The sequence below is a fragment of the Thermobia domestica genome, chromosome 15 (assembly GCF_964235325.1).
Source record: "Thermobia domestica chromosome 15, izTheDome1.hap1.1, whole genome shotgun sequence".
Classification (NCBI taxonomy): domain Eukaryota; kingdom Metazoa; phylum Arthropoda; class Insecta; order Zygentoma; family Lepismatidae; genus Thermobia; species Thermobia domestica.
Window position 1 is genome coordinate 163676297 of NC_137468.1, and position 72089 is coordinate 163748385.

General features: G+C 37.2%; 1 long non-coding RNA gene across 2 annotated transcripts; it reads right to left on the reverse strand.

The window, feature by feature from the left end:
* Positions 1–5445: 5445 nt before the first annotated feature.
* LOC145671945 (uncharacterized) lies at positions 5446–50446 on the reverse strand. Of its 2 annotated transcripts, XR_014128593.1 has the most exons (4): positions 50264–50446; positions 47742–47917; positions 23859–23999; positions 5446–8396 (listed from the first exon to the last, which is right to left on the reverse strand). It is a non-coding gene; the product is annotated as an uncharacterized LOC145671945 (long non-coding RNA). The 2 variants fall into 2 exon arrangements; XR_014128594.1 differs by lacking the exon at positions 47742–47917.
* Positions 50447–72089: the final 21643 nt, after the last annotated feature.

Genomic DNA, 72089 nt, shown 5'->3' on the forward strand with positions numbered 1-72089 from the left:
AAAATTTTTTGAAGTTGAATTTTGTCGAACAGTGTAATACACAGTTCATTTTGCTGATCAACTAGTAGATCATCATCACTGTTGTTGTCGCTGATGTTAACACCTCCTAAGCAATCTTTCTCTAATGATTTGGATTCCTTTATTCTCCATCGTCTTAAGTACGTAGGTTTTGTGAGGTGCAGGTAGCTATAGAGGTGAACTATGCATACCAAAGAAACACCATCACAATAATGATGAATAATATATGGTGGAGTGGCTAGGGATATTCAAATTATTATGTAAAAAATAAAAAAATGTAAATTAACAGCTTTTGCATATGTAAATCCCTGTTTGGAGAGATAAATGTGATCTCCGTTTGAAGCCGCCACTGCCACACTTGATAGTCGGTAGAGCATAAAAAAAATATAATAAAGCAAACAAAAATCTCAGGGCATTTTTGACAACAGTTATGGTCTTGCAGCTACTTGTAAAGAGTTTCGGAATGCAATAAAGGTTAAAAGAAAAAAATTTAAAATTTAGAACAAACAAACAGGTAGCAGCCTGTTACCCACTCTTTTCACTCATAACTGTGTCTTTATGTTCTCTGGGCGTACTTCTTCCTGGGCCCCATTCAGGAAGGTGGTCAGATGTACAAAGTAAGGAGAAATGTTTCCTTGACTCTCACTCCTGAAATAAAAGCATAAGGATTAGCATTCGGGTACTCACCACACAGGAAAACAGACACCCTCGCTATACTTTTGGGAGATGGAGATTTATTCCTTCTTATGAAAACCATAGATGATGGAAGGCAACACTAAAACTTTCATATTTACAATGCACTTATTATGAATTTACTTGAAAATTGGTGCACCACACTCACTACTTGAAATTCACACACAATTTTACACCACAAAGATATAGGATATGAATATATATTGACACTAGAGGTCTGCCTGACCTCTCAAAAATGCTCTGCTAAACAGATACACTAACACAAAATTCACTCCTCATGAATGTAAGTTCAGAGTCTTTGACAGTTCTTTCAGAGAGAAGGATAAAAAAAATAACAAAACGACAAAATTTATATGGTAAATTTCATAATTATATCCATACGATGCAGTGTCCTGATGACTCGATTTCCCTAATGTCCACTTACTGGTAGTCTATTCTAAAGTAGGGGCTGACTCAATGTCCATGATGGAATCCCACAAAGGCAGTTTCCCACATTACCATTCCACTGATATTGAAATGTTCTTGAAGAGTGATCCAAACTATGAATCTCAACTAGGTGAGGTCACTGACCCACAGTATGTCAGTTTAGTAGCAATACTAAAATGTCTTGCTGGTATCCTTGTTTAAAGAGTCCAAGGATGGCACTGCCGTATAGCATGACAGGCCTAAAAATCTCTACTAGAGATTGGGACAAAGATTTTCTATTCCGTAACAGGAATGACGATTACTGTCACTGCATGGTTGATAAAACTTGTCCGCAGAATAGCTGCTGCTTGGACATGTTAATGAAGTCATAGCCAACTAGCCATGATTCAGAAAATCTTGAAGATTTGTTATTTAGCAAAAACAAACATGGTGTGATTAACACGTTTCTGGAAATTCACTGTTCTGCAGCACTGATTATATTCACTATAAAAATTAATAGTTAAAAGCACTGTCCACAATCGTTGCCCGATACATGTCTGTACATGTATATAATACACAGAACTCCATGGGAAGCGCCCTTCACACTGTTCTGGGTGGATACTTCTCTATACTCGAGAAGTTTGAAAACTTTACACACAATAGTTCGAAGTAAACTCTTCCGTGTCTAAGAAACAACTAGCCTCCACTAAGACCACGAACGGGTTATTAAACTGCACAATTTCCTGGAAAACAGTTGACTCGCTCTTCTAAGAATTCTCTCACAAAAGGTTAGATGCCTCCGGCAAAAGCTGTGGGTGGTCTTCTCATCCAGCCACACCGAAAACCAGCTTGTGCCTGCAAATCTAACAGACACCTCTTGCTAGGTGCTGCCATCACTGTTGAGAGCGGCCGATTCAAAAGCTTCTGCCCAAACAGAAGTCCATCACAATAACACTATAAACATTTGATATTTTCACTGAAATAAACACTTTGAATTATAGATACACATGATTAAATATACATAAATGTAGTAAATTATATACAGAGTGCAAAGGTAATAATATACACAGCTGTCATCTCTCCTAGTATTTGTAGGAAGTCTCTTTTCCTTTGGCTTCCCTCAAAACTGTCTGCTACCAACCCCAGTAGCCATTATCGCAAGAGAGAGAGAGAGAAGAAACATTTTTGTTATGATTAAATTTTGAAAATACACAAGATCTAAATGTCTTGAACGATGGGAAACACGTTGACAAATATAGTCATGAATTTTAAACGGTTTTTCGAAGAACTAGTGAGCGTAATACGTTAATATTAATATTTTACACATAAAATAAGTCAAATTAAAATACAAGTTTTCAAAAGTGCAGTGCATCATGGGAGAAATACTTAGATCCGCTCGCTGACGGCAACGAACTTGGAGTGAAGCGACGCTAAGAGCTTGAGACTCGCGAGATTCTTTTAAAAGGTGTGAAGACGCCACCTTTAGAAATTCAAAATCTAACATGTTGACGCTAAAAATTTTACGACTTTTGAAACAAAGCCTTGAGAGCGTCTGTAAGCAATGTATCCACCTCGTCATTGCTATACAAGAGGAAGTTACCAGAATACTTCCTATACTTAATGAGTCATCCTTCCTTGGTCATTCAGGGATTTTTCCATTCATTAGTTGTTGTAGACCTCACATGCAGTTTCAGTGCAGACTAATGTCGCCAGAAAAAAATCTCTGTTCAAGCTATCTCTGTAGCCCCAAAGTTCAAACTTCTATACATGAAGAAAATGCATATGATATGATTTCTTCTTTATTTAATCCTATGTAGAATAGTATGCTGACTATATAACTCCATTAATGCATGTAATATATACAATATAATGTCCCATTAATGAGATGCACGCAAACAATTTAATGATGTAATTAGTCTATAAAGGAATAAAATACATACATGAAATACAATACACATCAATATTGTATTAATACTCTCGTATTACGCTCGGTGTTTACCCAATAATATTCATAATAATAAGATAATCTTTAACATGAACGCTAATTAATAAGCAATAAATTTGATCACAAATTACCATATATTTAAATATTGAGATGAAAATGTGCACTCATCTGCATTTTTATATGCAGATGAAGGAGAAGGCACTCGGCCGTCTGCAGTTTTCGCTTAGCTCTACAGTGTTGTTTTCGTGCTTTTAAAGCTACTCCCGTTTTATTTCTTCCAAGAGTGTCTTTCTTGGAGTAGCGTATTTCGCAATGTTGTTTTCTGCCAGTTCTTGTTTTCTTCAGAAGTGCAGCTGAACTTCACGTCGAAGGAATTGGAGAGAATGAGTGAAACGGGTATACCTCTTCATTCTTAGACGAATCATCTTGTGATGGCGAAGCAGGTGGTGGTGATACTTCCTTTCGGTTTCATTCGCTTTCATGTGTTAGTCAAGTTGCTGTCGACGGCCTGAAATTTGGTAGCTAGTTCTTGAGCTGAATCTTTGGTCACAGTTGAGATAGTGACTGTTTGTTAATGTGAGATGTAGCTCCAAGTAAAGATTGGGCCTGTTTGTCTTGACAGGAGGACACTTGCTTTTTTTTTTTTACTACAAAAGGACACGGTGTAAGTGATTTCTCATTTTTTTGCGTTTCGTTGAGTCAGATTCGATGCTTGGTTTCCGTTGACATCTGAACCAGCGGATTCATATTCGTCAAGCTGATGATCTTCGGAACCATGGAATTGAAATTCATCTGTGAAGATAGTGGTATCGAACGGCCAAATCCCTGTCACTTTGAACCTAGATATGTGTTTAGCTACACTCGCAACTTTTCAATAAGCCCTACACAACAGCCGCGGGAAAGCTTCAAGTTCGATGCGTTGGCCCTTTTGTCTCTTAATTTCTAAATTACACTCTTGATATTGTATTTATCCTTCAAAGGACTGATTAACACAACGTTCAGAGGCTGCAGTCGGTGAGATGTACGTGGTGGAATAGAAATCAAAACAATATGATTTTCTTTACAAACGTTGTATGCCTCAAGCAAAGTATGAGTAAAGTGGTTGCCCAGTATAAGCAGACAGGGATGATCCACTGTTGAACGGGCATGAGTCACAAAGTGTCCCAGCCAAGAGAGACTCCGGAGAGACCACTCACTTTGAGTAGATGAGAACAAAGTACCCCTTGTTTCAATGCATGACTTGCACGTACACGTGGATAAATAACCATGGGGGAATATAACAACCCGCAGTGTTCATACAGCAAATAACTGTAATATCCTTGCCATTTTCCATAGTTATAACCTCACCAACCGTCTTCTGGCCCTTCGTAGCAATGACACAACCGGAATCCTGCACAATTGTAATACCCTTCTTGTATACGTTGACTATACGATCAGGAAAAAATTGATATTTTGACATAACGATGTGAAGATAAGTAAAAGAACGTGATACTTCACTTCTATTAAAACCTCAAATTCTAGCCAAACTGGTAGCTTCTGGTTTCCTAACAGGCACACTAGGATTTCGTTTGAGGAACCCTTGAAGACAGAATTGTCCTGCCATTTTAGATTCTACCGAAAAGTGGTATTTTATCTTATTTACTTTCGAAATATTCAAACGCTGCTCATTTTAGCGCATTACGAATCAAACTATAAACATGTTGGACATTATCGTCAGGTAAACTGCTATTTCTTTATTGCGCCGGAGTAAAAATAGCACTTGTACCCAATGTAGGAGAACCCATGTTGTTGCTTGCAGCCCTATCAGAAGAGTTGTATATGGAATGTTGAACTGCATGGCTGCTCCTCTCATGGACTTCACTTCTCGTATGGTTTGCATCGCTACCTGAAGGTGGATTCCACTTCACCTTATAAGTTTTCCTTTAATGCAATGACAAAAGAAAGAAAGGGTTCTAAATATAGTGCTACAATATGGAGAACAGGAAAAGTTAATGCTACAATCGCATAAGATAGATGATAAGCCTACTCGGATGATACATAGAGTGAAAGTGAACATTTTTCCGTCTAATGTGCTAAATAAACTGGAATTACCATTGACCACTGCATTCGATTTTCAATAATTATCAATTTCAAGTAAATTCTGTATTCCAGAGTTTCAGTGTTTGGCTCAAGTAGGCGTAGAACCTACCTTAGGTCTAACCTTCTTCATATGTGAGTGGAGAAATATTCCAAAAGTGTGTTGGGATTGAAAATTGAGCTGGGTATACCGTAAAACATAGTTTATTTGAAATATAACTAGGTGCCATGCATTAGACAGATATATAACTTTTTATAAAACTTAGTAACTTCAAGATCTTACTACGAAAAATTGTGCTTACCGTGAGTTGAAATGTGCAGATTCTTATAAGAAAATCGACAAAAGCAAGTTTCAGCATGCTCTAGACTTCAGTCTTCTCTGACAACTCCCTTGACAATACACAAGCAACCTTGCTACAAGAGGCAGATGGCAGCACTAGTTTGGCTTTTCCTCGGGTCATGCAAGAATGCAAAGTGGCCTGATCGCCTTTCCCTTCCTCTCAACTACTGTAGAAATTGTAATATTCATAATTTTACGAATATGTCACTTTTGTACAGGAAATTGATCTAACAAACAAATAAATTATAGATCATCCTAAGAAGTTCTCATTCATGTGATTTTCAAAGAACTTAAAAAGTTCGTTACTGACTTCTCTATGAGTATGTGTGTGTGTGTGTGTGTGTGAGAGAGAGAGAGAGAGAGAGTAGGTATATGATCAGTCTCAAGATTCGTCCTTTTTTTTTTTTTTTTGTTACTGACTGGCAAATTGTTTCACAAATCTGTTAATCAAAATGCTGTAGTCATACTTCACACAATAATAACAATAACACATAACAAGAACCCACTCTTCTACAGATAATTGGCTGGGTTGTGTATCGGTAATGCCATATACAGGGTCGGCCTTTGAAGATGCGAGGTATGATTGGGAATAATTTTGATCGGTCCTGGATTCAAGTCAATTTCCACCAGAGTCTGTAGAACCAAAAATATAGAAATGAATATTACACTCTACCGCGATGCCCAATTGGGAACATTTTTCCTTACTAGTAGCAGTATACTTGTGTTTCTCAATGGAAGCTCTGTAAACTAAACGACATATAAAATTTAGTTGTTCTCCATTAAAAGGCAAGAATAGCATAAAGCAAACAGAGCGTGTTTAGGGGTGATCGCACTGTATACTTGCCACACTCGTCGTTACTTACACTGATCAAAACAAACAAACAAACAAAAAAGAAGAAATAAACGTATGCCAATACTATTTTGAAGTAACAATACTTGATTACAGGACAAGTCGCCCGCAGCAGAAAAGTCGCCAAATCGTTATTTGAACATCACCAAAAAAGTAGCGAATCGGAAAAATGATTTTTTGTCACTGGCTTGTAAGTCAAACCCCGTAGATTTAGCGACTTTCCCCCCAAATTGGCAACACTGATGCCATCTAAACCACTCAGGATAGGAACAGCGAAACCTTTGCTTAGCACAAAATATTAGATTATTTTTTCAGCTCATATCATAACACTTATAACGTTGCTAATGGAGCTTCGTCCTTGTATAATGCAGAGTGAAAAGCGATCAGCTTCATGAAACCAAGCTATCTTTGAGTGGTATATTTGCTGCACACCTGCGCCCGACCTTTTCGAAGCATTTACTTCTGCAGCTCCTCTACTATAAGTCTTTCTATTTTTTTTTATTTTAGATCCGCAGTTGTGATTTTTAAATTTGTTTGATGAATAATTGTTTCTAGTGCTGTTGCCCTAGCAGCAATATTCCTGTAAAGAGCATTTTTTGTATTTCATAAGCATTCATTTTTCTCACATAATTCTAAAAGTAGTATCATCCTAGCTGTACCGAAACGGGCCATTTCCAAGACACTTTTTCTTCCAGCTAAAAAGTGTTTGAAATCAGGTGTTTACACTAGGCAACCCTGTCGTCTTCGCTGGGCAATTGTTCGAATCGACCTCAGAAAATAGAACGTCTTTCAATTCAGTTGCCAGTCGATTTGTCGCTTTCGACGCATTCTTTCACGCTAGACCCTAGCCATAGCAACTAAATACGCGTTTCTGATTGTTTGCAGTTTGCGACTGACCACACCTTCTGGTGTGTGTATTGTGTATTATAGTAACAGAAGAAAATTGTCACTTTGTTGAAATTAAAGAAGCAACTGAGGTTAAATTTATATCATGGGAGTCAAAGTGGAACAAACCAAGCCCTGCGGGGTTTCTAACCCGTTCCTACTGCTACTACTACTCCTGCTCCTAATTCTACTACTCCTACTTCTACTTCTTCTTGTACTATGGATTCGTATAGCAAAACTGCACACGTAGCGTAAGTAAATTACTTTCTGAGTATTATTTTCATCTTATTTTAATGAAAAACACGTTATGAACATTTTTTAAAAATAAAAATAAGAGGCTTTCCTTGGGCTGGGTTTGAACCCACGGCCAAAGCGATTATTATTACTAGCCTGTTGCACTAGCACGCTCGGGCACGAGGACCGACAACGGCAGACGTTTGATTTATGCTATATGTATGATATGGGTGAGAAACGGATAACTTCAACCAATCAAAACCGCGTATTTAGCTTCTATGGCTAGGGTCGACCGTGGTTTTAAAATATGCCTTTCGATCAGCAGGCGATTCAGTCGAAATCCTGTTTACACAGTCGACTGAGTCGAAAATGACGTCAGTTCAACTGAATCGACTAAGTGTAAACGCCGTATAAGCCTACTATCGGCACAATTTCCTTCGAGTTGAATCAAAAGAAATACTGTACAGAATATATCAAAAGTACGAAGCCATAGGCCATCTTCGTTGAGAGTAAAGATATGAAAAAAGTGATAGGAGAGAAAAGTTTTTTGGAAACAGGTGGTTTTAAATCTAAAATAGTGGGTTTCTTTTAAATCTCACAAGTCCTTTGCGCTTCACACTGATAAAACGTTCTATGTTTATAGAAAAATCAACTTTATCAGTCACCAGACTGTTCCCTTGGGCTCTCATCAAACGGCATTAACATACACCTAAACAGCCCATTATAAAGATTAAAATTGCATTCGAACTAGAATGAGAATATAGTTAATTATTTCGTTTCATTTTCATTTCTGTTTATTTACGATTTCTACTTATTATTTTTTAGTCAAGCAGTTTATTTTTTATTATTAATGTTGTAATCAATTGGTTAATTTAACGATTGAATTCATATGCAATTTATTTTATACAAGATGGCAAGGACGCATTTAAAATTGAAGCCAGTAAATTTATCTGAAAAGAAGAAAAAGAATAAATAAATATATATATATACACTAACAAATAGAATAACATTCCATTAATAAGCTTGAAATTTTAAAATTTAATTTTGTATGATAAGTAAAACCAAACGATCACAACTATGACAAACAAGAATAATTCACGAAGCCAATATTAATTGGAAAATTACAGGATTCGCATCTAAATTAGAAGTTTAGAGAACAATTCGCTCTTTAAATCTGAAAATCAATTTCTCCCACATTTCTGATTTAAGGTAATCGTTTATTAGTTCCAGTTCCGGTTACCTCCCTTACAGCAGATTTATATAAAGGAAGTCCCAGCCTTCGAGCCCTGTGGACTGCTTCACTAATATTGTTTTAAATGAAAATTGATTGAAATAAGATTTTGTATTAAGATGGCTCGTGCCAAAATGGCCGAATTAGCCTGTTTTAATTATAATTGTTTTTCCCACTATTAATGTAATAAGGAAGAATAAGCGGCGCATGAACAATTGGAATTGAATTACAGTATATTAAAATTGTAACAAATAACAAAATTGTCTAAAATATTGAAATGTAAATAGTAAAAATTGAATAAAAACAGAGCAAATCTCAACAATACTTTGTGTTTACAGCGCCATCTCTTATCCCAATCATTTATTATTGGGGTGATTGTTTAAGAGATAATATGAAGCGTCTCTAAGTCAAGAACTTCTCCGGTTATTGTATCAAATTACACCAGATGTTATGAATAGTATGAAGTAATTTAAAGTTAAAACAAAGTATAAGTCAAAATTCCAGTAATAATCTGAATAATAATTTTAGGTTTAAAGTGATTATGGTACCATGTCTATCATAGTTATTCGTGCTATTCACATGTAAAGATATAACAAGAACCTAAAGCCTGTGACAAACATCTTGGCATTTCAGCTAAACGAATAAAACGCAAGCTCTGACGCGACGTTGCCGAATGCTAAGGGGTGTGGCTATGGCTAAGCAGACAAACTACAGCGTGATCAGGTGGCAGAGGATAGACGTGGATGTGTACAAAACTAACTTGGCAATACCGCTGTCCTCTCATTTGCTAGCAGCATTTAAAGGGAACTTCGAGCGCCACCTTCAAATGTCAAGATGTTTGTTACGCCGTTTAGGTCATACATTTCAATAAGATATGTACCTATATAGATACAACTATTAAATACAAGTTAGGCCAGAAACTTCCAATAACTAGGTAGTTTCTTACGGAATATATTCAAATATCAGCAAATCAAATATCGTAATAAATATGCAAAGAAGATATATATATGAACAGGGTCGCACATTTTAATCTTCCCACTGAAGTATCTCAAAAGAGTTGAACATAAATGCACTGAACAAAAGCTCAAATTGCCCCCACAACCGCCCTTCATGGGGGTCCAGGATCCAACTTTAAAATTTTAAATGGAAACATGGGGCCAGTGATGCCTCGTTCGATAGATCTTCAAACACTAAACAGCATTGTGACAAAAGATTTTTCATATGGGCCACCGTTTTTAAAATGTCCGCCAAGACATGGTACCTGTATCAGATAAAACGTCCAGTACCACTAATATGAAAACGGTTGGAGATAAATAAACACAACAAAAAGTGAAGCAGAAAAATGGCGTGAGACACGAAAAATTATGTTGTCGCGGTGACCCCCAGGGCCGCCTTCCATTGGAGCCTAAGACCCAACTTCAAAATGTTAAATTGAAATGTGGGTCGAGTGATACCTCGTTCGATAAATTTATAGAGAAGACGGAGACCCATATGAACAATCTTTTGCCACAGCGCTCTTTAGTTTTTACAGATCTATCGAACTAGTTATCACTCGCAGCATGTTTCGATTAAAACTTTTGAAGGTGGGCCCTGGGTCGCCATGAGAGGTAACTCTGAAGGGCATTGATACCATGCGCTCCGACTACGTGGCACTCCGGGCCTCCAGCACGCACATGAATAATCTTGTAGGTACGCCACACCCACAAGATTTTTAGTGTGATACAAACAAAATAAAATAATATTTCTCACTTTCCATTATCAAGCAAATAAATAAATAAGCAATTAAAACATTGAGATGGAAGTTAAACTTTCTAATATCTAAAATATAATTGTTTGTTTCAAATGTGCTTGTGAAAAGGCAACCAAGCAACACACTTCCCATTCCTTGCCTGTCTCTGGCCTAGTCAAATGCAATCCCCACAATAAAAAAAATGAAACTTTATTGCGAATAGAATCGAACACAGCGTTTTATGACAGTGTTCATAAAAGATTTTACCTAAAAGAAAATCATAAAAAAATCAAGACTCCCCTGAAAACATATAACACATCCCGCCATTGATATGCACCCACATAAATTTTGGACAGTCGGCGCCGTTGACTGATACATTATTCGATGTACCCATGCCATTTTTCTGTTTCGCTTTTGGTTCTGTTCATTTATCTCCAACAGTCTCCATATTAGTGGTACAGCGGGGGACACTTCTAAATGGTACACCTTAGCCGTAAATCTCCATATGGCTGTACCATTTAGAAGTGTCCCCCGCTGTACTAGACGTTTTATTCCAGTTCCACTGCTATTTGTTTGCGGACGATACAGTTATATTAATGAAAGGACCAGAGCTTAAAATAATACAGAAGTCGATTAATTTTGAGTTAGATTATCACAGTGGTTTCGAACTAATAAATTAACTTTAAATGTTGATAAAACTTGCGTATTCTTTAGAAACAGACATAAAATGCAAAATGTTAATGACTATCCTATTACAATAAGTTCTCAAAAACTAACAGTTTTTGAAAACATAAAATACTTAGGTGTTTCGTTTGATGAACATTTCACATGGGAGAAACGTTAAATCAGAAAAAAAGTTTCGTTACACACTGGGTTAATGTTTAAAATATCAAAAATATTTCCGGAATCGATCGCAAGAATATATTACTATGCATTCATCTACCCATACCTCTCATATGGAATCGAAGCCTGGTATGGAAACTTAAATGCCGTTTAAATACAGTAAACCCTCCTTAATACGAACTCGCTTAAGCCGAACACTCGCTTAACATGAACAAAATTTCGGTCCCGGCAGCGATGTACGTTATCTTATCGGAGGTTTTATCGGTTAACACGAATTTCTGTTAGCATTTTTAGTCCGTTGCGTCATTAGAGGTTTCCATTTAACACCAACTTTCAAGATTTCTTTCTCCAGTTCAGTTTTTTTTCTTTCTTCAGATTTTACTCCAGATGAAATTTTTGCACTACAGTATTTATGCAGAAGAAAATTGCCTAGTAAATAAGAGAGAAACGCATATTAAAAAAAATATATCTTATAAGATGTCAATTCTTTCCTCCCTCATGACTGAACACTACAGCTGCTTGGCAGACGAGCTAGCGCTATATAAAATAACTCCTCTACCGGCCCCTGTAGCTGCAAACTAGTGACAGCAGTCATAAATAAGTAACTTTCCATTATCAGCAGAGTTGCGAATTTTACAACTCATCCTGGATTTTCTGCGTGAAAATTTGAAGAATTGGAGTTAGCGGACATGGTTTATGCTCAGTGGTTCCACAACTTGACTTTTCGGGTGGAACAATATTGAAGTCATTTTTTTCTCCTAAATTTTACCTCTGAAGTTGGGGTGAGAACATTCGAACATTTTTTTTTCAAACGAATACGGTAACAAGTGCAGTTTTCTGTTCAGACGTGCTTTCTGTTTAAAAGTGAGCTAGTACGAGAGGAGTCATGGCCAAGAGGAAGCAAACAAATATAGATCTGCAAACAAAACTGAAAATTCTAGTTTTCAGCGAGTTTTGGGGAAGCCATGAGTACAGTTGGCCGTGAAGCTACCACATTTTCGTTCCCGTCTTAGACAGCGCAATATACAGCAATATTTAACCAGAAAATGACCTGTGAGTACATTTTTTCAAGTTACAGTACAATTATAGAATTATCGTAATGTATTTTTCTCAACTGCATTTTCTGTGATGTTGCAAACTGATGCTATAAAGAAGATTAATGTATGCGGTAACATAAATCTTGTTTCTAATCTTCCGAATTAAGAGAATGCAGAGATACTGTGGTGTTTTCTATGACGATGTACATAATATACTGTAGTGCGTATGTATGTAAAAAACTTTATTCTAAAAATAAAATTTCGGTCGTCGGTTAATACGAATTTTTTTAACACGAACTCTTGATTTTCCGATCCCTTGGGATTCGTGTCAACGATGGTTTACTGTATAAGCTTAAATTATGGTATGAAAAGTATCAGGTACCAATGTTTTAAGGCCTGGAACGCCCTACCACTGACTATCACAGAACTACAAACTTTAGCAAATTTAAAAACCAATTGAAAGAATGTTTGAAAATTCAAAAATACCATTTTAATGTGTCATTAAACTATTATTATTATTATAATTATTAAGGACTTGTATTTATGAAGTATTTATAACCTCATGTAATTTTATATTATCTATATATATTAAGTATTTACCCGCTTTCCTATAATATATAAATAACACTAGTCGACAAAAAAATACTTTTTCTCTGGCACACGGAAGAAAATACCTCATTCTAATAGAACTTTTCACGTAGAATACGAATCTGCAATCAATTTTTTTTCCATCACCCTCAGTTTCCCAGTGACAGAGGGGTTTTCGGGAAATTTCCCTTCATTTTTTTTTTTTTTTTTTTTTTTTTACAATTTTTGTACCTGTAGCTCGGGTACCCTTAGGTATATAAACACACAAATTATATTGTATGTTAGCTTGATTTATACTTAGTAGGCCCTCTAAGTTTAATAAGAATCGCATTATTCTTTCTAGAGAAATAAACATATTTATATAAAAATATGCTATGTGTACTGTTCATTTTACCGTATTCATTAGTGCAGATGAAATCACATATAACTTCCGCGAAAATTACAATATAAGCACGGTTTATACCTCATTGGACTTCCAATAAAACATATTTTCAATTATGTATACACCGTGTCACCATTTTATGTCTACTTAATAAATAATACAAAAGAAGTGAGTGGTATCTTTTTAATAAATAAATACTTACTTACCTTAACTAAAATGTTTTAGTTGTCGACTTTCTTTTGTGTTTGGCTTCTGGAACATCTCTTTTGAGTGTCCAACAGTAATCAGCTAGCATTTGTGAACTCCGCTGTCCTGGTATCTCTTCTCCATGGAGGAAATGTCCTGATGAAAACGTTCCCCATGTTCCAGCACCAAGGTTTTCAGGAAAGAAATCCAGGTGAGAGTCTAGAAAGTGAACTTTAAGGGACATGTTGTAACCCATTTCTTTGAATGATCCCAGGAAATCACTCACAATTTCACGGTAATTTGGGGCTTTCTGGTTTCCTACAAAATTCTCTGTTAAACATTTAAATGAACACCAAGCTGCTTTCTCAACCGGAGTTAAGAGATCCTCAAATTTTTGGTCACGAATAAAACATCTTATTTGCGGGCCTACAAAAATCCCTTCCTTGATTTTAGCGTCACTAACCCGAGGAAATTTTTCCTTGAGGTAACAAAATCCTGCATTACTTTTGTCCATTGCCTTAAGAAAGTTTTTGAAGAGCCCCAACTTTATACGAGAGGAGGTAGAATTATCTTATCAGGACTCACCAGTGGGGAATAAACAACGTTCTTCTGTCCAGGAGTTAATACACTGTTTGGCCATTCCTTCTTGATGTAATGTTCCGCTTTGTTCCTGCTGTCCCGTTCGCAGAGGAAACAACAATATTTCGTATAACCAAGCTGCAAACCCATTAACAAAGAAATAACTTTTAAATCACAGCAAACGGTCCACTTGTATTTCTCATACTGAATTCTTTCTAACACTATTTTGATGTTTGGATAGGTTTCCTTCATATTAGTTGCATAAGCCAAAATCACTGAAGGAAATGTGTTGCCATTGTGCAAAAGGACAGCCTTAAAACTAATTTTGGAAGAGTCAATAAACAATCTCCACTCTGTACTTACATGTGCATGTCCGAGTGTATCCATCACAGCACACATATTATTACAATACACTAAATCATTTTATTGAGAATAGTAGTTTTGAAACTCTGTATGACGGTTTCGAAAAATACACACTTTAGTGTCGCGATGGAGCAGATTCCAGCCTTTAAGTCTAGAAGCAAGAAGTTCATGTTTCGTTCTCCATTTGCCCACCCAGTCAGACGTTTCATGCAAGTACAACAAATGTAGTGAGTAGCCCAATTCTTATCTGGGTCTCCTACACAACAACCAAAATATAACTGATAACACTTCGCCACAAGTGGAGTAAAACATCGACGTTGTGATTTAAATGTCAGCTCCCACATACATAACAAAAATTGTCCGGGGGATTTACACACTTCCTCGGCATCTTGTATCCTGTAAGGTATCACACACACATAAACACACAAATACACACTCCATTAATCATGAAGCTGCACAAACGTAATCTAACTCAATGCATCACCACACAACACAATCTATTCGAACTTCTCAATGCACAAACACTTCAACTTACACGCGGTCACATCTAAAACACGTGCAGCTTGGACCGTCACTCAACGCTACTAACAGTCATCAGGCTACGGGAGTCATAATTTTTTATACATTGTTGCCAGATCAAAATATTAAAAAGTGCCTTATTTTCCACAGAAAGCATGCGTGTATTTGTGCTTGTAATTGAGTATCCATCTATGTGCCGACAATAATACGTCAACGTTAGGTTTTTGTGTTTGATAAAAGTCTTGCATAGTATATTCTTTATTATCTATAAATAGACACAATAGTTTATATCGCTAGACAGAATAATGCGATTCACATGAAATTAACATTATTAAATAGACATAAAACTATGTTCTAGTTCATTTCCTTTTTCTGTACCACTATATACAAATAGCAAGTTCAGACAAAAAAAATCTTATAAACTACTTTTTGAAGAAAATTTCCCACAAAATCCCTCTAGAAATTCCCTCATACAAAAATAGCGACATGGTGTACACATCATTGAAAATATGTTTTATTGGAAGTCCAATGAGGTATAAACCGTGCTTATATTGTAATTTTCGTGGAAGTTATATGTGATTTTATCTGCACTAATGAATATGGTAAAATGAACAGTACACATAGCATATTTTTATATTAATATGTTTATTTCTCTAGAAAGAATAATGCGATTCTTATGAAACTTAGAGGGCCTACTAAGTATAAATCAAGCTAACATACAATACAATTTGTGTGTTTATATACCTAAGCGTACTCGAGCTACAGGTACAAAATTGTAAAAAAAAAAAAAAAGAAAAAGAAAAAAGAAAAAAGAAAAAAGAAAGAAATTTGAGGGGAAATTTCCCGAAAACCCCTCTGTCACGGGGAAACTGAGGGTGATGGAGAAAAACTGATTGCAGATTCCAATTCTACGTGAAAAGTTCTATTAGAATCAGGTATTTTTATTCCTATGCCAAAATCTTGTTGACTAGTGTAATTTCTGAAAGGGAGAACCACAAACAGCAGAAGGTCGACCTCTCCCTGAATCGTTTATAAAGATTGTTAAGTAACTGTTTAGTACTCGCATACATATTAACAAATTCTATTCTAAATTCAAAAAAAAAAAAAATTCAAAATTATCTGATACAGGCACCATGTCTTGGCGGTCATTTTGAATACGGTGACCAATTTGCAAAATATTTTACCACAACGCTATTTAGTTTTTAAAGATGTATATAACGAGGTATCACTAGCCCCATGTTTCCATTTAAAACTTTAAAGTTGGGCTCAGGGCCCCCATGAAGCGGGGCTCTGGGGGTACCGCGAAAAACCCCATTCGATGTGTCCCATGTCATTTCCTAATTGAGTTTTTCTTTGGTTCATTTATGCTCAACCATTTTCGAGATATTTCCGTGGAAACATTAAAGTGGGTCACCCTGAATATATACACAGGGTGAGTCAAAAGTCCTTGGACACCTGCATAAGTTTGAAAATCGACGGGAAAAGTAAAAAATGATGGTGGGAACAGAGGGTGGATGAGGGGCCGCAACTTTTGGGGTGTACGTCATTCATGGCCGCCATTTTGGATTCAAGTCATTTTTTTTAAATGGGAAGGGGATGTATGACACATCAAATAACACTAGCTTGAGCTCCGGAATTCAGTGGTGTAATTTGTTTTGTTCTGTCTTGTACAGTATAGAAGTTATTAATGTCCAAATGTGGGAAACTACCTTGATAATGAATGCTACAACACATGTTCTACGTGTTGTCCATCCCGTGCAATGCACAACTGTAGTCGCCGCAACCACTCTGACTGCACACGGAGGGGAATGTCTCCTGAAATTTGGTCACAGGCTTGTTGGATGCGTTTCTCCAGGTGTTTCAAATCACGGATTGTCTCAGCATACACTATCTGCTTAAGATGTCCCCATAGATAAAAATCAAGGGGCGTTAAGTCAGGGGATCTGGGCGGCCACTCCACGGAACCACGGCTACCAATCCACTTCCCTGGCAGTTGTTCATCTAACCATTCACGAACACCTAGTCCATAGTGTGGAGGGGCTCCATCGTGCTGAAAATAAGATGCGAAAATTACGTCAGCGTTCAATGTGGCAGGGAACACAAATTCCTGCAGCAGCATCAGATACTGTGGTGCAGTTAAGGTGTTGTAAATGGAAAAATGGCCCAATGATGCGGGTGTCCCATATGCCACATCACACCACCACCTTCGCTGGACTATGTTCTCGACTCGGGTCAACCCAGTTCGGATTTGCGTCACACCAGTATCGACAATTATGTCGATTAATCTCTCCGTTCAAAGTGAAATACGCCTCGTCACTGAACTGTATGACCTTGGAAAACGCAGGATCCAGTTCGTGTTGTTTAGTAGCCCACATGCAGAGCTCCAACTGGCCATCAGGGTCATCCTCGTTCAGTTTATGTTGCATGTGCAGCTTGTAAGGATGCCACTGATTGGCGTGCAATATCCGGACGGATTGGCTTATTTCACATGCTAGGGACACACGACGGGTAATTCGTTTAGGACTTTTCACAAACGACGCAACAACCGCCGTTGCAGTTTCCTCATTGGTGGCAGTCTTTGGTCGCCCACTACGTGCCCGGAATTTGGTGATCACGTGAGCCACCGTGCTGTGCGATACCGGTCCTCTGTCTGGGTGCCGTCTTTTGTAGTCAGCTGCTATTGTTCGGTAGCTGCGTTCCTCTGATATAAGGATGATTTCGATCTTCTGTTCACGTGTCAAACCCATTTTAGATCACCTGGAACAAAGAGATAATTGGGTCAGTATCAAGGTAATTTCCCACCTTTGAACATTAATAACTTCTAAACTGTACAAGATAGAAAAAACGAAATTACACCACTAAATTCCTAAGCTCAAGTTAGTGTTATTTCGTGTCATACACCCCTTCCCATTTAAAAAAATTGACTTGAATCCAAAATGGCGGATTTTAAGATTGCGGCCATGAATGACATACTCTCCAAAAGTTGCGGCCCCTCATCAAACCTCTGTTCTCATCATCACTTTTATTTTTCCCGTCGAATTTCAAACTTATGCAGGTGTCCAAGGACTTTTGACTCACCCTGTATATATATACAGGGTATAACATAAATGCACTGCAAAAAGTGATGAGTTGATTGTTGCAGACATTCAAATAAGTAAAAATGTTCCTATAAATATGGGTCCGATGTCACATCGTTCCCGTGATACAGTGTGTTCAAATGTCGAGTCCCTCTAAGGCTCACTATGGGAAAATGAATGGAAATGTTGAATATTAGAGGAATAATACAAACAAGCGGAATTATGCCTGTGCAAATACATTTCACTCAAGTCGATATTAATTGGGCCCATGATGTTCTAATGTTCTCTATGATGCAAGACCTAAAAGTACGGTGCAGACTTTCCATGATCTGCAGTATAAAACATTTTCTCAGCTACTATGTACTCTACTGATACCACTCTCACTGATTACTATCTCTCAGGGCCGCAACTTGTAGGGGGACAGGGGGCAACTGTCCTCCCAGGGAAGCTCCACGCAGTTCGAGGAGGGCCACTTTAAGACAAAACGTTCTTACTCCAAATACGATATGAAATTATAAAGCATCAATCAGGAATTGGATCTCCAATCACACACTTTAGCCGCTTGAACACAAAGAAATGAAATGAAATCTTTAAGTTTTACGTTTCACGGTTATGCCGGTTAGGCTAAAGGAGACGGTGATGAGGAGAAGTGAATGAAATTGTGGAATGAAGAAAGTGGAACGAAACGGAAGAACCACGAGGAAACCCATGAGCACAGTGTTTGTCCGCCATAAAGTTCACACGTCGCGAGCTGGGATCGAACGAGGGACCCCAAGCACCGGAGGTGAACGCTCTATCACTGAGCCACCGCGCCCCTTGGTCACAAAGAGACATATGAGATTTTAAGTTTCAATTTTCTTGGGAATATATTAAAAAGGCGTAACATAAATATATTTAAAACAGAAAGGCGTGAAATATATTTAAAACAGAATACACACCGACAATGTTTGTAATACGTAACCCAAGAAATTTTATGAATTGTTGTTAATGTGTTCTTACACTAAAAAATAAGAAAAAACAAAAGTGAAAAAAGAAAGAAAGAAAGAGAAAGTTAGTCACGTCATTTTGTTGTAGCCGCGTTTGATACCAATATTTTACTCTACTAGATATAATAGTATATTTCTGGTTTCTGCAAGGAAAAATATTTATTTATATAATATTAGTGAGAGAGAGGAATTAAATCTTATGAGATTTAATATATATTATAATCATAATAGTTGCTGGCCGTAACTCGCTCGGGAGATGATAATTATGTTAGGCAACCCGCCGTACAAACAATCCAAATTAATTAACTAGAAATCTCAAGAATATCTGCTCCAAATCCCTTGCGTATTTTAAAGGGTGTATAATAAAGATATTATAGAAATTCTAATATCCTATTAACCCAGAGGATATCAGTTTCTTGCTGTGTCTGTGGGTATAAAATTTGATCCAATGAAATTACATACGGGAACATATCCTGTTAATAAAAGCCTTAAATTATTTCCTCTCTATGCTTTATTTATAAAAGAAAAATCTTTGGGCTTAACTTTGAATCAATCTGATTCGCAAAAGAGTTATCGAGTCCACAAGTTGGCTCTCTGAAACTATATTCCAAACTATAGCCCGTATTAGATATATAGTTCCTACTCTGCTACCTCTTTAAGAACGTTAAATGAAACCTTAATTCAACTAAAGTTACTCTAAATCTTCGGGCATGCGGACTCACCTTCTTTGCATTCACTTACACGCCTTTCCAGTGAGCCCTTAATTTTCAAAGGTTCCTTCGGCACTCTTTCAGAAACCTGGCCTAACGCCTACTCGTAGTAAAACCTGTCAGAGGCAATTCTACTAAATAAAGGATTCTAATCTAATCAATTTACAAGGAGTGGGTAAGGTTTAAGGTAAGGCAATATTTCCTCAAGTAGGAAATAAATATGTCACTCACTTCGGAACAGGTTAAATTGTTGAATGTTTAACAAAACGATATAGGCCCATAATCTCTATCGCTTAAGAATAAGACCTATAAACTCTATCCAGCAGGCCGATCACGATACCTGCCTTCATAAGGGAAATCGAACCCAAAACCATAGGATCTGTATATACCAAATTAGCCTGCTGCTGACCCTCAAGTAGAAACCAGACTTAACTGGGACCTTACAAAGCCTCAGAAAAACTTTAAGAAAAATCCAATTTCCAAAATAGGAGTAGGATTAAAATCACATATATTAACTTAATAACTTCTAACTAAATCCTTATAATTCAGAAAAGAAAGAAATTCCTAATCAGGGACTGCCCTACCAAACCTATCCCAGGAACCTTACCCAGGAATACAGCCTCTCATTTGAAAAGCTGAGAAACTTTTTGTCTCAGAATCACTCATCTGAGTCTCGAAAAGTGCTAAACTTCTAAGGAACCTATCATAACCTATAATGCCATCACTAAGGCAAAAAGCCAGCATAAAGCTGAAAAATGATCTTTGAGGCGTCGAGCGTAAAGTCTAGCCAAAAATGAAGATGAGGAGGACAGCTCCTCCTCGTATTTATAGGGAACTACCCAAAGGGACGCTTTGACCTCCCTTACAAACAATCCATTGATACTCCGAGAGAAAGCGGTCTGCCCCTTTCTCCAAAGCTGGCTGGCTAAATCCAGAAATAAACTGGTTTCTAAAACCAGCAATAGGAAAGAAAGATTTTTGTCAATAATTTTAAGAATCTCTTAAAAAAAAAAAAAATACATGGCATACACAAACATATATACAATAATAATATTGATAATAATTCTTATATGCTAATCAGAATATATGAATTAAATGCTACCCAGGCCTGGGATCCCCATTTTATCATAATTAAACATATAATAATACTAATAATATATATGTATACCTACGATATTAAAATTTTTAATATATACTAGCAAGAGGCATAAAGTGACTCTTGCATTTCATCTTCTGTTATCTTTTCGAAGTGCTCGTGTTTCACGCACCTAAATCTGTAGAATTTATGTATTTGAAATATAATCCTATTCTACGTAGTAGGTTGGGCCGATTTTTTTTTTCAGATATTCAGGATTGAGTAGTTATGAAAAGTTGTGCATTGGTACGAAAATAAGCCATGTCAAATATGTTGATTTTAAAACAATATTTAACCGGGCTCCCGTGGCCCTAAAGTGCCTAATTTTTTGTTCAAATAAAATGATTTTAGGTAATAAGAACATTTTACCGGACAATACTATTAATACATAAAACATGAAATACATGGTTTCAATATACACAAATAACTATTAAGGGCTTAACTAACTTTCATAACTACCATATTAACACACGAAAAACCTTCGTGTTGAGCCCAGCTCAGAACTCTCAACCTTTAAGAGAATATCACTTTTTCGCATCTGGATGCAAAATGCACTGGTTTTCCGAAGGCGGCGCTTATGTTGCTGAATTGAAATAAACTAGAAACGATATGACTGCGAGCCTCTCTTCCTGTCTTGCTTTCGAATTAAGCATATGATTTTGAATTACAACTCAAAATGCAAAACGATCATTAACCCCATTAAGAAACGAGATACCCCCCATTAAGAGCCAAATTAAAGAAATTTAAGAACAGTGCTAAGAAGTTATGTGATATTTTCTCTTGCAAATGCTGCGATAGATTAACCTGATAAATTAAATACCGCTTTTGAAGTGGGAGCTCATATTAGATCAGAGAAATCAGAGACAAATGACGAGTTGCAATGTAGATAAAGCAGAAACTCATAGGTACAAAAGAACGCATGACACACAGATCGATTATGATGCTGCGTTACCAAATAAAAGAGTATTAGAATCGTTAGCCTCAATCCCGCACTTGGAACATGCATTAAGCGCTTCCACCCCGAAGAGTTCGCATGGAGCTATCGTTTAGAGAATAAAATCTAAATTAAACCTAAATGAACAATAGTGAGCCCTAAACAAATGAGTACCGCAAAAGATTTAACAGGTGTCTCGAATAGGTCGGCTGCTAAAATTGTATCCGCTATTTTAGAAGATATGAATTTACTGAACAAAACTAACCAGGACAAGGTAGTAGATAAAAACAAAGTCCGTAGGAAACTAGCAAAGAAAGAAAAAGAAAAAGAGAAAAGCAACCGTCTACAGTGTAAAACTACTAATTTTTGAGGGTCTCTATTTTGATGGCCGAAAATACCAAACTATAGTTCTGATTGACAATTGCAGTAGGCAAAGCACTGAAGAATATGCGGATTATATCGATTTGATCGATTGGTCAGAAGTAATAGTAACGAAACCTCCAATTTCAGCTAACGTATCAATAGAAGAACAAACCGAAATGATTGTGGAAAAGAGGAGGTTTCAGAGTTTGTCACGTTCCCCTTCCACGCACAGGCTTTGTAGAGGTGTGTAAAGGTAGTAACAGAATCTTCTTCAGAAGTATGCGGTTATATTTGCACGAGACGGTTATATTCGCGCAAAACTGGAAGCACGAAAGTATCTACCAAGCTTCGAACATAAATCTCATTATTTTGTTCCAAGATTCAACTAAGGAGCTTTAAGTAAGAGAAGGGGGGATGGGAGGAACTCGCTGTGTAGCCACCGCCACGTGGTGAGTTCTGGGCTGGTTTAGTGTTTGTTGGTCAATTTTTCAATCTTACCTTATGTATTTGTGTCCGTACTATTATATCTACTAAAAACCAATCAGACGAAGAGCTGCACATCAGATCAGGACATTTAATATCCTGGGGGTCAAGTTAAAGTATTAGAAATAACCAATTTTCTATGCATACTTAAAATAATGGTATATTTAAAAAAAAAAACACCTTTTGGACCCGCAGGGCCTGGTGAAATATTTTTATCTGCGCAAGGCGCACTATATCGCATGATGCATTGAGGTCTGCGGAGCATGTTCCATATTTAAGCCTTTGCTACGTAACTAGATGTGTGCCAGCAATTCTTCTCCCAAAATTTTTCGTAATCCATAGGTTTGGTTACTTAAGTTAAAACAGAGCTAAATATTGTTGGCCTACATCTGCGAAACAAAATCCATAATAATCAGATGGTGAGCTCAAGATTCTGACATTCTCTTTCCGCGATGTTTGTAGCTATTATTAAACTGGAATATGTGGTTTGTTGAATTATGTTATTATTTCCAATGGAGCTTGCTTGCGCTAGAATATCCTCATCTGATTACTGACAACATATATGCAGGAAATTTTAACGTATTTTAACATTGTTCCAAAAACCATAAATATAATATGAACAGTGAGAAGTCTCACTGTTCCTAAAATGCTTCAGCCTCAATGTTCTTTTTATGAAACACTCTGACCTCAAACTGGAAAAATGGAAACTACTCAAAGAACATGAATTGGATATCTTAAACCTTTACTAACTAATCATGATAACTGAAACTCTTTAAAATACAAGATAGTGACTTCAGATGAGCTTGTACTAAGCGTGAATTCTCATTTCCTGGTAGGAAATACTAGTAAATTTACATTTTTCCTTTCTTTTTACTTCCACTAAGGTGTCGCTACCTTAACCTCACTCGGCCATCTGCAAACACACTTTGATCAATGTTACTAACCAACAGCGTTATAAATTCACTAAACATTGTCATTGTCTCACTGTTCTGTCTGTCTCATTGTACCACCGCTTCCTCTACGCTGTTAAAGAAAGAGGTTCTAAATCTATTTTTAATAAAATGTATTTGTAACTCTTTTCATCTTTACGTTTCCTATGTTGTGCAAAGTTACCACGTACTCCTGAAGATTTAGCAATGGATGCATTTAACTATTTCCATGCAAGGGTAGAAAGAATAATTGAATTCAAAGAATTTCAAGCCTTTTTTGAAGTAAAACCTTACAAACTTTTACATCCTAGTCAGACAAGATAGTTGTCTTTACTTACAGTGGTTGTTCGTTCTGGAGCAATATGATGCGCTAATGCAGTTGTTTCGGATAGATTACTAGCCGTTGAAACCATCTTTCAAAGACAGAATGATCCGTTTAATAAACTTTATCTTGAATTCGTTTCACCTATCTCCAACACCTTAAACAAACAAATGCAGAGTGAGAAACCACAATTTGATAAGTTGCGAACAATTGTATTTACGTATATGAAGGCCATGTTCCGGAATGTTTCATGAAATCAAAATACCTTCAGTCGACAGCAATGGAAAATATAGACTTCAGAAACTCCCGGGAGTTCTAATCTATAGATGAAATATATTTGTAGCAAACGTTTCCCTATCCATGTTATCAAAAAATTTCCCAAATAATGGCCTGCGAGATTTCAAACTCAGGTGTCATGAATTCTATATTGAAGAAGTACACCAAATTCGAGAGAAATATGTTCTCCATGATCCCTTCATGAAACATTTAGAGAAAATTAGCCCATCAAATGTGGTAAACAAATCGTCACAATCAATTGCTCCTATCGTAGCTGACTTTCCTAATATTATAGAACAGAGTAAATTTCAACAAGTAGACACAGAGTTGTAGTTATTGCGAAACACAGATTTGCAAACTGAAAATGATGTTTCTGTTCAAGATTTTCGGATGTTCGTGAGTTAAAAAAAAAAAAAAGTATGCAGCTAACCAGTTAATGTTTCCGAATTTGTTCGCATTTCTTATGTGTCTGCTCTACCTTCCTCACTCAAGTGCCGCTGTAGAAAAATTGTTTTCTACCGTAAATTTGATGAAGACAAAACAAAGAAACAAACTGAGTACTCAAACTTTGCAAGGATTGCTGCACACAAAAAGGCTCACTTCCAACACCTCATGCTGCGGATTCCCTGTGAATCACTCTCCTACCAGCAGAGTCAATGTTAACATGTATGCAGATGAAGAAGATTAGCTTTTATATCTAAGTATAATCATTGATGGTTCACTGTTTGTCTTGTAAAAAAAAAATAGTCTTCCTAATTAACATCTTTAGATGTCCTGGATTTTGGAGTAAAAAAATTCCTGATTTTTCGAAAAATTGGTTGGCAACATTGCTACTGAGATTATGAATAGATACATATCAAAACAAAACCTACTTTTTATTATATTGTTTCAGTTCTTATTACTATGAAAATCTTACAAGAATTCTACTATTGTAAGAAATACAAAAGGGAAAGAGAAAGAGAAGAAAATGGGTTTGGATCTGGTGTTAAAATGATATATGAGTTTGCAGTCGTTAATTAAACTCATTCATCCATAAGGCTTCCGTTGGATGATCTTCCTATTTTTTACCATACGTTCAGATTTTTAAGATTTTTCTAGCCGTAGTGCGTTGCTTTAAGCCTCAAAAGAACAGTTTTTGTTTGTTTCTATATTTGTGTACGAAATCTTGAAGTCAGAAGTTAATGTATGTTTGACAGACATTCTAGACACCAGGTCTGAACCAACATATTTAACATTTTATTCCCTTCACTCCTCCCTTCCGTCCCTTACCTATCTCCTTTAAGGGAAATTCTGAATTTCCCTTCACTTCTACAATAATCCCTCGAAGTTACGATTACCACGGTTCACTCAATCGAGCTTAATTTTGTTTTCTCGCTTATACTTTTATAATATTTTAATATTTTGGGGGGCGGGAGGGACATTTTCTTACAAGGAATGCTTTCTATCATATTCATTTACTAATCACTCAACTTTAGCCAAAGACGAAAAAATGTAACAAACGCGAAAAATTGTGTATTACAATATACGCGCAAGATTTAGTGTGCATGGGTGTATAAAATTCTCCAATGAGCATAGTACGAGCCAATCACTTGAGGGAGCCCCTGAAAATGTCCTCCTCTCCATCCTCGCGCCACGTTGGGTCTGCGGATCAATTATCGCCGCCACTGCCCTACCTTCTATTATATTTATGTGTATGGCAATTAAACTGCATTATTTTAGTGTACAGTTTTCCAGGGGTACTTCCGTAATAAGCTTTCTCGGATTGAGCGCCTCGTTTCTACAGATAACCCAACTAACGCTTAAGTTGTTTTAAAATTTCTTATAAAAATATCCCCTCATAACCAGAGATGGAATGGATCAGTGGATCGTAGGTCAAGATTTGTGAGTGGGTCATGGGTCAACAGAACGTGACCCACTGCGATCCATCGTGACTCACTGACTAACTTTAACCTACTACGGCACACCGACCCACTCTGCTCAGTGCATTGTAGACAGCATCTTCTGAAACTGGTCAATTTGTTTACGTTTTACTTTCAAGGCCTTCATTCTTCTTCCCTTTTCATTTGTTTCTATTTACTTACCTGAGAAGATATATATCTAAGTGAAGAGGCACTTTTGGATATTGATATTTGTAATTGTGATAATAGTAATAGGAATTACTACTTGGCTTTCCAGAAGCAGCCTATACGTTTACAGAGGAGCTGGCTACTGGGAAAAATATATTTTTGAATCACCTGTAATATATGAATTATTATATAAAAAATGAATGTTACTATGTGTGCGTGATCATCACGGCCAAATGCCAAAGCCAAATGAAACGACTTTTGGTATGTGGATACACCCTAATCCCAACTGGGATGTTATCATATCGCTTTCAGTATAATACATATCCTAAGAGAGCGGGAGTCCGAATTTTTTCGAAAAATTGAGCATCTCAGGAGCCGTTCAACTTAAGGAGCTGCAGTTCAGTATATTTCGCAGCCTTGTTTTTATTGCAAGTGTGAACTCCTTAATCAGTGGACAGAAGGGTGTGGATCATGGGTCAAAGTTGATGATAATGAGTTTTGGTGGGTGGTCAGAGAGAGTGGATCATGCTGCGTGGTGGGTTATGGTGGGTAGTGGGTCAGTAGGATAAGTTTTATTTAACTCACGCCATTTCTGATCACAATAGACGCGAATGATGAGCCAGTTAAAAAAAATGTTGCATGAATAATACAAGGCTTTACTCTTTTAATTAATAATATAAAGCTTATTAATACCTTAGTTCTACCAAGTAATTATACTTTGCCCTAGAATTAGGAGTGGTTTAAGCAGTTGCTAAATGTCTAAAAATGCCTAGACTGAAGAATACTTAAGTTTCTTCATTTCATATGCAGACTCTTGTTGGTTGTCATCAATACTTTCGTGACTTATATTGTTTTTATACTGACTTGAGCGTTTGGCCTCTTGCTACAAGACTCCGTCTGTCGCAGGAATAGGAATTAATATGATCAAATGAACGACCAGTTTCATGATCTTGTAATCCAGCTGCCTTAGAGGAAATATAGTGCAATGGGGAATGGTCTTTACACGAAGCGTTTATCTTAGATGATGGACCCGATTCAATCCCAAGTCATGGTTCTGAATTCAGGGCAATAGTGGGCCCTGTCCTTTAAATCCTGGTGTTGCATAAGGATGCATACACAGAAACTCGAATGGAGTTAATGAGCATTCCAGCTTTGTGTCCCACGTTTATGCACCTTAGGCTAAAGGAGATGGGTAATTAAGGGAAGTGAATGAAGGTATAACTGATGGAATTCCAATGTCGGGTAAACGGGAGAACCCGGAGATTTCGTGTCACCAAAGAATCGAACCAGGGACCCCTTGCACTAGATGTTACCCCTCTACCAGTGTACCAACATGGATCCCTCTCCTCCACACACACATATATACGTGGAATCCCTGATCCTAATTTCTAAGCTATCCCTTGACTTCGAAGTCACTAACTTCTACTTTCTCGTAGAATCAAATTACTGAGGAACAAACTGACAATGTTAGCCATTATGTATTTCTCTAATACTCCGCCTGACCCCGCTCGGCAATAGTTATAAAATTTTCCCTCGAGCAGAACACTCATACACAAATGTTTTATTGATCTGGCTTCAATATGTAAACATTATTAGTTTATTCTTAATGTTATGTCTAGTATAGGATGTTGTAAAACATTGTTGATAGTTTCAATTCTTGTGCTCAGTGTTATCGTTACTAAGAGCCTGAAAATTCAGTGCAGTGATATTGATCTTTGTAGCAGACGTACGTTGACACTTGTCTCTAAAAAGAAAGCGATGACTGATTGGGAGAAAACTTCTTTTCTTGCAAAATTCAAGCAATCATTTCCTTATATTGACGACCCATCCTTAACAATAAGCTGCGAGCGAAGGTGTAGAGAATACCAAAGTTACAACAGCAACGGCAACTTGATATATACCTATCGCTTTGATGAAGAAGTTGTCAGACCATCGTTTATATATACTGTAACTGGTTTCGCTGTTTTCTGGTTCTCGCTTGAAGAGATGAAGTTTAAAGGAATCCTTCCGTACGTTAGTGTAAGAACTGATCTACGTACATTTCGTGAGCTACATAAAGATCCCTCAATGCAGAGAATAGATTCCGATCTGTCTTCCACCTCATTGAGCAACACACAGAGTGGCTCCACTTGGTATTTAAAAATAGAAAATGATGAAGGAGAAGAACAGAAATTCGACATCTTTCAGTTTGCGAAGCTTGTGTTTGCAGGGATTCATACACACAATTCCCTTACTACCATTGGATCAGATGATGATATTAACCAATTATCAGAAGATGATTTGAGCGAGATCCCAGAATCTGAATTTGACGGAATAATCTTCAACTCCAGTAGAGAAAGCTTAAGTTCACGCCAGAAGAAAAGACAGAAGAGACCATGGTGGAAAAGACTGCTGTGTTGCTGTCGTGGTGGTTGTCGTTGAGGAAACGCTTGTTATACGATGAGAGCCGTCCAGAAGAACTAGAGACGCCTCCAATAGGGGAGAATCTTTGGCCAATGTTAACTACGCCGACATCAGTAATAATAGAACCCCTATACCAAAGATCAGATTGCACTGTTAATCACTTTGGAAGATGAAAAAAAAAAAAGAAAGAAAATTATGAATATAGCTGCCGTGCCTTGGCTCACATAATGGACTTTAGGAGAAATGGAAAATATTTACAAAACTTTTCGGCTACTTGTACAACAATAATGCAGCTCAGTATGTATAAGAATTTGACTGGGAAGTTAACTTGGTGAGAATGGATTCAACAGTTCTGTTAGAAATTATTGAACCAACCGAATATTCTATGCTTAATATGAAATACTACTTTCTTTACTAATGAGGCTACCACAAGTGGACCATAACATGTGTTGTGTTAAGTTTTAATTGTATAGCAGCTTTCTTGTATAATATTGTTGTGTAAAGAAGTTTTACAACTTCTGTCATTGTTTGATGTATTTAAGGAAGACTTTGTAAATTCATATCCAGATTATTGAAATGAATTGTAAACACATGTGGATGCCCAGGAAATGAAGAAAGTAATTTAATTTTGGAAAAGAAAACGAAATTTCGAAGAAGAATCTGAAAGAGGGCCAAGAATAGGATGGGAACTGGTTGAAAATATGAGAATCGTAAAAGCGTTGAAAAGAATGAAACTGGAAAAGCATGCTGAGAAACAGTTTAAAAGATTTATTGAAGTACCATACGTTTCCTTTCGTATGTTTAGATAAACACCCAAACAAAAAACGAAGACAACAAATTAATAATTGTTTTCCGTAACTTCATCCATATTAGATGGTATAATCTGCGATAAATTTGTCATTTTTATTTTGAGTTTTAAAAAGTATTAAAAAACCATACGTTGCATTAACTTGACTTATTATTCATAATGCTTTTGAAATTATGAAATACTTTACCAATTCACTGTATAACAGTGGTTCCCAACCGAGGGTTCTCAATCTTTGTTTAGGGCCAGCGGAGGCTCAGTAGTATAGCGTTTACCTCTGGTGCATGGGGTCCTTGGTTCGATCCCAGTTCATGCCAAATGGACTTTGAGGTGCACAAACACCGTGTGCGTGGGTTTCCTCTGGATTCTCCCGTTCCCTCTCACTTTCTTCATTCCACTATTTCATTCATTTCTCATCATCACCATCTCCTTTAGCCTAGCCGGCATACCCGTGGAAACGTTATATTCAAAGATTTCATTTCAATCTGTTTACAATGTGAACAAGATGTCAGTAAAATTTGATAAAATTTTTAATGACGAATGGCGGACAAAGGTTTTGATATGCAGCCAGCCCTCACTTAAATTGATCGTTCAAGGGCTTTGCGCAATTCGAAATTTACGTAAATCGAATTTCTTTTACCATAACCATTTTCGTAAACAAGTATGAAAAATCGACAAATTACGCCAAATTAGCAGTTGTTCCTGTCTCGCTCACTAGATGGCTCACAAGATAGAATTTAGAAATTTAATTCTATTTCTTATTTCAGATGTAAGTGCCATTCGTAAGCTTTACTTATATTGGCAACTTCTTACGAAACTGAATTTGCATATATTGAATTGACAACTCGTGGACTGACTGTACATGTCGGTGAGTGGTATACACAAGAATAGGTATCTTCTTCACAAAGATTTATTGGCTACAGTATGGTGCACAATCGGCAGATACAGTACGCCGCAAGTACTCACAGTGTGAGCTTCACACAGACTCCTGAACACGTACGCAGCAGTTACGCTTCTAAAGGAAACGCTGCTCCTGCTTGTATATACAAGGGAGCGTTTCAGGGACGGAATATCATGTGTTACCTCGAGCACATCTTGGCCTCCAATTTTGATCACGGATCATAGTCCAAGAGATTGAGAAATGGATCTACTTAGGAAACGGAGATTAATCCTGTTGTAAGACTCAGTGGATTTGGCAAAGGAGGTGTGACTGAGAGGTAAAACAACAGCTATCAGAACATCAGACTGATGCTTCACAGCATGCATTTTCACTCCAGTTTTGCAGAAGTTGAGGTTCATGATTCCATGATATGACATCTTCAAGAACACCATGCCGGGATGCACTTTGAGAACTACCACAGGGGCTTCTTTAGATGATATCGTATGTACACTGGGTCATTTTGGACGTTCAAGAATTCCTCAAAAGTAAATATATTTCCGTCCGTGGTATGAATCATAAAATATGCTTTCATAACCCTGTTCCAGCGTAGCTACAGAGTTGGGAAGTGCCCTTTACGGCGTTTCTAGATCCAGACTCCTAGATTCCTACGCAATGTCTGAGACATGCAGCATGAATACAATCTCATTTCTTTCGCAATGATACTTTTGATTCCGTACCGGATTATTGCAGTCGAGTGTGCATATGTATATTGGCCAGTGGAGTTCTTACAGCACGTGTACTATCCTAATTTGTATTATCTATGACTGTGGACGTCGGCAGTTTCATCTCTATAGTAAACATTGATAAATGGTGACAAACACATTGATAAACTTGATTCGCTGCAGGAGGTTAAATATCTCAAGTGTAATCTTAAGCGCCATATGCAAAACCACAACAGTTAACCTATTTTCATTTGTGCCCACCACATCTAAAATAAACAAATAAAAGGAGCTGAAATATTGTGATTACAAACTATCATACGCTATATTACCTCCACCTAACATGCCCTAACAGCTTTTACTTGGCTATTTATGATCACGTTAAGTTTGTATCAATACCAGCGCATGCTGAAAAGTAATGTGAAAACAGTTACAGGTATCCGTATAAAACAATGCATATACACTAGTAGCACATCTACTTTAATCTACAGAGCTCAGTCATTATTTTTCTACATCACCACCCTGGCAATCAACATATATATGCCGACTTCTGACGAGTTTCATTAACTCATTGTAAAATTATTAATTTTGGTGACGAAACCACAGCCTGACTTCTTGCTTCACTGTATCGTCAACATCAAAATGAAGTCTTCTTAGGGTCCTTCAGCTTCAGACAAAGATGAAAATCTGATGGAGCCACATCTAAACTATATGCAGGATGAGGAATGACAATTAAACCAAAGCGCTATAACTTTTTATTGTCATTATATTAGTGTCAGGTAAAGCATTGTTGTACTGAATTAGAAGCACTATTCGTGAACGAAGTCGTCGTAACGATGCTTCCAGTTTCTAATACTTCATTTATAAAATATCGCACCTAAACTTTAATTTATAGAACATTTATTTGTTTCACTGATTGTGCATTATTCTGTTAAATACTGCAGATTCCATCTTTGAGTATAGTTATGTATATATCGATAATGAAAAATATGGAAGATGTTCCAAGATCGCAGACGAGAAAGATCTAGCGTAAGTCTTCGCCATAAAAGGAAAGGATGAGACATCAGCTGACATTTATGAACTTTTTACCCCAAACTTCAATCAATAAAGATACAGAAAAGGGAGTGCTGACCTACTCCCGTGTTTTCACTAGTTATATAATTTCCGAATATTGAACTGAGATCTTGTGTTTTGAAAGTCCAAATGCTGTGAAATGTCGAAATGCACATGACTTTTTTGTCGTCAATTGTACGGCCAGCTTTTCAGTAGTGTGGCGTCTAGTCCATAGTGGATGTGTATGCATTATTGAGAAGCAAAGAGGAAGCTAAACACAAGTCGAGTTTTCAAGGGGAAATTTATCACAGTTGTTTGAAGTCAAAAGAGAAACATTCTATCATTAAGCAAGGGTCCCACGGACAACAGAATGCTATTCTTCAAGTCAAAATAAAACGAAAATGCTATATAATCGTATTTCCTCTGCAGCCTCCTTTAACTTCTAACGGGAATCAAAATTTCACTATGCACACTCATGTCCAAAATTATTGTTGCATGTCTATAAATATGTCATTGTAGGAATATAATTTGATAACGAATTCGCCCTGTTATTTCTTAAATGTTGGTATGTGTATTATCGGGAAAGACATGTATGTGGCAAATATCATGTCAAAAGAGCAGTAAAGAAGAACAATAAAACAAAAAGAAAACTTTCTTGTCCATTTAGCGACATTTTGTTTTACTCATTCTAATTTTCGTATTTATAATTCTTTTCCTATGAAATTTACCACAAATATACATTTCCCGATTATACGCATAGTACCAGTATTAAAAGTACCCTGCAAAATCATTATGAAATTATATTCTTACAAGAAGACAGTTATAGATATGCGACAATCATTTTGGACATGAGTATACCTACGTTGTAGATTAACTTGTAACCCTTACATTACCCTACGATTCCGTCAAGCAATTACATCGATTGTGATTCTAATAAGTGGTGCTAATGTCAACGTATATCGACTTTAACTTCTGTCTGAAAATAATCGATGCAACTATTTAGTAGACTGGTAGATTTTCTCTCTAGTTCTTTATCTGCGACGTTGCCATATAGTGCAATTCACATATCCAGACGAGGACCTAAAAGGTAAATAATTTACACTCTGCTGAAAAATGAATAAAAATGACTTGTTACCTTTTACCCTGAGTCCGTCCAATTTATCTGGAACATCCGTGATAACAGAGACAGCAAAAGAGGAAGAAAGGCGAAACTTGGCACGAAGCAACCATAAGGAGGGGGACATCGTTTCATGTATAAAATAATACCACCTAGTGAACAGTGTTGCCATCCCATTATAAAGTTATATTTTTTTTTTTTTTTCAAATGTCAGCTCATCTCTTTGAAATGTCTCCTTCTAGATCCGCTACTGATGATTAGCTTTATTTCCTACATTAGAAAGGTTATAGCCCTCGTAGTGAACAGGCGTCTGGAAAATAAAATAGATGAGATGTTGGAGGAAGATAAATTCCGGAAAGAAAAAGTCACCAGATATACTATTGTGTTGATGAGAATTATTTCAGAACGAGTTCTCGTCGAAAGGGAAGAATTGTTTTTGTGCTTTCGACCGGGTCAATCGGGCCAAACTTCTAGAGAAATCGGGAGTCAACTTAGGAAACCAAGGTGTCATTCACAAACTATACACAGGACAGAGTGAAGTTGCGCTTGAATCTAAGATTGGATTGGATTGGATTTTGAGTTCACGGTTCATTTAAGCAGCTAGATTATATGATACATGGAGCTACAGCTTAATGTGGGATCCGAACCACGTGAGCTTCTGCCGCAAATCGAACCCGGATCTCCCACGCCAAAACTTGAATCAAGGAAAAACCAATAGCGTAGAGGTTGGGAAAGGAGTCAGACAAGAATGTATTCAACTGTCATGTGAAAATCTACCATCAGTCGTCCCTCGAAGTCCCGTCACACAGCTACGCATCTGCAGCTACGGTACAGTAGAATAAGGCATCTGATCGGAGACACAAGTAAAGAGATGACATTAAGCTGATAAATATTTGATATACATGAGAAGAGAGATGTTGAACCAACAACTAGCAATAATCAATGTTATTTGTTTAATATTCGAATACTTAAATAAAACCATATTTCAACATGTTTAGATAATTTTATTATGAAACTCAAGCAAATTGAATAACCCTTCACGGTTATATTGACATTGGAGCAGTGGATGACTTCATCTAATTAGTGAAGTAGGCTTACAGTACTATTCGGTTATTCTTAATACTTCATTAAACTTCTTCTCTGCACATTATTTATATACATCACATTATTAAATACATTATAGTTGCTCTGCAAGAGTGATTAGGTTTATAATATTAGTCGTGTATTACACTTCACAACCTATGCGGTGTTACTGTTGTACACAATACATTCCTTTCAGTAGGCCTATTCATAAACTCCTGCGAGTGTGCTTTTGGCACAAGACTCGAAATAATTGTTAAAAAATTATCATTTTTCCACTAATTTCTTTCTTGTTGTCTTCTAAATGATTTGCACTGGGTGACATGAAAATATCGCACTTGGCATAGATAAAATTCAGGGGGCCATCAGAAATAGTTGTTGAATAATTACAATTCTTGTGTGATTTGCTTCTAAATACGGCGTCCGGATGTACGGCATGAAAACTACAGTGCAAAAAACACAAAGCAACCTGTCCTATGTAGCCACTTAAAAAACGAAAGCTATCTAACCAAGTCGGGACAGGGTGAAGTTGATGGGCCTAGCGGTAGTAGGAGTGCGTGTGTTCAAATGTAGCAGGCGCGTCAGCGACGATGAGTATGAGCGTAAGCGAGGTTAGTGAAAACAAGTGGCAATGATGCGAGTTTCAATAGCACTTGTCAAGTGGTTCCATATTAGTAGCGCTCGCTCCACTTGTAGACATAAAATACAGTTTCTGTACACTGTGCTGAAATACACCACCGGTTGAAAATAGTATCTAATACAGACATCTTTCATATGCACTCACTAATTTTATACATCATAAAGTACTTATAATGATTTTATACTAGTAACCCTACACTTAAAAACTTACAATAAAGCTGTATTACTTTGTATTTAATACTATCGCCTGCAGAAATTGCTTTTTATAAATCATGAAAATTGTATTGAATTTTACGTGTAAATTATTCAAAATAAGGTGTGCCAAAAGTAAACCAGCATCCATTTAATTATGATATTCAGGCAAATTGAATAACCTTTCACGCTTATGTTTACATTGCAGCACTGAATGACTACATCTAATTAGTAAAATACATTACTATTTGGTTATTCTTAATGGTTCATTAAATTTCTTCTGTGCCCATTATTTATATCTACACATCACATGATTAAATTTATTATATTTGCTCTACAAGAACGGTTAGGCTTATAATACAGGATGCCCACAAAGTGCCCTTGATAAATGCTGATGTAAATTTTCCCGTTACCCCTTTATACATCGTTGCACAAAACCGTTACGATACCACTTGCAGAAGTGAGAGAAGCTGTGAAATAGGCTTTGACTCAAGTTACACCTGCAATGCTTCGCAAAATATCACACAGAACCTGGCGGTGTATTATTTTTTGTCATGAGAATAATGGTAGACAGACTGACCCTTTGGACACTTCATGTTTCCTATCGCAATAAAAATTTCTCGAAAGCATTGTTGTTCATGTCATTCAGTTCTTTCCGTTAGTTTTTACGTACGTTTAGTGGTTTATGTTACTTATTTTCAGGGGTAACGGGACCTTGTGGTCACCCTGTATAAGTCCCTTAATACACCTCACAACTCATGTGGTATTACTGTCGTACACAATACATTCGCTTAAGTATTCATAGATTTTATCCTGGACTCAGTGTTCGTAGGTTTCTTTAAGAAATTTCCCTCGACTGACACAAAATTTTCCCTTTTCTTATCAAATTTTCCCTAGTTTGTTGTATGTCCAATTCCTATTACAGAAGTTGTGACAAGATTAATTTAGCTATTTTAAAGGAAGTGACAATCACATTGGTTTTATTCATTTGCTTTTTGCTTCTATTTTTTTAGTTTACTTTTCAATCACCTTTTTAAAAACAAAAGTATACACACGAGACACCCAGCCAACAAAGTGAAATGAAACCTTTTTATTCACCCAACCAGTTTAACGTCCCACGATTATGCATTTAGGGTAAGGGAGACGATGATGGAAGAATGAGAAAGTGGGAGGAAACGGGAGTACCTCGAGAAAATCCACGGACACGATGTTGTTTACCACAATCTTACTTGATCGGGTATCGAACCATGGACTCCACGCAGCAGAAGTAAGCGCTCTACTACTGAACCACCGTGCTCCCATCCAGCCAACAATAAATGCAAATTATGTTACTTTCAGCACCACAAAATATTGCTGCTGTAATGGTTTATTTCTGAAGAATAAAGAAAACATTAAGCAATCAGTCAGCTAGTGAATTTCCCTGGATTTTTCACGTTTTATTGAAAAATTTCCTTTTTCCCTTTTTGCTAAATTATCTATAAAATTTCCCTAGATTAGAGAAATTTCTCAGGCAGCAGAAGTAAGCGCTCTACCACTGAGCCACCGTGCTCCCATCCAGCCAACAATGAATGCAAATTATGCTACTTTCAGCACCACAAAATATTGCTGCTGTAATGGTTTATTTCTGAAGAATAAAGAAAACATTAAGCAATCAGTCAGCTAGTGAATTTCCCTGGATTTTTCACGTTTTATTGAAAAATTTCCTTTTTCCCTTTTTGCTAAATTATCTATAAAATTTCCCTAGATTAGAGAAATTTCTCAGGCAGCAGAAGTAAGCGCTCTACTACTGAACCACCGTGCTCCCATCCAGCCAACAATAAATGCAAATTATGTTACATTCAGCAGCACAAAATATTGCTGCTGTAATGGTTTATTTCTGAAGAATAAAGAAAACATTAAGCAATCAGTCAGCTAGTGAATTTCCCTGGATTTTTCACGTTTTATTGAAAAATTTCCTTTTTCCCTTTTTGCTAAATTATCTATAAAATTTCCCTAGATTAGAGAAATTTCTCAGGCAGCAGAAGTAAGCGCTCTACCACTGAGCCACCGTGCTCCCATCCAGCCAACAATGAATGCAAATTATGCTACTTTCAGCACCACAAAATATTGCTGCTGTAATGGTTTATTTCTGAAGAATAAAGAAAACATTAAGCAATCAGTCAACTAGTGAAGTTCCCTGGATTTTTCACGTTTTATAGAAAAATTTCCTTTTTTCCTTTTTGCTAAATTTACCTATGAAATTTCTCTAGATTAGTGAAATTTCTCTCAAACTATGAACACTGAGTGGAATTCGAATATTCAGTTGAGCATGATCTGTTAAACGAATAATAATCTAGTTCATCAAAGGAAATGGACCAAAGAAATTTAGTTTAAACTGTTCATTTTACTATAAATGTCAACTAATAAGGCAAAATAAAACAGCTTCAAGATCACTTCAACGAATAATGACCTTAAGCACACTTAATTACTATTTTCCGGTGTCTTTGTGCTAAATAATCAAAATTAACAACTAATTATTCCGAAACAAAATATTTTAAGGAAATCTTACTGTTTAATAAACATTGCGCGTGCTTTTATATAGGGTGATACTTTTAAAACTCACGGATTTCATTTGGGTCTAGAATTTCTAACTGAAGTCCGATTTTCATGCGGTTTGTGGCAAATAATCAAGGAAGAATGGGAGGTTTATGAAACTATATTTATTGGTTTAAATTAATCCGAGTTAATATCGATCACGGCAGTGTACCTTACAATTGGAAGGAGATGTGGTGTGGTGTGGAGATTTGAGTCTTTTTCGTTAGATGGCAACCTTACTAAGGTCAAGAAGAAGCAGGAAACTGGGCCTCTGTATTGGGAATGGTGCTGTACTATTCTGTGCTACTGTGTGAGTATGATCAGGAAACAGAGAGAATAGTGTATTCTTTGGAACAACACCAGTTTGTCGTTTAAAGTTTTGGAGAACGGAATTTGTTCTTGCTATGCAAAGGGCATTCAGAAACAAATTTCATTCACGTTCTGCCCCAGACAGGAACATGTGATAACTAGTAAATAAATTGGAAGAGACAAGATCGCTTCTGAGTGAGACAGGGACGCATCAGACCCCTGTTGTGGAAGATGTCAGTTATCGACTCCTTAGATCGCCCAAGAAATTTCTCCGTCGTTTGTTTCAAGAAACCGGCTATAGCTATCAACATGTGATTTATCGGTGTTACTACTAACACTTAATTTGTATTCTAAGTAACACTTAATTTGTATTCTGCAATTCCCCTTAAAAAATCTAAAACCTCATTCCAATTGTAAGTTACACTGGCGAAAATTCGCTGTTTTTCTTGAGGCGTGATCGATATTACCTCGGACAAATTTAAACCAGTACACATAGTCCAATAAATTTCCCATCCTTCCTTGATCATTTGCCACAAGCCGCATGAAAATCGGACTTCAGTTAGAAATTCTAGGCCCAAATGAAAACTGTAAGTTTTAAAAGAATCATCCTGTATAAAATCATAATTAAAAGAAGAACAAAACTGGAACTAATTTCAAAGCATCAAAGCCTAGTGTCCAATTCTTATGTGGTGGAGACCAAGGATATTATAAAATAGAGGATCTGCCCTTACAACAAAATCTTGAAGCCATACGTCACAGTTTCACCACCCCTACTCTCCCCACTCCGCCCAATAGGATCGCAATGTTTTGAGCCAAGAATCATGGCGGAAACGAAAGTAGCCAATCAGACGATGGCGGAAACGAGAGTAACCAATCAGACGTGCCGATGCTCGATTGTTTTTTGGCTTCATTCATTTAATAGCATGAAGATACATATGGGCAGATCCTCTATTTTATAAGATCCTTGGTGCAGACAGAGAGACTATCAGCACAATAGAAACATTTTGAGAATTATGTAACATTGCAATAAAATCAATAACATTCAGGCATAATTGGAAAAATTAACAAATAAAATTAATGAAAAGAAACAGTAACGAAATATACCGCCCCGATTATTCAATGTTTACATTGAATGCTTAATAAAGGAAGCATTAATGGAAGTTTGAGATTTCAAGGTTAGAGAGCAGATCATTAACAAGTCCGGTATGCGAATGACACGGTTATTATAGCTAGAACTAATGAAAGACTACAGGAGATCGTGGATGAAATAGTTAACACTGGGAAACGATATGCAAATCAATATGCAATATGGAAAAGCCGAAAATCATGAGAATATTCCGTGGAAACACGCTTTTACGAATAACAGTAGGAAAAGAGAGCTTGAAGAGGTCGATAATTTCCAACATCTGCGGAAGTTGTTGAAGAGAGAGACTTACTGCACCGAAGAGATAAGGTTAAGAATTGTCCTAGACAAAGAGGCACTCAACAAGAGAAGATCACTCTTAATTAATACGTTTAAAGAAAAAAGCTGCTCAACTGATATATATAAAGTATTGCATTGTATGATTCTAAAACTTGGACATTACAGAAGTTAGTAAAGAAATTCTTTGAAATGTGGTGTTGGAGAAAGAAGGAGAAACTTGACGGAGAGAGTAGCAAACGAAGATGAGTAGGAGAGAAGAGAATGATTTTAGCCAGCACTCTTCGTAGGAAGGAAAATTGGATTGAGCACATTTTGCAAAGAAATAATCTTTTTCATAACGCCATAGAGTGAAAGATGAAAGGAAAGCAATGGGTAAGAAGGAAAAGAACACAACTGATTGATGTTTTGAAAAACAGAAGAAAATATTAGTAGTTAAAAGAGGAAGTTGAAGACCGACAAACGTGGAAGGAACATTTTTTGATTTGAGCCTAAGAAAAAAAATAGTCAAATGACCTGTCGACTGGTAGAGTAATTAATATGAATAATATTAAGCATAATTGAATAGTACTTAGATCAAATATTTTTTTACATTCTAGACAACGAACAGAAGGCATTATTTTTATTAATGGTTTCGTATTTTTCTCTAGACTAGGTACACACACACACCTGTAACTCTAACGTAAAGAATAGTGTTTTGAATCGCCAGGATGATGTACACTCATGTCCATAATGATTGTCGCATATCTATAACTATCTTCTTGTAACAATATAATTTGATAATGATTTTGCAGAATACTTTTAATACTGATACTATGTGTATAATCGGGAAATGTATATTTGTGGTAAATTTCATAAGAAAAGAATTATAAATACGAAAATTAGAATGAGTAAAACAAAATGTTTCTAAGTGGACAAGAAGGTTTTATTTTCGTTTTATTGTTCTTATTTATTGCTCTTTTGACATGAAATTTTCCACATACATGTCTATGCCGATTTATACACATACTAACATTATAAGAAATACCGGGCGAATTCGTTATTGAATTATATTCCTACAACAATATATTTATAGACATGCGACAATAATTTTGGACATGAGTGTACCTTCTTCTGGAATTTCGAAGAGATGTTCTCTGGAATTTTATACCCTGTTATTTGCATTCTTATTTTTTATTTCTTTCTAAGCACTTCTTTTATTTCGGAAGCTTACGAAATGTGGGTGTGGAGAAGAATGGAAAGAATTAGCTGGGTCGAGCGTAAAACGAATGAGTGGGTGTTAGAAATGATGGGGGAGAAAAGAACAATTTTAGATATTATTAAGAAGAGGAAGAGAAACTGGTTGGGACATTGGTTAAGAAGGAACCGTATCATGAGGGACGTGCTAGAAGATATGATGGCAGAAAAGAGAGGGAGGGATGGACGATATTAAAACAGAAAAATCGTACGTGAAGACAAAGAGGTTAGCGAGAAACCTTGAAGCATGGAAGCTTTTCAGTTGCAGCAAGTGATCTATCAATAATGGCAGAATATCTATGATGTTAATGATCAGGGTGAGTTCACAACTAGTCAACCGCCATCCAATAGTCGACCATTTTTGCTTACTATTGTGTATATAAAATATATCTGACGGTCTTCTGGAGCGAAAAGTTATTCAAGATAAAGCTTGAATCATATACTACTAGTGAATGACATTCATTGTTTCACTCTCCCTTACCTAGCTGGTCATCTTTGACCAATAAATTTCGACGAATCAACAGGATAACGACTCAAGTGCGCAGTTTACGACAGCGTGTAATGAGAATTTTGTGCTCCTGATATTTTTCGTTTTTCTGAGGATGTAGATAGTACGTAAGGTAACAAATGTGTTTGTTACTTAACTAAGTTCGTCTAGAAGCTGTATCAGCATAATTTGTCAACAACTGGAAAGTATTAAATGAAAAAATACGCGTTAAAATATGGTCGGAATTTGGCATTTTTCTGTCCCATACAAACCAATTTTCGTCCAAGGATGGTCGATTATTGGATTATTTAAGAGTTGGTCAAATTGCTTCAAATTGTATTCTACGTTTAGCATTAAGGTCTGTTTTTAAACATACATATATACAATTTTCGATTTCGTGACATATTCTGAAACTCGACCGCCTGTTCCTTATGTTGGTCGGCTATTGGAATATTTCTTTCCACCTATCGACCAAACTGTTTCATACTGTGTTTCGCGTTTTGCTGACTGGAATTTATTCAGTTACATTAGTTGAAAGTTTCTTTTTCTAACAATCTTCTCTTTCAACGTGAATCCAATTTTTTACATGAGAACAAGAAGCCTTCCTCGCTGGTCTAATGGCTAGCATACGTGCTATGATCTTCAGGCCTACCTCACCAGCAAGAACAATCTGTTTTATTCTACAGGCCTTGTTTCCATTTTGTATTAAAACACAACAACACACTGAGCAAGGCTATGTGATAATATGTAACAAAACACACAATCACGTAACAGTTTGTGTGTTTTGTGCTTTGCTCAGTGTGTTGTTGTATTTTAGAAAATCCACGTAGAATTTTTTAACGCGTATGAACCTTCTTTTCAATTGTGCCAATCATCTGGGAAAATTTTGGGACCAAAAGGCTGGAAGAATATTTGTAAGGTTCAAGATAAGGAAAGGAAATTCTTACTTTTCTAGGAACATTTCATGCTTCGGGATAAACAGTTGCTCCAATGATTGTTTATCCATACAAGTCGCGAGTACACAGATATTGTGCCTAATATTCTCTTATCGATTGTGACAGGACAATCCGAATCTAGCTGGATGATTAGCAAGACATTCTTTGAGTGAGTCGCCAATGGTTTCAATAAATGGCTATTAGATCACGATTTACCTAAATCTATAATTTTTTTTTTACCAATGGTCACTAAACTCACTTAACTTATGAAGTAAGCAAATTTTGTACCAACAATGAGATCATATTATCGTCCCTTTCCGGCATTAACGCAGTAAGCGACATTTTTTTCGAAATTGACTTTTTTATAGTTTTTGGCTCAGAATTTTAAGGCGCATCGAATGGTCTAATCGCCATGTTTCTATCTTTAACCGTTACCGAGATAGCTATGTCGCTTACACGGGTGTAATTAGACTTACTGAAGGCAAAAATGTCGTATGTAACACTCAGTCGTATGTATTTACTGTATAAATGTTTCTGATGAAACAAAGAAACTGAATTCTAATCTAGATTGTTTCAAACACCAAATTATTTTCGTACTTGGAACAAATAAATGTGGTATGAACATGATTATTACAATATTTCACGGCAAAAGTGTAGTAAGCGCCAGCTTGGAGTTGATTCTGAGTCGCTTGAAACAATTTTGATGTAATGATATCAATGATTTCCAGTATTTGTTGCAGTTCTATTTACCTGCTAAGAACAAATACTTATCCTTGCAGCAATTTTGCTATCTTAAAAATATACGTAAGAGGCTCTCAGCCTCACTTCTGAAGTAAACGGTAATATTGTTATAGCTACTTACTGCTGTTTTACTTGCAATAACAGTGTGTAACGTCGTATAATCCATTTTAAGGTTTCATATTTCGGTGCAGAAGTATGGGTTAAGTAGAATATGGCGCTGTTCTCTTGGACTTGGCAATATGGGTTGCAATATTTTGCTCCATGAAAAGTGCAATCGAGTAAGAAATACCTGTCCGTCGCTTCCCAGACCCAGACAATAAACAGCACCGTCACCGTCGTATTGAATTACCATGCTGCAACCCACAGACGTATACTCATGCTGTTTGCAGCAATCTCATCGACATGGTTCAGTGAAAAGCGGGACTTACCACTGCAGATAACCTTCTTTCATTGATCCATAGTCCAATGATCCCTTTGCTTTTGTCCGTGTCAGCCTTATGTTATTTCTGTGTTGTTGTAATAGTGTTGGTCTACGGCTATGATACCCTAACGGATGTAAAGTATGTCACATGGTCATGATTGAAATTTGTTGTAGGATTTATTGGCCCACATTGTACTGGTGCGTCAATTCCTCCATTGTCATACGCCTGTGGTGAGATACGATAGTGCTATTCGTTGTTCATTTTCTGCCCACCGCACGTACCTGATCCAAGTGTGATCGCTTGGCGGATGACTGACGGTCATGAGCACTGTTGGTAAAACCTTAACACTGTAGCGCTTGAACATCCCACAAATGCGACTGTCTCAGGTGTACTGGCAGCAGTTATTTGTGCCCCAACAGTTTGCGCTAGTCAAAATTTACTCACATATTTTTTTTTTGCCCATAACTGGCATCAGCTGCGTACGATTATGTTCGGTAGCCGTGCGCGTCTTCTCTGTTACCTGCTCATGACGTGGAAGTTATGTGTTATCGATATTTGATGGCGGTTATTCCTATTGTAATGATCGTTCTGGACATATAAAATCTAGATGTTAAGAAATATTTCTTTTAGTAACTAATTAGCAATGTGAATTAGTTGTGACCTTTAGGAAACTAAGGATCAGACCGGAGAAGAATGGAGGGCAAGGATGTGGAAAGCCAGCGGCTCTGGCCTTACAGAAGGTGCCGTCCCGACATTCGCCTGTTAAGACCGAGGAATATCACGGAAATCCTCAGTTTGGAAGACCGGCTAGAACAAGGTTCGTGCTCACGTTCGACCTATCCAATGCTATTTGGCAGACAGGCAGTCAAGCTGCCCCTATCCCACCGGCCAGGTAACAAATTGTCAATGTTAATTACATAAAAATGAAACCGATTTCAAAGAGCGTGATAAAAAAATAGCAGAGTAATAATCTCCTAAAGCTTCGACTTACACTACCATGTGTCTACTACTTATAGCTGAAATTTCAAGTCAATGGAAATCAAAACTACCTAATTTATTTAATGGATGTAAGATTTCTGCCAACTTCAAAAGTCAGCTTTATTTAATAGGCAGGAGGTACTATTAGTCAAAGCTTTTAAAACTATTACTTTGCACTCACGAAAAATATTACTTTTATCACATTTTAAGGTCGGGTAATTTTTTTTCTGCTTTCAGTTTTCCCGTGGGAGGAAGATTTTAAATTTAACCAAACAGCAAGTTGAAGAACAAGTCATGAAGCCGAGGGTACCAAACGAGACATATTCCAATATAGTTAACTGTTCGAAGAGTGAGATCATGAAAATTGGGGCCTTACTCACAGCAGTACTCGTAGAAGAGGTCCTAAATAAGGATGAGAAGAAGGCTAAAGAAAGGAAGGAAAACACAAACTAGCATTAGAAGAGAGTACAGTGGAAGATACCCAAAAATCGGATGAGAAGAAGGCTGAAGAAGGGAAGGAAAACCCAAACAAGCATCAGGAGAAAGTAGCAGTGGGAGATACTAAAGTTGGATGAGAAGAAGGCTGAAGAAGGGAAGAAAAACCCAAACCAGCTTCAGAAGAGAGTAGCAGTGGAAAATATCCTAAACCCGGATGAGAAGAAGAATGAAGAAGGGAAGAAAAAGCCAAACAAGCATCAGAATTGAGTAGCAGTAGAAGATATCCTAAACCCGGGTGAGAAGAAGGCTGAAGAAGGGAAGAAAAACCCAAACAAGCATCAGGTGACAGTAGCAGTGGAAGAGACTTTAAACCACAATCAGGAAAAGACTGAAGAAGGGAAGGAAAACCCAAACAAGCTTCAGGGGACAATAGCAGTGGAAGAGACTCTAAACCACGATGAGAAGACTGAAGAAGGGAAGAAAAACCCAAACAAGCTTCAATAGACTGTAGCAGTGGAAAACACTTTAAACCACAATGATAAAAAGACTAAAGAAGGGAAGGAGAAACAAAAGAAGCATCAGGAGACAGTAGCAGTGGAAGGGATCCTAAACGAAGATGAGAAGAAGACCGAAGAAAGGAGGAAAAACCCAAACAAGCACCAGGAGACAGTAGTAGAGGAAGAGACCTTAAACCCGAATGAAGAGGGGACTCTAGAAATGAATCGAGAAAGACATTAACATTATTTCGCTGAGAAACGGAAACAATCCACTGAAGGCACAGCAAAACCTGATGGTCGAGGACGCCACTCAGTTCGTCCCAAAGCGACATCCGAGCGAGATGTGAAGCTCGTTGTTGAATTCATTCAAAGACTTCCTGCAGTGCCTTACCACTACTGTGGAAATAAGACAACACGACTATATCTTCCCCAGGATCTCAAAAACGTCACTTATCTCTATACGATTTACTCACGTGCAATGAACGAAGAAGGAAATATACCTGTGAGTGAAAGAGTTTTTCGGGGTATATTTAACTCAAAATTCAACCTTGGGTTTCATAGACCCAAAAAGGACAAGTGCCAGAAATGTATCGCATTTACCAACAAGACAGACATAACCCAAGAAGAGAAGGCTGATTACACCCGACATATTGAAGGTAAAGAAGCAACTAAGGCTCGTTTCAAAAAAACAGCAGAGTTTGAGGGGTAACCAGGAAGGAACACTTGTCGCAAGTTTCGGTTTGCAGAAAGTTTTGAGCGTACCTCATGGCGATTCCATGCTTTTATACTACACACGAAAGTATTCCGTATACAATCTCTCGATATATGAATCAAAAAGCAGAAATGCATATAATCATGTGTAGAGTGAGAGCGAAGGTAAACGAGGATCGAATGAAATCGCTTCCATTCTTTCGAGATATATAGATGTAGTGGACGAACTAGGTAATGTTTCAACTTTAATCCTGTATTGCGATAACTGTGCCGGCCAAAACAAAAATAGAAATATTAAGGCCATGTTGAAATATGAACTTGAAAATTCCAAATACTTGCAACGAATCCAGATCAATTATTTGGTACCGGGTCACACATATATGACTGTGGACAGTGTGCATAGTCAAATTGAGAAAGCATCTCATAATCAAAAAAATGAAAGTCCTTCCGAGTGGATTACCGTTATGAGAATGGCGAGAACAAAGCCACATTCATATAATGTTGAATTATTGAAGCATGATTCTTTTAGAAATTGGTCAACTTTGGCAGAGCAAATCTTCAGTGCTAAGAAACATGAATCAGGGGAACCTTTCTTGCTGTCAAAAATGAGAGTTGTCGCTTTTTCAAAAAATAGTGAATTTGCCAAAGTGAAGTATTCAGTGACTAAGGACGCAGTGTATCTTTCACTGAAACTTCGTCCACCAAGACAAAAGCAGCCAAACAGACTTTATGCGGCAGCCATCCCTATCAGTAAGGCCAGGATCTTGTCAAATTGTGTAATCAGCATATTCTACCAAAGCATCTACACGGGTTCTACCAGCAGTTGCCACACACGGAAGAAGCACAAGATACCCTCCCTGAGACAGATGAAGAGGACACCGAAGAAGAAATTCAAGATTGAAACATGTTGTCTGATAAAGTTACAGTTTTCTGAAGTTTCGACAATTTGCATTTATTTAGTAAATGTATGATGCAAATTTTCATTGATCAGTAAGCTTAACAAATCAGTAATAATTTGCAATATTCTAAGCTTTAAGAAATTAGAAAAATAACGCTAAAAATAAATGAGAAAATTAAGTAATGGTGTCACTTATTATTAACTTAAACATTCAGAATATTAGATTAATTTTTACATATAAAGGAGAGGTAGTCCAAAGCATTTTTCTTGGCTAATTGATTTCAAGCAGCATTATTTCAAGAAGCGTTCAGTATTTTATCGATCAGTATACATTCTTCAATTAACGAATCAGCAATTTATTACTATTTATTTTTTTCCCTAAATGTCGCTTAACGCAATCTCACCATGACACCGTGTGCCTTAATGCATTAATACATTTGAATGATTGTCGTTTGAAGCATTGATTTGTTAAAAAGTTTGTAAGCAAAAATGAATTAAGCGCCAAAATAAGTGAATATATTGAAGCTATTATATACGTCACTGTTCTATTTGACGGAGCTTGTTTAATTATATTAGCTGTATTTTTCTTACGAAAATAGTACAGAAAACAAAAAAGTTTTACAAGAAAAACCATCAAAATTTTAGTTTTTCGGCTCTCCTGTAAAATTTTCAAATTGTCGCTTACTGCATTAATGCCGGAAAGGGACGATATTGTATGCCCTGTACCCTCATGCAACGCATATCTTGCAACCATGTGATGTATCCGTCTGTAAGGCGTTAAAAACAAATTGGAAATTCGTTGTCCGCAGCTATCTAATGGAACATAATTTATCTTCCATTACAAGAGTTCAGTTTGCATCACTTATTGAAGAGGTCCTAGAAACAGCAGCTACACTGTACACAGTCAACAATAAAGAATGTATCCTTTCAATCCGGACTCCGTTGACTACACAAAATACATCAAAATCGTATGCTAAAACAGAGTACTTCCACTAAGCTAAACGTTAATAAAGAGCTTCTTACTGTAAGAAAAGTTGTTATTGTATACAAGGATGAACTTCAAAAGGCTGCGGTTGACTTCAACACAGTCCTTGAAGTTTTGAAACTTTCAACAGAAGAGCCGATGGACGAAGCACTACAAACTGATGATAAATATGCCAGCTTCCCAGTAGATGACGAAGTTGTAGTTGGTGAAATCCCTGTAGTTGATAATAACAATGAATACTTTTTACAATAAAAAAAATTATAAAATAAAATAAAAATAAAATAATGATGAAATGAATATGACTAATAAAAATAATAAATGTATGTAATGATGTTCACTTTCCTTCGGACTGTGGACTGTGTAAATGTACCACTGACTGGTGGTCGCGAACCTACTGAACCCGGTGCAGGCATACCACCAACAATCACCTATCCATTCACCAACCCAGTTGTCTCCGGAAAATAGAACTCAAATTTACCCAAAGAATATGATTTCAGGTCCTCTTCCATTTCAACTCGCAGCTCGGCATCCAGGTCTGCAGTCCGCCACCCGCTACCCATCGAGTAAAAGGTCGCAAACCACAAACTACCGATACAGGAAGTCGACCTCCCAGTGGAGTTGGCAATAAGGACTATGGAAATCTTGAAATTTAATCTGTAATGGCCCTACCAGACAAAATTAAATACTTTCAATACAATCCCAAACTGAATTTAGCGCAACGAAAAAAAAGATAATATTCCAAACTGAATTTTGGAAAAGGAAAATGATTATAAACTGAAATAATTAATTTCTTCAGGTTTCGGTTATTTTCGTCTCCGGTCACACTAGGAAAACACCTCTTTTGTTTTCTTCACAGCTGTACTATTCAATTTTTCTAGAGAGTGTATTGTTCAGGCACTGCTCTGAACCTCATCAATATTTCATACACACTGCACATTACTCTATTCTGAACTACTTAAATTTAAATAAAATATTTCTCTGTTTGAAAGAAAAATCAAATATTCTATCCACTAACCTACCTTAGCTAAACTAACTTAACCTACAGACAATCACATATACACTGACATTTTCATTTTATGATAGCACAATATCTTTCCAGTTACCGTACAAGGACGTTTAGTTATCAGATTATTCACTTTATTTCTATAATCAAGAGAAATTCTCATAACATAAAGTTTATAGGAAAATGTTTTTTTTTTTTAATCAACTCCATAAATCAGCATACCTATCAGAACTGAACTTCACAAATTACCTTCACAAATTAAATTGTCTTTGTTTGAACATTCTCATGCAATATAGGTTGTTTACTTTTGAAATTTAAAACAAACTTACTTAATCAGCATATATTAGTATTATAAGTCGACAATGACAAAAATAAGAATAAACAGTTGAAAATAAAATCATATCGAGGTAGCAACGCTTCAATAGCATTATATTTTCCTTCTTATTTTCTGATAATCTATTTCTATGCATTTTCCCTCCTTTCTTCTGTTAATGTTAGTTCTGCATGGTGATGACCGGTCAGAGGATTTTACGCCCTTCTTAGCTACCTCATTCTTCAACACGGTCTTCCCAACCTACCATGTTACAACTCATCATCATCATAGGTATTCTGCCCTTACTGGCAGGTCACTTGCCGCAGCTGAGAAGCTTCCATGCTCCACGGTCCTCCGCTAACTTCTTCGTCTTCGCGTATGATCTTACATTTACATACATGGTGATGATGTTACAACTTGCACTGACATTTTCCTTTTCGAAAACTTACTTGAGAGACAATAAATATCTTACATCTAACCTAACATACCTAACCTATCTTAACCTAAACTAACCTACTTTAGCTAAACTAACTTAACCTACGGACAATCACATATATACTGACATTTTCATTTTATGATAGCACAATATCTTTCCAGTTACCGTACAAGGACGTTTAGTTATCAGATTATTCATTGGATTACTATTAACGTTTCTAATTTGAAATTTCCAAAATTATTCAATAAACGCTATAAACTTCAGATGGGTATCAAAATACAGATCGAGATTCAAACTACTGACGAAAGTCTCGTATTACCGGTACTATAGAAAATGCACCCATATTGTCTACTTGAGCCGGGAAGATTCTAAACTGAAGTGGTTATGTTTCTTACATGTAAGCAAATAAAAGAGAGTTAAATTACATCACGAGCAGTACTTTCGAGGTTAAAAAAAATTTCTTCCAATTATAAACTCTAAAATTTTCTTTAAACCTTTGGGTTAATCTATGTACAGGTTTGTATATACATTTGTTATTCTTATGACAATCACTGCTGACGCTATGACAGTCCCCCCCCCCCCCATTGAATGTGCTATGACATTCACATCATGGATCTCTATATGAGCAATTCCGAGGAAAACTACGGAGCTTAGTGCAACATAATTATGTTAAATTCTTTCAAAACGAACACCATTTTCCACTGTCAAAACACCACAATTTTGAAGGTTTGAACCAAACAGAATTTTCCCAAGTTAGCTATCAAACAAAATTTCTATCTTGTCAGAATGTAAACACTACCACACTTACTTGGTCAATCTTCTCCAAAAGATTTTAAATTAGATACCTTTTTTTCTATCAAGTGGTTATTAGGAACATATATAATTGTTTTACACCAGCTCTCGAGGATTGAGAGCTTCCGTCGGTGTATACAAAAAACGAATGTTCTATGTCCTGAACTACACAGCCATACACTTCTGAAACCGGGAAGATGGCTGACCCCAACCACTCTCGTCTTGACGTGAAAGATTTGCTCTCACTGCAAAAATCCAATGTCCATTGAGCACAGCAACTTTCCCACTGCACCATTTCACTGTTTCAAAGATGTGAAAGCCTAAAAATATTTTTTTCTTGTTGTCACTCTTCAAATTTTCTACTTTCTCACTTTTTATATAGATGAGGATAATTTTACGTCCAACTCTTAACACTGCTTCTGGTAAAAGACAAAGATAATAGGAAGAAGGTCCCTAATTGGATATTGTCGTTGACGTAACTATAGGACGCTAGTTTTCCCTACTAGACATCAAAAGAACCGCACAATCTCAAACGCGGCTGTGATTGCGGATAATCCAATGAAGGATAATTCTGACTGAAACAAAGAGATGTGTCAAGAAGACATTATGGTTGACTTTCCTGAACTAAAATTTTCGAAGAATATATGAAATATTTTTTTTTAATTTTCTTTTGAAGATTCCTTACTTCAAGATATCCTTGGAAATAAACTAAAAACCCACTAAAACTACCAAATATACTCTTGTTTCCTAAAATAATGCAATATTTTCAATTAAATAAGCGAAATTCTAAATGATAATACTACATATATATTTTATGGAACATAAATGAATATTAGTGTTTTGGTCAAAATTTATGCAAATTTGGCGACTTACTCCTATAAATCTACGATAAATCGAGACATATATATTTGAAATCTCTGCTAATCGAAATCTTGCGAATATATATAGGATATTTCAAATTTTCGGATCATATTACATTATACTAAAGTCTAAGGTAACATACTTGTCTCAAGCTACTCTTACTGTTAGTCAAGATTTACAAGATGATCTCCAGTCACTGGCTGCTGAAGCCAATCCAAGCGTAACAACTGAAAACAGAGTGAATATAGCACCTATTCTACCACGAAACCTCAGGAATCCCTCGCCATTGCAGCACAGAAGAAGAAATCATTATTGTGAGAAACCAAGAATTAGTTATGTCTGCTCCAACAACAGAATCAGAGAGATCTTTAATTATTCTGAGAAAGGAAGCTTCTATTTCAGAGTTTGTGCCATCAAATGATAAGAAAGGTAACACATCAACTCCACTGAATGAAACTGAACCTAAAGGATATTCGGCAACATACTTATTCTCCCAAAGAACCTCCTACTGGATATCTGGTTTCTATACCACAAGCACAGCAAGAAACAAAGGGCATTGAAAGCGATTCTGTTGCTGGAACAGTGAATCAAGTCAGAAGAATATCGCAATAACACCTAAAATTATCAGACCAATATACGTAATGTCAACTTTTAAAAAGCCTCTGTTCTGACCCAAGAGTCCAGTCAAAAAGCCTAAGAGGAAGGTAGAGAAGATACCGTTTGCAATTAGCTCAGAAGAATATCACTGAGTATTGACTGCAAAACAAGAAGAAAAGAAGAAACTAGAGGAGGAAAAGAAATGTAAAAGGGGCAAAAGAACAGTAAAAAAGAGCAACAAGCTGGAAAATCCAAAGAAAAGATCGAAGAAGACGGCCACTGCTGTTGCAGAAGAACTTCACAATGAAGAAGATGTGATGGCGATGGAACCATATGCGCAGGGCATGGAGTGATAAATAACGATTTTGCTTTGGAAAGTGAAGATAAACCAGTGAGTTGCAATCAATATGATACAGTAAATAGTTCCATCTTCGATGTACCTATTTATCTGGCTATGCATGAGAAGATCTTGCAGATAAACTGTTCCTGTATGCGGATTGTACCATATAAATTATTTGAACAATCAGGAACTTACTGTTATTACATGAAAAGATAACTCAATGTGCTCAAGTAACTCAGAATAGAAAGCTAACACGGAAAATATACCTTATCATATATGAGAATGTTATAACTCTGTTTACGGATTTCTTTCTCTCTTCCTATTGCGCAACAAATTTACTTTGATACAATCTCGCGACGGGCGACGTGGGCATGCGCCGCTAAACTCTAGGCCCATGGTCGCCATAGAGGTGTATATAGTACAGATTCCATCATACAAAAAAGAAATTTTGTATCTGTAGCTATACGATTCAATATTCCAGTTCTCGTAAAACAAAAAGATAATTCCAATGGTAATACTCGAAGGTAGGTTATGTTGTATCCTTAGTAGTAGAGGTAATTGTATTCAGTAGATTTAGTATTTCCCATAATAGATTAGGTTGCTTTCATACGTACATACATACATACATACATATATATATATTAGTTGACTTTACTTTGTACCTTAGTTGTAAAGGTATATGGGTTTAACATCCTATATAGCTTTGTACACGTTTAGCTAAGTCAATAATCCATGTGCCGAAGTTCAAAGCATGCATAGAATTGTTACGAGTTCATTCCAGAGCAAGTAAAATGATGGAATTAAAAAACCATAACTGTAAACAATAGATCTTGCTAGATGTATGTTAGATATAAGCGTCTGTTAATAAGAACTCTATTTCATCTTAATCTAAAGTACAATAATGTTCAGTATTTGTTCATTACAAGATGACAGCTAACGAACCATCCCTGAAGCTAATTAATTGTGACCAGGTAAATGAAATTGCTAGTATATTGCGCGTAGCATTATTTACTTTTAATAACATTCATAATTGTTTTGTATTGATTATTTCACCATAACTCATCCCCATTAATAATAACAATAATTAATACACTTTAAATAAATTGTCCCACTGGACTTCACTTTCGAAGAACTACAATTCTTTTTACCGGTACATATTAATTCTAGTTTCTTTAGTTTCAGATTATCATGCGTTAGCTGTTCCAGAAATGACGTACCAAACCATCGTACCTTACTTATGTACAGCTGTACTTTTGACTATTATAGTTCCATTACTTGAGGTCCAGGTACTTATGTGGGTGACTGTACAGCACAAAGTCCTCCCAGTTTTAAAAGTTGCAACATATTAAATTGAAGACATATTTCGAACAATTTTGCTCTCTTTACTTTTCTTTATTTCTGGAATAATAAAGGAGTTGGCCGACTTCAACGGACTTTTGTTTCACCCTGTATAATACTAATTACAGCATTCAGTGACAAAAAATGTGCCTTTTATTAGCAAATATGTGTAATAGGAATTCAAAATTTGATGTGAATCGTTTGTAATCACCGTTTTATGAGCTTTTACTGTGAGAAACGGTGTTTCCGTAATGTCCGGGTGGCCATGTTGTATGATGACGTCAGAGGAGCAAATAAAGGGTTTGATGTTTGGGGTCTACATCTAAATTTTATCCTTAGGTATTGGTCTACCACATCACAGAATGGCATGTTTGTATCACGATTTGCAAGATTCTTCGGTTACCCTACCCCACTATAGCAAAGAGGCATTGGGTAAAACGTCTCGGTAGCAGTGATGCCATACTTAGCGAAATGATACCATTTTCAATCCAGTATACTTTTCATTCTTCCTTTTAGATATTCAGTCATATTTCAAGGAAAATTATTAAGAAATAGAAGGAAATTTAAAAAAACTAAATTAATAACTACCTTAAGAAGGTTTTATCGATACAGTAATTCATATAAATCTTTCACGATCTAGGTTCAGCTTCTGTTTAATCGCAATCGAAAGGCAAAAGCAAAGGCAGGAGGTTTTGTAGTCTGCTATTTTCTTGTTGTTTTAAAAATCGTTAGATAAATTTATATTTGGATCTCTCTGAGTTAGTTATTTATTATGTGCAAATCGAATTATTGGGAATACATTTACTGCACCAGTTGTTTTAAATGGCATGTCTAAGCTCTCATATAAAAATCAGTATTAACTTTAAAAATAGCCAATTTATGAGTTCACTTTTTGAATTAGGAATCGTGAAAAGCTAATAGGAGTAAATTTTTACATAAAAGTAAATTATTAATTCAATTTAATGTATTTAGTGTATATACCGAGATTTGTCAGAATAACTTTATATCGATATACTGGTTTAATTTAATCGCTAAGAAATGTGTTTATCGAAATTAGTTTTCTGTACATTATATATAGTAATACAACCTCGCGAAAATAAGTTTCTAATGAAATTTTGTTAGGAGTTTCAAATATATACAGGGTGGTTCAGTAATGTTGGACAGCCCTGAATAAATCGGAAACCAGCAGAGATATTAGCAAGAGTGTGGTGGATCCAGATACTTGTGGAAGGGGGACGTCTTTTGAGGTACGACACAATGTTACCAGGTCAACAGTGTTGCCAGCTCAGTACAAAGTTGTATTTTTTTAAATGGAACATATAGAAGTTTATGCCATCAAAAGAATTAGTACAGAATGTGAATACGAACAAGCGAAACCGCACCTGTCAGTGTTGCCAAATAAGGAAGTTATAAAGCTTCAAAGATCAAGAAATTAGTGTGTCCGTAGAGCAAAACTAGCAAACAGGCAAGAAAAATAATATTACGGAATGAAAAGGAGGAACCAAAAGAGTAAACCAAAGAACGCACAGCATTCAGTGAGTAACATGGTTGCCACAGCAAAGGGGGAAAAAATTGAAAATTTTGCAGTTGCCATAGAAGGAAAAGTGCCCATATGACATAATGCTGGAAACAACATAGAAAGTCCATGTAAGATTCAGGAATTCTAATAGCGTTTGTTCGAAAGCGATATCTCTAACCGTTCCCGAGATACACCAAAGGTGTGCGGGGTTTGCAACACTGCATAATAATTCCCTCGCCCTCCAAACTATTTTACGATTAGACTCGTGTAGTTCTTACATTTTGATGAGCGGATCATTTTCATTACTCGTTGCCGTAGTTTGGAGGGCGAGGGAATTATTATGCAGTGTTGCAAACCCCGCATACCTTTGGTGTATCTCGGGAACGGTTAGAGATATCGCTTTCGAACAAACGCTATTAGAATTCCTGAATCTTACATGGACTTTCTATGGTGTTTCCAGCATTATGTCATATGGGCACTTTTCCTTCTATGGCAACTGCAAAATTTTCAATTTTTTCCCCCTTTGCTGTGGCAACCATGTTACTCACTGGATGCTGTGCGTTCTTTGGTTTACTCTTTTGGTTCCTCCTTTTCATTCCGTAGTATTATTTTTCTTGCCTTTTTGCTAGCTTTGCTCTACGGACACTCTAATTTCTTGATCTTTGAAGCTTTATAACTTCCTTATTTGGCAACACTGACAGGTGCGGTTTCGCTTGTTCGTATTCACATTCTGTACTAATTCTTTTGATGGCATAAACTTCTATATGTTCCATTTAAAAAAATACAACTTTGTACTGAGCTGGCAACACTGTTGACCTGGTAACATTGTGTCGTACCTCAAAAGACGTCCCCCTTCCACAAGTATCTGGATCCACCACACTCTTGCTAATATCTCTGCTGGTTTCCGATTTATTCAGGGCTGTCCAACATTACTGAACCACCCTGTACAGTATATATGAAAATGTAAAAATTCTTACACTAAAAATGTTCCTTTCGGAAATTATTATTAAAACAGAATTCCTATAATTTTACTCACTTAGAGGTTTTCATCAGGAAGTAAAAACCTTAAACTCATAATTTTATTAGGTTCTGGATTTCGATGCGATATTTTGCACAATGTGTCTGCTCTAATAATAGATTAAAAATGAAATGAAATCTTTGAGTTTTACGTCCCACGGTTATGTCGGCTCGGCTAAAGTAGACGGTGATGATGAGAAATGAATGAAATGGTGGAATCAAGAAAGTGAGAGGAAACGGCAGAACCCCCAAAAAACCCACACACGGTGTTTGTCTACCACAAAACTCACTTGGCACGAACTGGGATCGAATCAAAGACCCCATGCACCACTGAGCCACCGCGGCCCCAAATAATAGATTATATAATTGACAATTTTCATATATTTGGATATATGTGGAGTATAAATATGTGGATTTCAGATTACAAGAGACGTCAAACTATCTCAATATTGATATGAGGTTTTAATCTGCAATAATTCCAAAATAAATAAAGAAAATGGTTAAATTGAAAAGTCTAAAGCTATTGTTATTATGGGATAATGTAAATGAAAAAAAAATTGTAACAAGTGTTTAAAGAAAAGCCTCAGTAGCTCGGTGGCAGAGCAGTCACCTGTGACGCGTAGGGTCCCTGGTTAGTTTCCAAATTCCACCAAGTTGGTTTTATACGGGACATACACTGAGTGTGTAGATTTTCACGAGATTTTCTCCCGTTTTCTCCCACTTTCGTCACTCCACCACTATCATCCAACTCATCACCATTTGCCTTAGTCTCAGAGCATAATCTTGGTTAACTGAACTCTCTCTCTCTCTCTCTTTACATATATATGTAAAGAGGAAAGCTCATGGTTTGTGGAAAGCTCATGTGCTAGGACCTTTCTTCTTTGATGAACATGTAATGGTGAGACTTATCTGAACATGCTGAGAGACAAATTGATGCCTCGAATTGAGCGTTTGGGTGAGGGACTTCCAGACTGGTTTCAGCCTATTTTGCTGCAGCTGTTAGAGATGGGTTGAATGACAATTTTCCTCACTGGATTGGGAGAAGAGGTCATGTGAAGTGGCCCCCTCGTTCGACAGACCTTTCTCCCTTTGTTTTCTTTCTCTGGGTATGCTGAAATAGAAAGTTTACTCGATGAAGATTAGAAATTTAAACTATCTAACAGAACGCATTAACAGTCAGTGTGCTGAAATCGACGGCAATTCAGACCTATTCCATCGAGTTCACCTTTGTCTTGCAAAGCGCATCAAATTATGCATTGACCAGTACGGAAATCATGATGAAACTATTATTCATTAACATTAAATTGACTAAAATGTACTTTTTCCCATGTACCGAGACTTCATGTACACTCTGCCTGTGGGCTGAAAACTCGGGGGCAACAAAGCTCAATAGGCCAAAACGCTTAGAGACGTACAGATATTAAAAATCATGTACTACGTTGGAAGTACATGTGGCACCTCTAATAGCTGAGAGTCTGTAAACAATATTCATTTCTACTTATAAAAAGAAATGCTAGACAATGTTTTCAAAAGAAAGAAAGAGACAGATAAACAAACACATTCTGAAACTAGGACAAGACCGTGTTGCGTGATGTAGAAAATGTTGAAATACTATCGATGTATTCCTGTTACAGTTCGTATGAGTAAACAATTATATAGAAAATGATAAAGATCTCTTATTCCTATATCACCCATTTTATTTTGTATCTTACGCTAATCATACGTTTATGGCCAGGAGCTGTTTATGTGTGGAATAAACTATTGCATATAGGTGTTGGAATAAATTAGGAATAAACAGCCTCAGCGTTGCCAATCTACCATATTGCAAGATAAATTTAGTTTATTTACATCACTATTCTGAAGAAAGCGTAAATCTTGAAATTAAGCTTATTTAACTGGGAGAATTACCAAAATACTTGAATGTTTTCCAGATCTAAACCCGTGTGAAAGACAGGGTATTCATCGCTCGGTGTTGTTGTCCGAGATCATTACAGTTAGATATATAGATAGAGTATTCTAAAAATGGCGCCCAGAGAAAACTGTGTGCTATTCTACAGGTCAAAATAGACCAAAAATGCTATAGAATGGTATACCCTTCCGGGGCTTCCTTCAACCGCTAGGGAGAATAAAAAATATATGTGACAACATCGTAGATTAACTTGGAACCATTAGTATTGATGTAGATTAACTTGGAACCATCAAACAGTTACATAGATTGTTGGGTTAATGAGTATCAACGTCTATTGATTTTAACTGCCATCAGGAAAGAATGGATGTAAGTATTTGATGGACTAGTAGATCTACTAAATGACTCTTCATCTACGACGGAGCTCCCTCGTGGATAAGTGGTTAGCGTACGCGCCTTTGACGTGGGAGACCCGGGTGCAATTCCCGGCGGGAGCTCATGTGGTTCGGATTCCACGTTAATCAGTAGGTCCCGTCTCATATAGCCTCGCTGCTAAAAGGGACGTTAAATCCAAGATCAACTCAACTCATTCATCTGCGACGTTGCCAAATAGTGCACTTCGTGTCTCCAGGCGAGGACTCGAAAGGTATAGGTGTACAATTATATATATATATATATATATATATATATATATATATATATATATATATATATATATATATAGCTTTATTTTGACTTATAGAATAGTGCTGTGTAGTCCGTGAGCCCAATTTTTTTAGAACGCGTGATAATGTCCAATGCCTGTTTCCAGCACCGAGGGAATATAAAACATTCACCTACAGCTTAGCATAGAATTCGAACCACATGAGTTTACACCGGAAATCAAACCTGCGTCTCCAGTGTAATAATCCTTAATGGAGATCTGAAGTGATATATTTCGTTTTACTTCCCACGAATGGACTCTTTATTCTAAATGAGTCTTAACCGTAATGAGTTATTATATTTTGCTTGCACTCTATCTTATTTCATTTGCTTAGGCCAGTTAGGGAATGAAACATGGTTCTAACTGTCTGACTTCCTGTCTGTTTCTGGGAATTATCCCAGCGCCCGTGTGTTCTAGTTAAGGGTTCCAAGTAGCAATTGTTGATGTATGACAATTAGTGTTGCCCCGAGACGAGACAAGAAATAAGGTTCTCCCGTCTCATTAGTAGGTGTTGAAATATTGTGTCGTCTCGATTTTTCTCGTCTCATGTTCTGATTTAAAATAAAAAATCTAAAAATTGTCACAACCCTTCTGCGTTACGGACGGTGCAGGAAACAGCGTCGGATTTCTGACTAGGTAAACAACGTAAGCTGACTAGGGCCGTGAAAAAGAGAGGGGCCTAAACTAAAAATCGTCATTCTGAACAATTCTTTTTTTTCCCTTAATTATTAATATAAAGTTTTGTTTACTTTGGTACATATAACTATTACTCTAAATATAACAAGCCTATATTTTATATTAAAAGACCTTCGTAGTTCACATTGATCACGGTCAGAAAGCGTTGCGTAACGTTATCTATAAATCTTTTGATCCCAAAGATATCTTTATATACTACTTAATAAATTGGGGGCCGCGGTGGCTCAGTGTAGAGCGTTCACCTCTGGTGCTTGGGGTCCCGGGTTCGATCCCAGCCCCCGCCAAGTGAACTTTGTGGTGGACAAACACCGTGTGCGTGGGTTTTCTCGGGGTTCTCCCGTTTCCTCCCACTTTCTTCATTCCACCATTTCATTCATTTCTCATCTTCACCGTCTCCTTTAGCCTAACCGGCATAAGCGTGGGACGTAAAACTCACAGATTTCATTTCATTTTTTACTTAATAAATTTTAAAAAAAATGTGCAGTAAAACAGTTTGTTGCAAAAAGAAAACTGTGAAACGTACTGGAATGATTACATTAGTGAACACATTATTACGGGGCGTGTGAAAGACCTCCGGCCATATATTGCTTAGGGCTGCAAGATGCCTAAATACTCCATTAACAAAAGGGTCTGATATAACAACATTTAAACAATATTTATTATTGGAGTTGAGTTGATTTTGAGCTTATTGTTCCTTTCAGCAGCGAAGCTATATTAGTGGCCGGGAATCGAATCCGGGTCTCCCACGCCAAAGGCGCTTAGCCACGGAGGAGCTACTTTATTATTGGAGTATGCTGTGTAATAACTTGTGTATCTTTAAACGTTGATAAATGCTCTTTATTATGTTCCCACAATAACTCTATCCGTTTCTAATTTATATAATATGAATTATATAACACTAAAACTGTGTTTGATTTAGGATTTAGATTTCTGGGTTCTCGGCATCTAAGGCCATTTAGCCCGTCACGTTTGAGGGATGACGTCCTTAGGCGAGCACAATATCCGGGGAAAGAGAAGGAAGAAAAGATTGGGGAAGGAAGGAAGCGGCCTGGGACCTATAAGTTAGGTTCCACCCCGGCATTTGCATGTTGTGAATGCGGAAAACAACAGGAAAACCTCATTCAGTGTGGCTGGCCAGAAAAAGCGTTTTACACTTTTTCGACTGAGGGCCCCCATCGGGAATCGAACCCGGGACCGCTCGCACCGAAGCCGAGAAAACAGTGTCTGAGATCTAATATATGGATGAATTAGTCTTGCCCACGAAATTCGAAACATTTTTCCTTTCCTTTCAAATTTAAGGATGTATTCTCGTTTCGATTCTCGCCTTGTTTTCGAGCTCAGACTCGAGACGAAACGAGATGCTTCTCTTTCTTGCGTATACACTAATAACAGTAATGTAATTAGAATCTTATTACAACGTCTCAGATAATGGATTTGTGTTGACTAATTTCCCGTCAAATGCGTATACTGCGACCGTACATTAAATTCCAAGGTTACATTTTCATTTGAATAATAATAATAATAATAATAATAATAATAATAATAATAATAATAATAATAATAATATCCAGATAATGATTAACAGATATCAAAACAAACAAACAAACAAACAAAAAAGAGCGAGAGGGGGGGGGGGAGAAGAATGAAATGGAATATTGTAGGAATTGATCTCCTTTTCCCAGTGTGCTATTCAGCCGGTTCGCACTGGTTCGGTAGAACCGATTGTTAAAATATTTCGAGTTCGCAGAAATGTTTGTTATACTCAGTCATAAACTTGTACACACATATGCACCTTGCTTAATGCAAATTTTTTACAGCCCAAAACAATTGACCTATTTAAAGAATCTTACTTTGCCCTGTGTATACTAGAATCAGGTGGTGGGATGGGGAACGTTAAATTTTATTTTAAGGTATTTGCTTTTAGAAATTCGTATAGGTATAGGTTAACCCTTAGTTGGTAACATCTAAAAAAAATAAGGTATAACAGTAACATCCGCCTGAGAGACGGACACGCATAATTGAGACGCTTGAAGTCAAAGTGGTGTAAGCCAGTTTTCAATAAGGTTTAGTTACACCCAGAGAATTGATTCTACGTAACAAAATTAATAAACTGAATAGTGAAGCATGTCGTAATTCACTTGTGGATGTACCCATAAGTTCAACACAACCTGCTTCACCGCTGAGAATCCATTCCTATACACATAACTTGTAGAATTTTATCAACACATCCAATAGAATATGCCTTCTGGCAATTAGATATGAATTTATTGAAAACTGCTGCTGGAGGATTCTTTCTTTTCCTTCGTTCACGAGTAGATAAATCATCAAACCCAAGAGCTGCCAGCAGAACTTCTCACCTTTAGAGAGACATGGTTGTACCAAAAGCATGAACTCCAGTGCAGCCATTTGATAAAACTAACACCAAGCTCTCACGCCCCGACTTGAAAATTGAACACAAAGTCACCAAACCAATGAGCGCTTCAATTTCAGTCTTATCAGTATTCTTACAACTTGACGAAGAGGAACCATCGGATCCGTAACCATAATCAGTTTCCTCTAACTGTTCTATAGCCATCTCTAACTGTTCTATTGCCATTTGTAGTATAGCCCTACTCCTTTGTGGTATACCTTTGCTACTTGACATCTTAATATATTGAGATTTTCGAAACGAAAGAAACACCCAAATATTAATATTTGTCAGTGTAAAGTAATATCCGTCCCTTAGACAGACAAAATATATTTTCTTTACAATAATGTCCGCTTGCGAGACGGCGTGGAATAACTTTATACACTTCGAAGTTTGCAACAATGAGCTAGATACGCCACCATCTGCACAAAACAGCACAGTCAACCCACAACTGAAGCATAGGTAAAATATCAATTCATAGCGCAAATATGCGTACCAACTCTGAATTAAAAAATATCTTACATCGATCGGCCTGGGAGACGGATATTACCGACTAAGGGTTAAACATATGATCTCTCAGAACAAAGTATAAACGTTTATTCCTTATTCCAAATGTTGATACCAAAAATGAGAACTGGGGTTATACGTATAAGTGAAGTGATGAACGTTATTTTTATTAGAATTACATGCATATCTTCTATCTATCTATACCTATATAGATAGATACATATCTTCTATCTTACATATATCTATCTTAGACAATTCGTTCAATATGTTCGCAGTGGTACATAATTTCGTCTCACCACCCTGTATTCGGATGCTGTGTACGTCGCGATTTGTCACTTGTGGTATCCTGTAAAAACTTTGGTTTTGTCTACCTTGTATGGTTTGTTTCCTAATAGAATTATATGTATCTATCTACCTATCCATTTACTATCTCTTTATATATATATATATATATATATATATATATATATATATATATATATATATATATATATATATATATATATATATATATATATATATAGGGTGACTGGTAATTCGATGCATTTCTTGAAATTGGATATTCTACATGTACTTTGGAACAATATCACCTATATGAACCGAGGGTCGCAAATCAATAGTTTCTGAATAATTTGCACAGTGTGATGTCTTTGAAATTTGCTAGCTAATGAGAGATACGCGAGAAAGTTTTACCTTGACCCACTTCCACATATCGTATAGCGATGAAATTTTACATGTGTAATCCTGCATACCAGTGAAGGTTATGTGTTAATGCACAGCTCGTAATTCTGCACCGTTGCAGTTTTATAGGTCCTAAAGTGAAGTAAGGTGTAGTGGTCCAAAATGCATTACTGCACCTCAGAAAGCAGCCTGGCAACATTGCAGAAGTACTTGCCCCCTAGGAAATGACTACCTGATTGGGAAGAGGTGGAACGAAGATGGTGTGCGGTCAAGATAAATCTCAAAGTATGACGGATTTCATACCCAATGATCGTGCATGTGTTTGGCCAACATTCGAGCAGTGAACGGGTGCGTTGTTTTCCATAATGCGGACAACCTTTGTCAGCATGCCACGCTCTGATCCAATTTTCCACAAACTTTTGATAGTGCTAGAGTACTGAATATGTTATTTTATGATTTTCCAAGGTTTACATTTTTACCTTTGTAAAAAGCTTATAATATTAAGTTGTCATTGTAGCAATTGGTAATGCAATTGTCGTAATTTTCTTTTGAGTTATTAAAGCGATGTATTCCATTGCTTCTTTTTTTCTTATTTATTTATTTATTCATTTATTTACGTATTTATGCAAGGGAATGACTTAAGGAATGGTTCGGACCTCCAACTTCCGGGTCTCATCTATTTTTTAGGCGGGTCTAAGATTTGGAAAGGAATTGGCTCTGGCCTTCTAGAAGGTACCATCCCAGCCTTCGCCTAGTGGGAGTGAAGAAAACCAGGGAAAACCTAGTCAAACTAATGACAGCGTGCCGACATACCCCACCAAAGGAAGTCCATGTTCAACTCTTAGCGACCAAAGTGATGATCACTTCTCTTCGGGATCAGCATGGGGTATTACTACTTGCTTTCCAAACAACGGGTACTGCAACTACCAGGATATACTATGCCTCACTGCTGCGTGCGTTGCGAGATTCTGTGAAATCCCAGAGCGTAACATGCTGACAAAAGATGTCCGACTCATGGAAAACAACGCACTCCGTTCACTGCTCGAATGTTGACCAGACAGATGCACGACCCTGGATGAAATCCGTCATAGTTCACGTTTTCTCTTGACCGCACACCATCTTCATTCCACTCCTTCCCAACCAGACAGTCATTTCCTAGGGGCAAGTACTTATGCAGGCTGTTTTCTGAGTTGCAGTAATGGATTTTGGACCACTACACCTTATTGCACGTTCAGACCTATAACACAGCAACAATGCAGAATTAGGAGCTGTACATTATCACATGACCTACATAGGTGTGTGGGATCACACATGTAAAATTTCATCGCTCTACGATATGTGGAAGTCGGTCAAGGTGAAACTTTCTCGCGCATCTCTCGTCAGCCAGCTAATTTCAAAGACATCACACACGTGCAAATTACTCAGAAACTATTGATTTGCGGCCCCCTGTTCATATAGGCGACAATGTTCCAAAGTACGTGTAGAATTTCCCTTTACAAAGAATACATCGAATTACCAATAACCCCTGTACGTTATATATCTTATAAAACTAGAATAGCACCACTACCTTTTCCTCTTCAAATATATATTACTTTACATATTAGTTTAGTAAAATCAAGAATCATTATACTGAAATCGTTTCATAAGATACAACAATGCATTAAGGTACGTATACCTGACTCTTGGGTATATTCATCTTGGGGTCAAGTGGCGAAGGTGTTTGGTTACAGTTGAATTCGAGATTACCGTTCTTGTCAGTAGCGAGGGTATATGAGACGTGGATGTAGGGTTTAACGTGGTATCTGAACCACATGAGCCCCTACCAATAACAGATATCCCATGCCAAAGACTCATATGAAAACTATAAAAGCACGAAGGGGCTCTGCCTTTGGTTATGACTTTAATCCACGATAAAGTGCTTTCCTCCAACATGAGTAACGGGATTCCACTGTAGCAAGTGGTCCCGTCTCATATAGCATTGGAGCTGAAAGAAAAATTCAAGTCAATTGAAAACATTTATATCAAAAACGCTGTTTGAAGCATATTTCTTAGTCCATATTATTTTATGCAGTATGATTAAGGCATAGACATATTTTGAATATATATATATATATATATATATATATATATATATATATATATATATATATATATATATATATTCATCCTCACGGCATTGTCAAGGCTCTATATTTGTATTTTACATTTATTGTTGCAACCGGGTGTTACTGACTTCCGTATACGGTAGCCCGATCATCACCCTTGTTCTTCGCGCGCACAGTCATTCGAAGAACTGAAAACGTACTCTGTACACAAACAGTTTATGGTTGTGAACTCGGAAAGCCTGGTACTTCTGCTTGTCAAGGTCAAAAAGTGGGAGAAAAAAGGATGTGTAGAATGTAAAGAGGGTGCAACAGTGACTGATGCTTGTAAGGGAACATATTCATTTGTAGTTCGTGCACATTCCGCCTGTAGCGCTACTGTGGCACGACGTATATTGTAACTGTATAACTCTTGTACACCGCTAGTAGGTCTATTCGCGTTAGTGACGACCGAAACTATGTTGTCAGCTCTGACTGCGATAAGGCACTGCCGTGCTGCTTTTCCTTCTCTTTTTTTCCCCTTTTCCATTTGTGAGACGCCAAACATGTTGTTTTTGCTTGTTGCACGCGCTGAACGTGTTTCGGCGAGCGAAGTATTTAAGAAGTTGACTACATATTCTTCTTTGCGATAGTTTTAAATTGGTTAACTGTTGAAAAATATTCGAAAATAAAGCTGTACTTGTTAAGGTATATTAGTCGAGGACGTAGCTACTACAGATTTTCTCGAGGAAGAATTTAATTACAGTAGAGGTGAAAAGGAGACGTCCATTTAGACAGCCCCCCCCCCTTATCAGACTCAATCGGAAATGGTCTCAATCGTTTGTACACAAATGTGCAGGCGAAATTTTCGTTTGTACACAATTAGGGGCGCCGTCAGAACGAAACCAAAGTGGGGGCTGTCCAAATGGTAGCCCCCCTCCACCATGTCCACTTCAATCACAAATTGTCGCAATCGTTTTGTACATCGTTTGTACAGAAATGTGCAGGCGAAATTTTTGTTTTACACAATTAGGGGCGCCGCCAGAACGAAAACAAAGTCGGGGATGCCTAAGTGGTAGCCCCTCCCACCATGTCCAGTTGAATCACAAATTGTCGCAATCGTGTGTACTTCGTTTGTACAGGAATGTGCAGGCGAAATTTTCGTTTGTACACAATTAGGGGCGCCGCCAGAACAGAAAAAAATGGGGGCTGTTTAAGTGGTAGCCCCCACCATGTCCAATTGAATCAAATTGTCGCAATTGTTTGTACTTCGTTTGTGCAGAAATGTGCAGGCGAAATGTATGTTCGCACGCAATTAGGGGCGCCGCCAGAACGAAAAAAAATGGGGGCTGTCTAAGTGGTAGCCCCCGACCATGTCCTATTCAATCACAAATTGTCGCAATCGTTTGTACTTCGTTTGTACAGAAATGTGCACCCGAAATTTTCGTTTGTACATAATTAAGGGCGCCGCCAGAACAGAAAAAAATGGGGGCTGTCTAAGTTGTAGCCCCCCCCACCATGTCCAATTCAATCACAAGTTGTCGCATTCGTTTTTGCATCGTTTGTACAGAAATGTGCAGGCGAAATGTTTGTTTGAACAAACTTAGGGGCGCCGCCAGAACGAAAACAAAGTGGGGAGCTGTTTGAGTGGTAGCTCCCCCCACGATGTCCAATTGAATCACAAAGTATCGCAATCGTTTGTACATTGTTTGTACAGAAATGTGCAGACCAAATTTTCCTTTGTACACTATTAGGGGCGCCGCCAGAACGAAAACAATGTGAGGGCTGTCTCAATGGTAGCCCCTCCCATTTCCAATTCAATCACAAATTGTCACAATCGTTTCTATATCGTTTGTACAGAAATGTGCAGGCTAAATTATTGTTTGTACATAATTAAGGGCGCCGCCAGAACGAAAACAAAGTGGGGGGCTGTTTAAGTGATAGCCTCCCACCATGTCCAATTCAATCACAAATTATCGCAATCGTTTGTACATCGTTTGTACAGAAATGTGCATGCAAAATTTTCGTTTGTACATAATTAGGGGCGCCGCCAGGGCGAAAACAAAGTGGGGGGCTTTCTAAGTGATAGCCCAATCACCATGTTCAATTCAATCACAAATTGTCGCAATCGTTTGTATATCATTTGTACAGAAATATGCAGGCAAAATTTTCGTTTGTACACAATTAGGGGCGACCTCAGAACGAAAACAAAGGGGGGCTGTCTAAATGGTAGCCCTCCCACCATGTGCAATTGAATCACAAATTGTCGCAATCGTTTGAATATAGTTATAAAGAAATGTGCAGGCGAGATTTTCGTTTGTACACAATTAGGGGCGCCGCCAGAACGAAAACAAAGTGGGGGGTTGTCTAAATGTTAGCCCTCCCACCATGTTCAATTCAACCACAAACTGTCGCACTTGTTTGTACGCCTTTGTACATAATAAATGTGCAGCTGAAATTTTCGTTTGCACATAAATGTGGCCCCGCCAAAACGATAACAAACTATGGGCTCTCTAATTGATAGGCCTCCCACCATGTCGAATTCAACCACAAACTGTCGCACTTGTTTGTTACGGTTTTGTACAGAAATTTGCAGGCGAAATTTTCGTTTGTACACAATTGCGGGCGCGCCAAAACGATAACAAAGTATAGGCTACCTAATTGGTAGCACCCCCTACGTCCGATTCAAAAGAAAATCATCTCAGTTGTTTGCACATCGTTTGAGCAGTAATGCGCAGGCGAAATTTTTTTTCTAAGCTATCAGATGCGTGGACAGAACGAAAAAAAAGGGGAGTTGTCTAAGTGCTAGCCCCACCATGTTCGATTGAACCACAAATTGTCGCGATCGTTTATTCATCGTTTGTGCAGAAATGTGCAGGTAAAATTTTCGTTTGTATTAAATAATATACGGATGTGAGTATTTTTAATATCTGCGATCAACATTAACCGGTTTGAATAACGGTTGATGAGTTTGAAAATGGTTCCTATTGCACTAGTTGAAAAAAAAAATTCTTTTTCTCTGGCACACGGAAGAAAATGCCTGATTCTAATAGAACTTTTCACGTAGAATTCGAATCTGCAATCAGTTTTTCTCCATCACCCTCAGTTTTCCCGTGACAGAGATGTTTTCGGAAAATTTCCCCTCAAATATCTGTTCTTTTTCTTTTTTTCTTTTTTCTTTTTTTTAAACCATTTTCATACTTGTTTTTGAAGAGCCCCAACTTTATGTGAAGAGGAGGTAGAATTATCTAATCAGGGCTCACCAGTGAGGAATAAACAGCATTCTTCTGTCCAGGAGTTAATACATGCGTTGGCCATTCCTTCTTGATGTAATGTTCCGCTTTGTTCCTGCTGTCCCATTCGCAGAGGAAAAAACAATATTTCGTATAACCAAGCTGCAAACCCATTAACAAAGAAATGACTTGTAAATCACAGCAAACGGTCCACTTGTATTTCTCATACTGAATTTTTTCTAACACTATTTCGATGTTTTCATAGGTTTCCTTCATATTAGTTGCATAAGCCAAAGGCACTGAAGGAAATTTGTTGCTATTGTGCAAAAGGACAGCCTTAAAACTAGTTTTCAAAAAGTCAATAAGCAATCTCCACTCTGTACTTATATGTGCATGTCCAAGTCTATCCATCACAGCACAGACATTATTACAATACACTAAATCATTTTCTTGAGTATAGTAGTTTTGAAACTCTGTATGAAGGTTTCGAAAAATACACACTTTAGTGTCACGATGGAGCAGATTCCAGCCTTAAGTTTAGAATCAAGAAGTTCTGTCTGTGTATTGGAGAGTTTTAAATCCCGTATGAGGTCATTTAGTTCACCCGGAGTTATCAGATGGGAATCCAATGTAGATGTGCTTCCTACATAAGTAGGATCATCATTTTCATTTGGAACTTCAATAGTTGCCTCAAGTACGTAATCCTCATTTACCGTAAGATGAGAAGGAGGTACCGGTAGAGGTAATTCTGCACTGTGTGGAACTGGCCTAATTGCTGATGCAAATTAGGGTACTGTACTGTGTGGTTAGATTTACTGCTTATTTCTTTTATCTGTGTCATACAAAAGTAGCAGTCTGAAGAATGATCTTTTGGTTCCCTCCAGATCATCGGTACTGCGAAGTTCATGTTTCGTTCACCATTTGCCCATCCAGTCAGACGTTTCACGCAAGTACAACAAATGTAGTGAGGAACCCAGTTCTTATCCTGGTCTCCTACACAGCAACCAAAATATAACTGATAACACTTCCTCACAAGTGGAGTAAAACATCGACGTTGTGATTTAAATATCAGCTCCCCACATACATAACAGAAATTGTCCGGTTTATTTACACACTTCCTCGACATCTTGTATCCTGTAAGGTATCACACACATACATACACACACACACACATACACACACACACACACACACACACACACACACACACACACACACACACACACACACACACACACACACACACACAGGAATCTACACTCCATCAAATTCCCACAAAATTCCTCTAGACATTCCCTCATAGAAAAATGGTGACATGGTGTACACATCATTGAAAACGTTTTATTGGAAGTCCAATGAGGTATAAACCGTGGTATATTGTAATTTTCGTGGAAATTATATGTGTTGAAGACCGACCCGACCCCACCCGTGACCCAAATTGACCCGACCCGACAACCCGACCCGAGCTGACCCGATTGGCCCGACCCAAAGTGACCCGAGTGAACCAACCCGAGGTGACTTAACCCGACAACCGACCCGAGTGACTTGACCTTACAATCTAACCAGTTTGAGAGAGCTAGAACTTTACAAAACTGCCACCAGAAAAAAAAATGCTGACCAATTCTTATGTATAAACCATTGTTTCGGCTTTTTTTACTTGTAGTATAATTATCCTCCTCCTCCTCCTCAGTGTTCTCCCATTAATAAACAGGCCAGTTTCCGTGAACTAGGTAAGAAGCTTCCATTTTTGCGATTTCCCGCTAATATCTGCCTCGCAACCAAACATAAAGTACCACATTCCTTATTACAATCTATCAATTCCAACCTTCTTACACACTCTCGCTCTCCTGATATCACCCCCTTTACTACATCCCTCAGAATGCAATCCCTTAGCAAGATCAAAACTTGTGATCCGTCCATTTTTCGCTTCCTTATATCGTCTAATATTGCTCTCGTCTCTTGCATTTTTTCAGCATTTCCTAATTCGTTTTCCTCTCTACCCTGCTAACCTTCTTTATTTTACTCCACATCCAAATTTCCAAGGTTAAAATTTAGGCAATCAAGTTCGAAAGTCAAAATAAAATTTGACTGAGTTCTGAAGGCTAAAAGAATAAAAGTTCTGAAGACAACATTATTTTCTAGTAAGGAATGTATATAGAACTTCTTTTAATATTTTTTGCTGTGTAACAAACAACAATTTCATCACGTTAACATTCCGATTTTTCTATTTAAAAACAGCGTTGCTGTCTGATAGAATCATAAGGAACTAATTGCACTGAAATATCATTCTGTAGGGAATTACCTTTTATTTTTTCTTGATTAAATTATCTAGAAGATATTTGCAACGTTATATAAAATTAGCAAGTATTTTATTGCGGACAAAGTCAAATCACTACCCCAGCAATAATAATAATAATAATAATAATAATAATAATAATAATAATAATAATAATAATAATAATAATAATAATAATAATAATAATCTGAAGGTGACCAAGAAAGTTCTGTCTCTTTGTGGAGGTCTGTGTTCAATTGGCCCTCACACCGTGAGTTGAATGCGAATGGATATAAGGTGAAGGTCAGTTGTTGGACGAGACGAGACGAGACAGAATTTTAATGAAAGGGTACGAGATGAGACAGAGCTCTTTCAATAGAAACATATGCACTTTTCCAGACGAGACTACCTTCACGACACATTTTCGAAACGAGAATACCCCAAACCAGGTCTCGTGAGCAACACTAGTAAGTATATCCAACATACTACTTGGTTGTGGCTGTTCAGATACACCGTGAACGTGCGTAAGGACTGAGTGAACATGGGGCCTTCACAGAGCGTCATAAGGGCTTGTTTGCTGTACGAGTTCAAATTGCTGCACCGCGGGGCGGAAGATATGACAGGCCTTTGGTGAGAGTGTCGTGACTACGCGGAGAGTGCAGTGGTATGACGGTTTAAGGACGGTGACGAAACACTCGAAGACGCACCACGTGCCGGAAGACAAACAGATGTTCAAAATAAAGATCTTCAGGCAGCAATTGAGGCGAAGACAGACATGTGAGGAACTGGTACTACCTTTCAGTGTAAGTGGAGAAACCATTCGGCACCACCACCATCAACTTGGGAAGCACTGCAAGTTGGGTTGATAGGTCCTACATGATTTGACTTGGAGCCAGAAAGCAACGCGAGCAGACACCTGTGTTTCTTTGGTGTCTCGTCTGAAGAAGGAGCAATTTCTGGACAGGGTGTTGACATGTGATGGGAAGTGGGTCCTGTACGAAGGTCCACGGCGCCGTCATTGTTGGATAGCATCCCATGAACCGGTTCAAAAACAGCCCAAGCCAGCACTACGCCAGAATAAGGTTCTCCTGTGCATTTTGTGGACTGCTCGAGGCATCGTCCATCGGGAACTGCTACCAGCTGGTCAGATCATCAATGCAACTGTGTACTGTCACTGTGTACTGTCTGGATCCAGCAGTTCTGAATCGCAAAGGGGTCCTCTTGTTACAAGGCAACGCTAAGCCCCACGTGGCTAAAATGACCCAGTACATCATTTTACGCCTTGGATGGAAAACACTATTGGATCCGCCATACTCCACGGACATTGTACCGTCCGATTATCACCTGTTCCATTCCTTGGACAATCACCTTAGAGAACGCCAATTCAAACAGCTAGAAGAGGTTCAATATGCACTTGATACCTTCTTCACTTCACGTCCCACCAAGTTCGACTGCGATGGAATCCATGGCCTTCCAGAACGTTTTTAGAAGGTCGTCGAGGCTGATGGAGACGATTTTTGATATTCCAGGTACGTCTTAGGTTACATACCAATGTTCAAAGTGTTGGTGAAAAGGCGGCGGAACTTTCTTGGGCACTCTTAAAGTTATAATAATAATAATAATAATAATAATAATAATAATAATAATAATAATAATAATAATAATAATAATAATAATAATA